General features: G+C 36.4%; 3 protein-coding genes across 4 annotated transcripts; 2 read left to right on the forward strand and 1 right to left on the reverse strand.

The window, feature by feature from the left end:
• Positions 1-2,650: 2,650 nt before the first annotated feature.
• On the forward strand, positions 2,651-12,840 carry LOC117339848 (beta-hexosaminidase subunit beta-like). The gene is made up of 13 exons (XM_033901554.1): positions 2,651-2,785; positions 3,730-3,994; positions 4,282-4,344; positions 5,162-5,208; positions 5,768-5,878; positions 6,141-6,242; positions 6,884-7,022; positions 7,138-7,330; positions 7,688-7,853; positions 8,850-9,027; positions 9,608-9,698; positions 10,134-10,238; positions 12,269-12,840. Exons 1-13 carry the CDS (start codon positions 2,666-2,668, stop codon positions 12,423-12,425), a joined length of 1,737 nt encoding a protein of 578 aa, XP_033757445.1. The 5' UTR covers positions 2,651-2,665; the 3' UTR covers positions 12,426-12,840.
• A 4,190-nt stretch (positions 12,841-17,030) lies between these two features.
• LOC117338834 (cytosol aminopeptidase-like) lies at positions 17,031-31,708 on the forward strand. The gene is made up of 14 exons (XM_033900191.1): positions 17,031-17,140; positions 18,299-18,420; positions 18,740-18,900; positions 19,966-20,034; positions 21,702-21,813; positions 22,025-22,189; positions 24,401-24,559; positions 24,805-24,929; positions 26,659-26,747; positions 27,123-27,225; positions 28,126-28,205; positions 29,102-29,251; positions 29,687-29,780; positions 30,377-31,708. The coding sequence occupies exons 1-14, from the start codon at positions 17,033-17,035 to the stop codon at positions 30,427-30,429; spliced, it is 1,590 nt and encodes a 529-aa protein (XP_033756082.1). The 5' UTR covers positions 17,031-17,032; the 3' UTR covers positions 30,430-31,708.
• Positions 31,709-32,048: 340 nt separating this feature from the next.
• Positions 32,049-58,141, reverse strand: LOC117338835 (BTB/POZ domain-containing protein KCTD9-like). Of its 2 annotated transcripts, none has more exons than XM_033900192.1 (12): positions 57,999-58,141; positions 48,025-48,152; positions 46,760-46,803; positions 46,190-46,346; positions 43,679-43,740; positions 42,799-42,930; positions 41,493-41,560; positions 40,623-40,718; positions 39,939-40,088; positions 37,012-37,117; positions 36,390-36,523; positions 32,049-35,676 (listed from the first exon to the last, which is right to left on the reverse strand). In XM_033900192.1, exons 1-12 carry the CDS (start codon positions 58,044-58,046, stop codon positions 35,560-35,562), a joined length of 1,242 nt encoding a protein of 413 aa, XP_033756083.1. In that variant the 5' UTR covers positions 58,047-58,141; the 3' UTR covers positions 32,049-35,559. The 2 variants fall into 2 exon arrangements, with proteins under 2 accessions (XP_033756083.1, XP_033756084.1); XM_033900193.1 differs by lacking the exon at positions 57,999-58,141 and adding an exon at positions 52,825-53,502.
• Positions 58,142-72,089: the final 13,948 nt, after the last annotated feature.

A 72,089-nucleotide genomic window follows, 5' to 3' on the forward strand; every position in this document is an offset into this window, starting at 1 on the left:
TATTAGTGACAAAGTCGTCATTTGTATATCGTTTTCTCCGACTTCATGGGTTATCCTGTAAGGGCCCTTATAACAAATGGTATGTTTTTTATAGACATAACGCAAATATATATAGTTAACATGTCTTTTTCTGTATATATTATATCATTATGTAAGAAAAAACTGAATAAATACTGGATGCACATTGTTTCTTGATGAAAATACAACACGATTGGAGGTGACCGAACGGTTGTACAGCCGGATTTGATTTGGCTACATATTGGCAGCAGTACAGTAACTGTTCTGTTTTAAATTTATAGTCTGATATTTGCAGCAGTACAGTAACTGTTCTGTTTTAATTTTATAGTCTGATATTTTCAGACGCTGACAAAATGGATTCATCCGATTGTAAGTAAGTGCCTGTTTCAAGTGTTAATCAAGTTTAAAATAAGTCTTGCGTTTTGTTCAAAGTTGTTCCTAATGTACACGGCCATTTTTATGACGGAACATTGCATTCCCTGTAAACATACTAAAATTATATTAAAATCAACTTATAAAATGACACAATAAGACAATAAGAAGTACGTTTTAGAGACTTTTTAAAGATATCTGATGATTTTTTTAGTTGACAGGTTCTCATCGGTATTTTCAGTGCTCATCGCCATCCTTAAACTTCGCTACTAACCTTTTCACATTGTCATAACAAGGTGCCCCTTCTCATCGTATATCCATAAGAAGCCACGCAATATCTTATACACATATTTGTAAACGATATCATTTTTATACTGTAACGTTTTTAAAAAGCTGAAAATAGTGTAGTTAATCCGTGTTAAGTCCCTCCTATATAAAAGAGAAAGGCAATTGCTCGTCGGTTCATAAGTCATTGCAAACAATCTTTGGTTTCAAAAGAAATAAATTTGAACGCTTTCGTTTATCACCCTTATATCTTAAGTCATCATTAATTTAATAAATGCTCAACACAATTTGTCACTTTTACCAAAATGTCTTTGTAGCCTAATATGGAAATTCATTTAGCGAATACCAACTCTACTATACCCGCCCTCTCTGTAGTATTATCCCGCGTTGTTCGGTCACCGAGCTACTGTGTTACATGTATGATTTATCAATTGCATGTATCAAATTCCTTAGTTACATTATCACGTAACCTCGACTATTACAAGTCCGCTAACATTCAGGCACTCATACGGAAGCCCCGAAGTAAAATTACCACTTATTTGTTAGCATTTATTTGTTTCTACTTAATTATTTGTTGTTACTTGATATTAACATTGCTATTGACATAAATGAATCAACGTATTATCGTAATCTATTGTATCATTATTGATATTTCATATCTCGGATTCTATTTATATTCAGCCTTTTGTGTTTATCTTCCGTTATGGAGCACTGTCTAGTATTCGATTGTCTTAAAATTTAACAATTAGTGATAGCAAAATTTAATTTAAAGTCTATTTTTGTTAAATTACTTATTGTTATTTCGTACTTGTTCCACTAATTTCATGTTGCGTTTTACCAGAAAACATATGTTCTCTTCAGAGATATGACTTTACAGTATCACTTGTACATAAAGATAAAAGCAAATACTCAAACAATTTCTCAAAACTGAAGCCAGACAACTACTATGATCGGGTTCTTCTAATGAACAATGATATTCCCGGAAATTAGTATCTTTTTTTCAAAAACGAAAACATATCTAGATGTTTAAAGTAACACTTTACATGCAGTAAAATGTTTACTTTTATCCGATGGAGTGTGTCAGTTTTTACTAGGTTCACATTAATAAATGTCCAATGCAAAATGCCAGCGGTATACAATTCAAATAAATAAGTTTGCATCTTAAATCAATAGAGCAGAAGCCGCCCATTTCGCCGGACAGTCTTATTTAAGAAATAATTAACGATGATTCGTGTATTGTTGCAGGATATACAACGAGGACGAGGGTATTTTTGCAATTAAATTGATAACGAAGGCCGAGTCAAAGTTGATTATTTCTATTCTACCATGTACTGTTTAGTTCTGAGATCTACCTCTTCCTAATAGAAAAAAGGCAAGGAAACCCCGGGAAATGTGTCGCTACATAGCTGTTACAATTCACAAGAAACGATAAGGCGCGCGTGCTAATGAATATTCAAAAGCTGACGTCAATCCCAAGCCAGTTGACGGCAACGTTACGAGAACTTTCGGGGATGTCGGCCAGCAATTCATGTAGAAATGCTCTCCAAAGGTTGCCTGTGGAAATTGACCTTACAAACATATTGTTTAGCAAAGTCTGCTCTGGTTTGATAGAAATTAACAATCTGGCAAATTTCCCCGTTGTAAAATACACGGTCTCCGACGTTCAAACGTTTTGGCGCCACCATGTTTGTTTACAAATGCACGATTTTGGAGGGGAAAGATTGTAACAGCCATGACTCACGAGCGTGTATTATTGACACGAGAGTGTATTACTGGCAAATAATACACGGTTTTAAACCAATCAAAACTGGCGTTGCATCGCAAACGTGGTAGAATTTGTCGTAATCATCTACTAACAAATTAGTTAAACAAATAATTATTAACGAAGAAGTAACTAAATATGTCCCTCCATGGCTTCCGTACATTCCTCAGTGCCAGATTCCTACATAACTACGGGAACACGTTTATGTAATACGGAATTACATAGCCTATGTTAGCTTGTATTCTGTCTGACATGGATACTAAACCGACATTCTGTATTGTGTTTATGTGCTGTGTATGCCTCGTCAAAGGTTACATTACCTATATAGCCATCAGGCTCCCTCTACAGGTAAGAAATGGCATAATGTTATGTACATTCTACCTTAAATTATTTGTTTGTTTTCTTTTAAGAAGTTTGTTTTGGTTTGGTTTGGTTTGGGTTTGTTTTGTTTAAGGTCCTATCGTCATTAAAGCACCGCCTCCCCTGTGTATGAGACGCATGCGTTGGGGAATATTTGTGTTTGTCTCCTTGTGACAGCGTGGGACTGATGCTGAATTCATAGTGCTACCTCACAGTCACGTATTGACGAGGACACCCAGAAGGACACCTCATCCGGTCACATTACGTTGCTTTAAATTGGCTAGAAAAGCCTAGCATTAAATTCTTAGAATTTGTTAAAGATAGGAAAAAAACGTCAAATCAAAGTACATTTTGTAGGTCAATATAAGGGAAATAAATTTGAAGCACTTTACGTTATAACATAAAACATCGCGGGGTGTTCAACATTCTGGATACATACACATCATCCATTCCATTTAATTATATATCTACACTGTTATTTAGTATCTTTGTTATTTGTACCTCCCACACCAGATTCTCACATCTCTTTCTATCTATTTGAGTTTTTATTTTTGGTCGCCTCCCGGCAATCCACACTCGATCTAGGTCCCTATCATCACTGACGAGTCCTAAAGGACGAACCAGTAGTATGGTGGAGTTTGATTAATTTTATCTCTACTGATTTTAACTCTCAATCTGTATGGAAAGGTTCTTACTTGTTATTAAGTTAAGATATTATAGCATGTTATAGCAACATATAGCCAGGTGGCGATTGGTAGTAGTCCACCATTGTTTCTTATATGATGCAAAACAAATGATACAGTCGTAATGGCCTCGCAAGACTTTTTGTAAAATAACAATTGATTTTTGGTTTTTAGTTCTCCCCATTGTTATTTGAAAAATTTAGATCCGCATTGCTGCCGTTTTTATTTTGTAACTATCTTTTTATCAAGGGTCAAAGGTCAGCACCAGGGTCACCATGGCCATACCCAAAGGAAATAAAATCAGAGACTGACGTTCTTTCCTTAGACATAGCTAACTTCGAAATACGATCCAAGATCACCGGATGTGACGTCATTGACAAAGGAATAGCGAGATACAAGGCAATGTTAGGCTTTGGGGCCAAGGACGAAACACTACTAACAGTGGATGATTTACAGATTCACGTGGAAAACACGTCGTGTCATACATACCCTTACCTGGGAATGGATGAATCCTGTGAGTATGATAGGAAACACAAAGAAAATCTGAAGAAAAACAATTTCTCCCTCATTAGCACTGAAAAGAATAAAACAAATCCTTGTATTTTGTAAATTATTGTTATTCATGCGTATACACCACGGTATTGTTATGCTGTGTACGTAATTTATGGTATCAATTTAAGGCTCGTATATTGTATATTTACTCGTTATTGCTGAAAAACCGATATTTTTCTGATTTTGATGTTCATTAACAAAAACGTTGAAGTAATGTGTAACACTTCTTGAAGATTAGTTTTATTTCAGACACGCTGATTGTTGACAGGCATGCGACCCTCCGGGCTAACAGTATATGGGGCGCTCTGAGGGGTAAGTCATCCATGGTTGTTTTTACTCAACAAGTAATACACGAGTGATGATCAAACAATCTTTGAGGTCATTATTGAAAGATTAATATATAAATATTCCATACTTGGAAAATATTAAGCTTAGCTAAAATGAATACCAGCTACAAATGGCTTAATTAACAGAAGAGCTCTGGTCCTTAGGTCTGTCAACTCCGTTTAGAACTCAGATTAACCATGAATGTCAAGTCTATTCAAATGTTTATATTTAAAATGGAAAAATGTTAAAGTCTTTGAAAACCAATTCATAAAATGACTGGATTTAGTTCAATTAAGTAGATACCCGTGTATCATGCCGTATCTAAGCGCGGGTTATAGTAATGATGACGTCAACAATTATGACTAAATAAGATATGAATGCCTTAGATCATTCGATAGTATTATAGATGTTAAATAATTTCCATTCATTGTGTTAACCTATTGTGTTTACCTGATGTGTTCACCTACTGTGTTTACATGTTTGTTTACCTTTTTGTGTTTACATGTTTTGTTTACCTATCGTGTTTACCTGTTTTGTTTACCTACTGTGTTTACCTGTTTTGTTTATCTGTTTTGTTTACCTGTTTTGCTTACCTTTTTGTGTTTACCTGTTTTGTTTACCTATTGTGTTTAACTGTTTTGGTTACCAGTTGTGTTTACATATTGTGTTTATCTATCTTGTTTACCTATTATGCTTATCTATTTTGTTTCCCGCATTTTTGGTCTGGGAAAAACTAAGCATGTTTAAAACGCCAAATTAAAAAAAAATACAAAAAACATAGGCAATACACGTTTGGTTGTAGGACTGGAGACATTTAGCCAGTTACTGTATACTTCTGCTACAGGAAAGGTATAGTACCAATCAGTGATTGATAAATTAATCAATTGGCTTTTGAATTACCAGCATATCTGGGATGCGTCACTTACTTGGACGAAGGAATAATAACCTTGTTCTTATGAATAATTTTGATTTAAATATTTAGGTCTATTCGTGATTTGTGTTAATTTTAAATAATATATAATATAGATGTATACGAAAGTTTTATAATTTATAAATGCCGAATTAACATGTATATTTATATATATAATCAATATTTGTTACTTTCCTTCCTCTATGTTTCCCCTTACAAATTCTTTTATGAACCTTTTAATCAACATTTCAATGTATTTGTATAATATTGAAATACATATCAGCATGTTGAAAATAATCACATATGCTCTGTAACCACATTTGCTATTGAATGCGACATAACACAATAAGGCATTTAGATAATTTATTTTTTAAACAGTTTTTTTGGTAAACTAAATAATTATCACTTGAGTAGCACGTGATTTTCTGATCGTATCATAACTGTTAAAAACAAAGCCAATACTAATATAATAACAATTTTTCGATGAATGTATTCAAGGTAATAATTAACAAGACGAGGATCGTAGACGAGCCCCGTTTTCCTCACCGTGGTATCATGCTGGACACTGCCCGTCATTTCATTCCACTACCCGTTCTGTTTAAGAATTTGGTTAGTTTCGAGTATATATTAAGAACATTTTAATGTTTATTATAAGGTATGCCTTATCAGGGTCTCACAGCCCGTGAATCCTCGACATCACTAATTACTTATTGAGTGCTAAAACCAAATCATGTTTGGATATATTTAATGGAAAACCATTTTCAAAGAGACGATATATACAATGCTTAAAATATACATGTTTATGAAAACATTGTACGCACGCAATAATTTTCTTCATGAAATTGTGTTTTTATATTTATATATATATTAGGATGCCATGTCGTACAATAAGTTCAATGTGTTCCATTGGCACATTGTCGACGACCAGTCCTTTCCCTACCAGAGTATCAGGTTCCCAGGTCTGTCACAGAAGGTATGTCATCGTCGGAGTAGTCCTAGCTAGATTCCGGCTTTTCCTGTGTGACTAACTAAATGTTCGAGTATCCGCTACACCACTTAGTATCAGGATTCATCAAAACTATAAAAATGGTGTCCTAGACTAAAACCTCTACAAAAAAAGATACTGACGCTGTAGGTTATTCTTTTATGGAGATGGATTTCAAGTAAATGGAAATAAGAGATATATGTATAATTATTACAAGACTTATCATTAAGTGTACAGATGTACGGAATCAAATGAAAACGCAAATTAAAAATAATTTATTTTACAAGTGTTTTATTCAGCAATGGTGAAAAACGTCCTCGTTTTATCTATTGTTATTAAGGCGTGCGAATATCTGGATGTCTGCTTCCTATTGACTAAAGAAATACTGAATTGATTTTTCTCCCAAAAAGACTTCTTAGTCCACATGTTTGTCTTATCGGGAAATATTTCAATTCTTCATGTGATAAGTAAATCATCTTTTTATTGTCACTAACCCGGTTCTCACTTTGGAAACCTGGAATTACCTGGATCAAAACACCTGGTGATTTTTGTTTTTTAGTAGTTTCTTTGTTAGTATATGCGTATTTTGCATTGTTTTATCTGGCATTAGAATGACATCTTTTTTGTAGGGAGCCTACAGCCCCGTCCACGTATACAGTCAGACAGACATACACACAGTGTTGGAGTATGCCAGGTTAAGGGGCATCAGAGTTATCATCGAGTTTGATACACCGGGGCACACCCAGTCATGGGGAAAATTTGACCGTAGTAGGTATTAACATGCATGGACTCAGCATTTTGAACCTTGTAATTTAGTCTCCCTCGAAAGAACTTTATCAATAAATAATTCAGTAATATCACAGGATATTTTCTACTTTGGCAGACCTACTTACCCCATGCTGGCATAATGGGAAAAAGGGAGAGGCAAAATATATGTATCATGGCGAGTACGAGATCATGAATCCAATGCTGAACTCGACCTTCACCTTCCTGGAGGAACTTTTCTCTGAGGTGACATCAGTATTTCCAGATGATTATATACACCTTGGAATGGATGAGTCATACCATCATTGTTGGTACGTCGAAAAACAACAACAACAACAACAACAACAACAACAACAACAAACACTTTCAAACTACCGATAAAAACAAAGTCATATTAGTTAACAACAAATGAATAGAAATATATCGTTAACATTTGACATATATCTTTATACTATGAATGAGTAAAGAAAGCATCATTACACATTATTGAACGCTGCAATATGTCTCTTGGATATGTCTGATTTTGATGTTAGATAAGTGTTATAAATAATCACAGAACTTAGAACAAATAAAAACATTTATATCTGTTTCAGTTTAATTTCTAAGATCAAAATTGAAAATGTATGACTGATAAAAACAAGACGAACTCTCCTTCGTACCTGTTGTAGGGCTTCAAATCCGAACGTCGGAGACTTCCTGACCAATTTTCTAGGATTAAATGCCTCCGACTTCTCCGGCTTAGAGCAGTACTATATCCGACGGGTACTTGATATCCTGTCCAACACAAAAAAGAAAGCCATCATATGGGAGGACCCCATAGAGAAGGGATTGAAGGTAAGGACTCCGGCGACATTTGCCGAATAATGTCGGATTACAAAAGTATATACAAAATGTGAATTACACTGTCGCTAATGTACACAACTTCTGTAAGGCTCTGTACATATTTGAAACTGCAGTTTTCTTTACAGTTTATAAAGTCCATAATTCATACATTAACTTTTATAGCTCATTTTGGATTAATAAACAACAAACGGATGAGAGTAAAAAGCATCTTTGATCCTTGTTACGGTTTCGGGGAGACTTGATTTGGGCCAAATTAAGAGCAACTTACTTCAGGTAGTGTCATATCTATGACAAATTGACACGGAATACATTATACAGACACTGCCATTGGCTTCAAACCAGATCTTGTGTATTCGTTTCAGTGCTTAACGTCAAGCATGTGGCATTTAAGTAGCATTTCATCCATACTTCATTATATTCAATTCAGTTAAAATGATAACCACACGATATCAGTATCCCAATGAAACAACATACATGTATATACAAAGTCAAGCTGTCTGCAGGCCCATCTTCATCAGTTATAATGTCTGTTCAATGAAGAAGCAGGCCTGACGTATCAATTTCGAATTATCACAAAAATATACTGGGGAAAATGATCACTCAATGCAGAATTAAACTTAATAGACTTCTTCAGAGTAAACATGGTTAACTTTGCTGACTTAACCTGCTTTAACATATATGTAGTTCATCCTCCAATGAATTGCTTTGTTTTGCAAAGTCCTTTTACTTTTGGATTACTCCTTAACCTGTGCTAATTTGTGGATTTCTATTCATTCGAACAGTATCGAAATAAGGTACATGTATCTAAATTCATTAATTATCTAAGCTAATACTTGCCCAATAAATTCCCAGTCTTAATTATTTTGGGAGTTCAGGGTGCCAGGCATTTGTTTAAAATACAAAACTAATGAAGGGACATTATTGTATGTAATGTGGGCCCGCACCAGTGCCAGTGCACTTACTTGACCCCATTGTTTCACATGGAAGGCAGACAAGGACGTTTTGGTGGAGGTTTGGAAGAACAGGCAGGACTGGGCATCCAACATGGAGAACGTGATCCAGAAAGGTTACTCAGCCATTCTCTCCTCCTGTTGGTATCTTAACTACATCAGCTACGGCCAGGACTGGCGTAAATACTACGAATGTGACCCACACCATTTCGAAGGTACTGTAACGACACAAACGACAGGACAGTCTCGTGGGTTGTCCGACGATGTAGATGAGTTTTATGATTGATTAGACATTCTTTGTCATTCCATTCCTCTTTTCATAGTTTTATACATATATGTTTATATTTCTCTTTTATGTTTTATTATACTCATACTATTTTCCACACGAGGGACAGACGACGTATCTTTATCAAGCTATTTCTATTGTGAATACATAAATCTTAAAGCGAACATATCACCAAGAAAAAAATAGTAAGCGTTAATGTATTGTGTGTTATTTAGCAATATGTCTAGCTTGAGGCCATTGGTATACATGCATATTAAAACGTGCAACTCTCCGACACCCTTTGGTGTGGCTAAGATTTTGGTGCAATGAAATAAATATGACTAAGTATAACATCTGACATCGTGTATTACATATATTGATAAATGAGAATGTTTTATTACCCCGAAACACTTCTTTAGACCCATATCGATGTTCTATTCTGTCCGTATAGACCCTCTCTTTACGCTGGTCAAATCTGTATGCTTGACTCGACCTGCAACCTTCACAAGTATATGCTGACGATGTTGTAGGAACGGCCCAGGAAAAGTCGCGTGTTGTAGGAGGAGAGGCGTGTGTCTGGTCCGAGTATGTAGACGCCACCAATCTCCTTCCCAGACTCTGGTAACGTATTACATATAGATACCGCTTTTCTTTTCTATCTAATCATAGCCACAACATGTATCGCTTCTGGGCTACAAAGTTCCATATGATGCCTTTGATTATGTTTGTTTTACTCCTCTATTCCTATCGATGTTATTCATTTTGCAATCTCTCAAGGTCAAAGTTCGATCAATAATCCTTAACTTAAAAATTTACATAGAAAAGAATTATGGAAAATAATTTTAAGTTGAAGAATTTCCTTGTGTTCAGAAATATTTATGGGACTATGACCAGTTCTGTTGAAGTTGATTTTTAAATTTCGCAATAGCTGTTAATCTATTTTCTTCTATGTCTCTCTTTTCTTATTGAACTGTCGTTCGATTTTGGCGTTGGTTTTTTTTCCTCACTCAAACGAATGTTAACTGCTAGTTTTTGTTGAATAAATTGCATATCTAGGCCTCGTGCATCCGCCGTAGCTGAGAGATTATGGAGTCCGGCGCACATGAACAATACGGATGATGCTTCCTTCCGACTTGACCAGCATAGGTGCAGGATGGTAAGGTAAGTCATATACTCCATATCACTCCAGGCTGACAGATTATGTTCACTGTCGCTTCATCCACCCCTGGGAAATATAGAGAAACAAAATAGGCACACGACTGGCTGTTTGATTGGTGTCGGGAAAAAACCTTGACAAATCGCTAATTAAAAAGCTGATTTATAATTTTGAAGCCTGCATAGGAGCGATTGTTTTAAATAAAAAGTTCAAAACCTGTCAAATAAACTGTATAGCGACCCCGAGATTAGTTTAATATACATCAAAATATCAAAAAGTGGCGTGTGACATATGATAGATATTCGCTGTAAGACTGAATTTGACATATAAATATCCATTGTGATAATAGGTTTATAATAAATATCCATTATTAGACATGGCGTATGACATATGATATTTATTCGTTGTAAGACTGGGTTTGACATATAAATATTCGTTGTAATAAACATTGGGCTTTTGACAATGATAGTATTGACGTATCATAAATACCTGCAAGACAATATTAATGACACTTATATTAGTAACAAACAAAACTCTCTGTAAAACCTGGTTCATAGATTTGTTTGAATCCTGTGTAAGTTAGAAATGAGATTTCGCCGGACTACTCAAGCTTCCATTTATTTTTCTTTCATCTTAGAAGTTTTTTTTTTTTTTTTTATATTTCTTTTATTTTCAAACATTTTACATGAATAGACATAAATAGACATCAACAAACAATCACTTGCACACTCGCACCCACAGCCTTCAAAAGATCATTGTGTATGCTATGATAGGTCATACATACATACATACATACATACATACATACATACATACATACATACATACATACAAGCATACATAGATACCTACATACCTACATACACACACACACCTACATACATACACACATACACACATATATACATACATAGCGAGGCATAACAAATATACTGTACTTGCATATGTAGCATCATGACATAACATAGTACAACATAGCGTAAATAAACATAACATAAACAGGATTTTCCCTCATATTTTGTTATAAAAGGTCATTTATAAATAAATCAAAAAAATCAAAAAAGTTTTCTGCATTCAAATGACAGATTTTAGAATTAACAGTACATCCTAAGGATGCAGAGTGCAGAGACGTTTAGTTTGGGAGGCCTTGATGGATTTTCTGCGTATAGCACGCATGAATCCAGTGTCAGGGAAGATCCTGCATGCATAACATACATGTACATACATACACATATATATACACACACACACCTATACACACACACCCATCCTCACACACACCCTCACAGACAGAAAGGCAGAAGACACACTAAGGAAGACAGATAGGAAGGGAGAGAAAGGAAGAGAGAGGAGGAGGTACCATTTCTTAATTACATACATGTAATTATTGCATACATGCATGTACAAGAATATTGTAATACAATATGTATTAAAAGATAAAATACTGATAAATCACTGGGCTAGTCAGCGATACAGACCACAACAGTCAGTGTTATGATATACAATAATAGAAGATAAGTAAAAGAAAAGTAAGTTACCTGTATTTATATAATAATACAGTGTATATAACAATAAGTTTAAGACCAGGGTAGGATGTGTAAAAGACTAATACAACTCATAGATCCAATAAAGGCTTCCACTTCCTCCAGCCTAAATCAAATTGTCTTTTACCATGGTCACTAAGACTGTTATACATATATTTTTGGACTACAAAATTATCCTTAATTACATTAATGAGAGCATTGATATTCAAAGAATTGCTAAGACATCTGGTTTTATATATGTAATGTTTCATAATGATTGAAATTTCATTGTCAACAGAACTACAATTTTGTAAAACTATTCCAAAAAGAAATGAGTCTTTATTATATGCAAAAGGTATAAACAACAAATCTAACAAAGTTTTCATCTTAGAAGTTGGGTTGATAGTAGAATTCCATTGTATATGCCCACTTGACAACCGGAGTCTCTTAGTTTACTCTGTCATGTTATCTTGGTATTTCGTTTCCTTTCTATTCGATATCATTCCTTGCAGGCGAGGCATCCCAGCTGAACCAATCCTTAATGGCTTCTGTGGTGATTATGAAGTAAAAAACAGTAGAAGTACAAACACAGGATCGACTGTTCTGGACGGCTCCTCAGTATTAATCTACCTAGGGATGTTCCTATTTCTAAAGTTCTATCTGCAGTGACTGACTCAGGAGTCCCGGTGTTCAAACAAAATTAGAAGGAAACTCAAAACACCATTTACAATTTCTCATCAAATAGGATACTGGTACATGTAGTTCTCATACAAAGCATACCGGAAAAAAAAATGCGCCAATTTATGTTTTGCGGTATACTCACACTATGAATAATGAAATGTGAGTGTGCTGTATAACATTCGCATTAGTATTCGGAATATCATCCATCAAATTCTATATTCTGCTACCTGTGGTTTGGAGAAAGGCTCGAACATTTCAATTGAATCATTGATATGACAATGCAACAGAATGTACAGGATTTTGCACAAAATGAAAAATAACATGTTTGTAACAATTGAAGAAAGGGTCCAGGTGTCAAAAACACTTCCAACAACTCTACACGTGTATACTGATTTTTCCAATAAATGCATTTTAGGTATATTAACAAATGTGAAATTGTTGTGTTTTATACTAGGTAACACGTTTGTTTGTTTGTTTGTTTGTTTGTGTTTCAGATGTATTGATACAACAAGTATAATACATGAAGTTGACTGGCTATATTTCTTTTAATATTCGACACAGGAGCCATCCTCGACACTTCATGCGTTACTCTCACTTTCGCTCTCTGCACCTCTGGGATACGTCATGTGAAAATCGTAGACTCGGTCACCACGCCAACATCTGTCGATAAATAAGAAAGACTAGTTTTATCCGTTGATGTGCATGGAACGACTCACGAGATCGCCATACCGTTATTTTGACTGGATTTGATCTTCGTTGTCGTTCCTCTGTTATCTTCGAATGAAACACTAACTTAAATAGTGTTCAGGTTGTTCCCATGTGCGAATCAGATAGCTACCTAGTGATGTAAAAATGAACCTAGCCACTGAAGTATCGAGGATGAAGTGAATGTATGTACATGAACCTAGCCCGTAATAGAAGATGTACATAAGCGTAACTTCTGGAGTATCGAAGATGTACATAAACGTAACTTCGTGGAGTATCGAGGATGTACATAAGCGTAACTTCTGGAGCATCGAGGATGTACATAAGCGAAACTTCGTGGAGTAGCGAGGATGTACATAAGCGTAATTTCTGAAGTATCGAGGAACTACATGAGCGTAATTTCTGGAGTATCGAGGATGTACATGAGCGTAATTTCTGGAGTATCGAGGATGTACATGTACATAAGCGTAACTTCTGGAGTATCGAGGATGTACATGAGCATAACTTCTGGAGTATCGAGGATGTACATGAGCGTAACTTCTGGAGTATCGAGGATGTACATAAGCGTAACTTCCGGAGTATCGAGGATGTATATAAGCGTAACTTCTGGAGTATCGAGGATGTACATAAGCGTAACTTCTGGAGTATCGAGGATGTACATGAGCGTAACCAAAATAAATAAAACTATTGCACATAACCTATCACGGAAACTCACTAAGCGCAAAAAATAATTCTACGTTGATAATACGAAAATAATCAAATACAAATCCAAGATAAAGGGCCAAGTCCCCATACTACAATACACAACATAAACAACACTGAAAAAACGCTACCGGACCGGATGGAATCCATGGTGAAATACTTAAAAAATCTTATATTACCCCTATTCTCACCTAATCTTTGATAAATCCCTACAAATTGGTACAGTACCCCATGTTGGAACCATGCTTATGTATGCCCCTTCTTCAAAAAGGGTGACAAGCATAATGCCATAGACTATACCTATATCATTGACTTTTATATGTTGTAAACTCCTAGAACATATCATATCCTCTAACATCATAAAACAACTTTAATCAAACAACATTCTATACAATCTTCAACATGGTTTTCGGTCAAAACACTTTCATCCAAGACCTATCCTCCCTTTTTAATGTAAACGAACACACAGACGTAATATTATGGGCATATTGATAAAGTCTCTCACCTTCACTTTCTCGATAAAGGAAACTGTTACATGGATCTCTTCATTTCTGAACAATAGAACACAATCATCTTCTTAAACGGTGATAAGTCCAGTACTGTTCCTTCAACCTCTGATGTCCCACACAGGAGACGGTGCTTGGACCTATATCCTATTTCTCATCTATATAAACGACCTCTCTGAATACTTCAAGTACATTATCCTATTCTCAGATGACGGTATTATCATCTATAAAATAAATATGTACCTAAACAGTCGGGGAATGTTGCGAATACATTGCCATAATCAGCAGGGTCGTTAGTCCCAAGACGTTTCAACCCTTGTCCCGGAACTTGCCCGTGATGATGGGTCGACAGTGGCGATCAAATCACTGCCCGTGAATGGATGGCTTCTAGTCTTTCTCGTCACGTCTTACGTATCTCTCCGACCTCACTCACATGTACCGTCTGTAATGTATTCCAGAGTGAGCGTGTTGGAAACCCTCTGCATCCGACCTCTACAGGAAGCAGACAAGTTCACCAACCTCGCTACCTTCAATGTTCTATGAGCTCTGTATCGCATCTATACTTCCTGGGTTCGGCAGCGTTGTTTGTACGACGCCCAGAAACACAAATTTCTCCGCAAGGTATACTCTCATCTCTCTGCCCCTTCCAGAATGCTGCTTTTGTCTCAATCTTCCCTGCCTTTACAAACCGGCTAAAGGATGAATTGTGTTTACGAGGTAGTCTCTTCCTCTTTTCCACCCCGAGGACATCTGCTAGGACCTGGTCACGCCTCCACTGGTATTGCCCCTGTTTCAGCGTTGCCTTACATGCTGGAACGATATGACCCGTGATCCCATGTTCTTGACATAGCTGGTCAGATATTCCCCACAGATGAAGGTTCCCTGGCGACAGTAAAATGTTGTATACCGACCACAACAAGAACTGGGTCATCATTGGTTCATAGAGTCAAAAGTCTGTCCATGAGGGTTTCCGCTCTGGCAGCTTCCATTTTGTCTATGCTCCTTGAAGATATTTTCTCTAACTTCTCGCGTCTTGGAATGGATTGTCCCCAAACCTTGACGTCCTGAACACGTTACTCCGGAGATGCCCCGGTGCTTGAGAGCTCCCTCGGCCTGCTCCACAGACGGATTTCCTTCCTGTCCTAGTCTGGATTCCTGTGTGTCTCATCTTGTCGGTTAATGAATCTGACAGCATCATCACTAGCCTGGTCATTGTTACAGTGTACATACAACTCCTCCACCAACGGTGACACTGGGAGTTGCAGTGATCGATGAGTCTCGGGAGCAGCCCATGTTGGAAGATCCATGCTTTGAGCTTTCTTGACAGGCCTTACATGTCAATCTTCATCATCCATTCAATAAACTTTCTAGAAGACTAACAGGCACTACGATCAGACATAAATTCAACAGCAAAACAGCTGGCAAATAAGATGTCATCCAGACTAAAGAACAGTTTTAATTTCTGAGAAACGCTCAAAAATCAAATCAAATTACCACCTTTACGCATCATCACACACTTAAAATCACAGACTCGTCAAAGTATTTAAGCGGAACTGCCACGTACATAGTTTTACAAAAATAATAATTGATTTTATAAAAAATAAATAAATAGATAAATAAATAAAATGCATTACATTTTAACCCTTTCTGCCTGCCGTGATAAGGTATTAGGGATTATTAAACGGTGTTTTATTGCGTTTACGGTGGTATGAACGCAATGGGATACGGACATATTCTATAAAGCGCTTACGCGCTATATATTGCAGGCGCGGATCCAGGATTTTCGAAAGGGGGAGGGGGTCCAGTAATTTAGTGATAATGCCAGCGCCGTAGGCGCGAGCCGAAGTTTTTTGGCGAGGGGTCTGGGGGCCGCTTGCGGGTCCAGAGCAGCGCCCTGGTAGGGGCTCTAGGGGGGCGAAGCCCCCCGGCGGAAAATGAATATAGCAAATTTGAAATCATTCGGGATCAGGTGCGGATCCAGGATTTTCGAAAGGGGGGATCTAGTAATTTAGTGATAATGCGAAAGCCGTAGGCGCGGGCCGATTTTTTATTTTATTTTTAAGGCTATTAAAAAAATCACTCCTCCGAAAAAGGGGGGGGGGGGGGGGGGGGGGGGACACCAAGGACCCCCTCCCCCTTGATCCGCTAGTGAATTGAATATGTAACGTGCTGTATATTTCATATGTCTGTATCCCATTGCGTTCATACCACCCTCAGGCGCGGATCCAGGAATTTGAAAAGGGGAGGGGGAGGGGGAGGGGCGGGGGGAGGGGCGTTGTCCAGAAATTAATTGGTAATGCGAGCGCCGTAGGCGAGGGATCTGGGGGCCAAAATTTCGGAAAATGAAATGATAATAGCACATTTTGCATATAATCAGAGACATATATCTGTATATATGTCTCTGATATAATATATTATTTGACACTTCCGCGTGTCATATCGTGAAGCATATATATATTCTGACGCCTCCATGAATATCTGGCGACATGCGAGTGTACACAGAGAGATTTTTTTGGTAAAGATGGTTATTTTGGGGCCAAATGGTTGCCAGTTTTAGGTGAAATAGTTTTAAAAACCGGGCGCTGTGAAATAAATCCGGGCGAATTGGCTTTGGGCGAAACGGTTTTGCGTTTTAACGTCTGTAATTTCTGAAGGATCAAGGATCCTTAACTTTAATCCAACATGGCTGCGTCCTTGCGACACACGCGTGGGAGTAAGCATGTACTATTACGGCTTTTGAGAGGACTAAAAGACTGTAATGCTGCATGCTTCGGTACCAGTGCCACAAGGGTAATATTTCCTTAACGTTATCGACTCCATGGTTGTTCTTATTACTCATTTCAATATGCTGGAATTTGAAGGACACGAATGTCGAGACCCATTTTCCTGTTTACTAGGCCTATTTATTTATCTACAGATCAGTATTTGTAATGTCTAACTTGACAATCAGAACTCAATCGTCCTGTTAACGGAATTCTGAAAATGCAACTGGCAAAAATATTAAGCAAAAACTATTTTAGGAGACTTTTAATTCAGGTGTTTGATTAGGCTACTCAAACGTACTGTTTATTACAAGGGAGGTAACTTTTGGAAAATTAAAGATGCATGCTTCCAGATTTAACCGAATTTGGATCACAGGCGCTAGCCTCCGAACATTTTGTTGTTTTGACCAATATGGTGTTAGATTATTGATTCCGCATTATAATCATAATAGTTATAATAATTTAATTTAATTAAAATAATAATCTCTCATGACTGATCCTTCACACACGTTTTGACCAGTCATTTGAAAAAACCCTGAACAGTTGATACCTACAAAACATGCAATCAGGACCATTTTGAAAGAAGAAGATTAATGAGATTTTTTTTTTTTATTTATTAGTATTATTATTTTGTTGGGTAGTGAACATAATGTACATGTATTATTATATAGACATACTACAGGTACAATGTATATATGAAGTGGAAAATCAAAGCTTACTCTGAGATCTCTAAATAACCAATTAATATCGCGAATCATCCTGTTTTTAATACAAGAATAGGTATAATTTTATATTTGAATTTAGCTCACTGCATCCTAAGGACCAGTGGCCTTATGCTACCCTGCAGTGTCGGTCAGTCCTCTATCAACTTTTTCTTAAAATTGCTACAGTACAAAAATGTACTTCAGTCATGAACAACTGAATGGATTTCGACCATATTTGATCTGAAGCATCGTTGGAGTAAGTGGAACTAATTTTATGCAAGTAGTGGGTTTGGGCCCCCAAGGGTCTGAGGGGCAGGCCCAATAGGTGAAATTAATGTAGCAAATTCTTTAAAATCCTTCTGTAGAAATGTAGAATGTTTTGCCATTATCTCTGCAAAGTATCCAGGTGAGTGATACAGGCCCTCTAGCTTTATATATTTAAATAAATCAATAAAGAGATAATTATATATTTCCCTTTGCAGAATAAAGGCCTTGTTTTAGGCCTGTTTGAACCTGAGGAAGAAAATGCACCTCCATCCTTCACAAAGGCAACACAGAGCTTTGATGACAAAACCAAACAAAAAGTCACTCATCACCTACAGCTGTATGTACTCAGTAAACATGACAATGATATAGTCCAGATACCTTAACATCCCAGCTACCTGATTGAATAAATGGTTATAATTACAATGCATTTTTAGTTGTAAATAACTTTTGTTTGAACTGCTTTCCTCCTGGATTGATTAGATCTTCTCAGAAAATTCAGTTGACTGGTGTGTATCTTGTTTATTACTATACCTGTACAATTGTAGGAAGACTTGATTGAAAAACAGATGTTGCTTGTGATGGACTGACGTGGATCTACCAATTTGGATTTCCTGATACAGTTTTTTTTGCAGTTAATATCACATTTTGTATTATAGCTTGAAGAAAAATCTGAAGAAGGGCCAGACTAGAATATTCTATGACCTTGACCCTGAATACTCGAGTGTGGCTGTGACTTGTGTAGGGAAGAAAGGAGTGACTTATGATGAAGTGGAGGGGATGGATATGGGACGAGATCAAATCAGAGGAGCAGTGGCAAGTAAGTGAGAGTTATTATATTGTATATTCTAATCTGGGCTAGCTATGTTACTCAAATACCTGGTCGTCTTAGATTTGAGGAACAGCAATGAAATTATATAGCAAAACTAGACTGGACTGAGCACTATATTGGTGCCAATGTATTTAAAATAGCTACAGTCCATCTAGTGGTTGGACTTCCTGGGTTTGAGTCCTGGCCTGGTCATTACATTTACAATACATATAGCACCAAACTAAAATACCCAAAGAATATCGAAGGTGGTATAGGGTTTTGTGTGAGTCTTTGGGTCAAAGACTTTATTAAAGGAGGGAGAAATGTAGCTGATTTGACTCTGGACTGAATGTGGCTTGCCAGGTAGCTGAAATGGTTATGGCATTTGTCCAGAGTTCCGAGTTCTTTGAGTACTGATTTGGTCATGGCCTTTCCCTCTCCTGTTAGTGTTATATGACATGTCTATAGATAAGATGATCTTATTGAGGGAGAAAGTTTTGTTTTTCATTTACCATGAAATAAAGGACCCTGTCAGGGTTAGACTGGGTAAAAAGTTATTATTAAAAATGGTGTGTTTTTTTGTTTAGTTAATTTGTTTTCTGTTTGTTTTTTGTTTTTGTTTTTTCTTTCAAAAATTGTAGTTTCATATTCTGCAAACAGTTAGGGCTTTAAATTTTGTTTTTTGTTTTTGTTTTTTCTTTCAAAAATTGTAGTTTCATATTCTGCAAACAGTTAGGGCTTTAAATTTTCACGCATCTGAGATGTTGCCTCATTTTGGGAAGAAAAGGAGACGGGGCTTTTTCCATAGGTTTGAGATGGTGCCTTTTTGCTTCATTTTGAGAAAAAATCTCTAATTAATTGTGAAGGAAATTTTCAGGTGTATAAACTGCAAATTTGAGAAATTTGGCTTTATTATGAAATAATTTCAATTAGGAATTTGGCCCGTTATCAGCCCCAAAAAGCCCCAAGCCCTAAACGAGAAATTCTTACTTAAAATTTATTTCCTTCTGAGTATAATGTCTGTTTAAGAGATGTATATATAAATCAATCATGAACTGACTTGTGTATTTACAGAGGGTGTTCAACAGCTACAGGACATCGGTGAGACTGAGGTGGCGGTGGACCCTTGTGGGGATGCCGAAGGTTGGTTACTCTGAGCTGTTATCATGTACTGTATGGTTCCTGTTAAGTGAGTCTAATAAAAGAATCATGTTCTAAAATCATCAAAAGAATCATCATGTTCTAAATTTATTGTGTTATTGGTTAATTACCCAACATTTATTCTTTGTTAGATTCATGTTAGCAAATCAAGAAGCTGTATGGTTGTGCAATAATAGTACATTGTATTTACACTGTATACAATGGTGGACATTTTTAGCCCACTCACTATGTAGAGGTGCCTGTTGGTAGATTCTGGCTGTACACCGACAAATTTTTCCCACTGTCATTAGAGATGCCTTGTCTGAAGGGCAGGTGAACTTATGCCATGGCACATTCTTCAAAATGAATGGATTTTATCTAGATAGTTATTTGGCAGGGAGTATCCTTGGGTGAAGAGGAACCAATTTTGTATGACTAGTGGGTCTGGTATGCCAGGGGCCTGAGAGGCGAGCCCAATAGCGGAAATATTCTTTTGTAGATATGTATATAGTGTTTTGTCCCTAATCACTGCAGTGTCAAACTGACCGATACAAGTCCTCCGGGCTTCTTGTTTTCTGTACACTGTAAAATTGAGATTCACAGTCACTGTCATTATAGTAGATGGCTCATAATATTGCTAGATATTTTGTATGTACATTGTGTGATTTTTAGTTCACTGTCATTTGAGATGTTTATTATGGCAAGCCAAAGTGGAAAAAAGTCACTATTTATGGATATCCATGAGTGAATTATGGATATCCATAAAAAATTCTTAATATCCATAATTAATTCTAATATCCGTAATTCGATTTATGGATATCCATAAATACTTAATTATGGATATCCATAAATCAACTTTAATTATGGATATCCATAATTCATTTATGGGTATCCATAATTCATTTATGGATATTAAGATACAAATTATGGATATTTAAAGGCGATTTATGAATATCCATAATTCATCGCATTTTTTAAATATCCGTAAATCATTTTTAAATATCCATAAATCAGCGACCCCTATGTCTGGTTGCACTATTAGAGGAGTTCCGAAAAAAAAAGACATGCGCATATTAAATATCCATAAATCATTTGTTAATAAATCATTTAGTACATCTACTGCAATGCAAGATGTAAACAAAGTTTGTTTATAATTTATGTTGTAGATCTACGTATGTACACCAACGACAGGTACATTCTACACTCTACGAACACTATGATCCATACGCTGTCAAATAGAGAGGACATGAATGATTTTTCTTCAATTTAATACTCATTTCTATGTGCGTTTAAAGTACCTCTCATACAATGTGCATATTACCGATTTCAAATCTAGATTAAAATTACCAAAACAAAAACACAAATAACTTCTAAAAAGTCAGAGGAGTTCCGATATTGACAATCAAGAGTTGTCTACCCTGCTGGCCGGGGTTCCATTTATGGATATCCATAATTCATTTTTAAATATCCATAAATAAGTCGAATTATGGATATCCATAAATGAATTATGGATATTGAAAAATGATTTATGGATATTCAAAATGATTTTTGGATATCCATAAATAGTGACTTTTTTCCACTTTGGCTTGCCATAGTTTATCGCTAGATTTTAACTCATGACTTGTCAGTTTTCTGTTCTATATTAATTCTTATTTCTTGATTTTATACAGCTGCTGCCGAGGGTGGACATCTTGGTCTGTTTGTTTATCAAGAGCTGAAAGCTGAGAAGTCACGCAATGCACAAGTCAATCTAAACTGTTTCACTGACTACAGCTCAGATAAGTATGTTGTGTAACTGTTGGAATGTAAGCAGATGTATGTATTCTGCTGTTGATGGATATTACATGCATCTGATTTCCATTTGTGTATCGGACATAAATCAGCTTTGGCTGAAACACTCTAAGAAAATCTAAAATTCATGATTCAATCAAATATACGATTGGTAAAACATTCTGAATGGCAGGTGACTTGCATTTGTTGTACCTGCTTATAGAGACAAAGTCCTGATGCAGTGGTCGAGAGGTAAGGTGCTTGCTGACAGTCAGAACTTTGCTCGCCATCTGATGGAAATGCCTGCAAATAAACTCACACCAAGTCACTTTGTAGATCTTGTCACATCCAGACTGACCAACACGAAGAGATGCTCAGTGACCGTCAGGTGAGTACATGTATATTACAGCCAAATAAGGGTCCTGTTTTACTCGTAGGACCTATAGGGTCACTGTGTAACTCGTAGGACCTAGGGTCACTATGTTACTCGTAGGACCTAGGGTCACTATGTTACTCGTAGGACCTAGGGTCACTATGTTACTCGTAGGACCTAGGGTCACTATGTTACTCGTAGGACCTATGGTCACTATGTTACTCGTAGGACCTAGGGTCACTATGTTACTCGTAGGACCTAGAGTCTCTATGTTACTCGTAGGACCTAGGGTCACTATGTTACTCGTAGGACCTAGGGTCACTATGTTACTTGTAGGACCTAGAGTCTCTATGTTACTCGTAGGACCTAGGGTCACTATGTTACTCGTAGGACCTTGGGTCTCTATGTTACACGTATGACCTAGGGTCACTATGTTACTCGTAGGACCTAGGGTCACTGTGTTACTCGTAGTACCTAGGGTCACTATGTTACTCGTAGGACCTAGAGTCACTATGTTACTCGTAGGACCTAGGGTCACTATGTTACTCGTAGGACCTAGGGTCACTATGTTACTCGTAGGACCTAGGGTCACTATGTTACTCGTAGGACCTAGGGTCACTATGTTACTCATAGAACCTATGGTCACTATGTTACTCGTAGGACCTAGGGTCACTATGTTACTCGTAGGACCTAGAGTCTCTATGTTACTCGTAGGACCTAGGGTCACTATGTTACTCGTAGGACCTAGGGTCACTATGTTACTCGTAGGACCTAGGGTCACTATGTTACTTGTAGGACCTAGAGTCTCTATGTTACTTGTAGGACCTAGAGTCTCTATGTTACTCGTAGGACCTAGGGTCACTATGTTACTCGTAGGACCTAGGGTCACTATGTTACTTGTAGGACCTAGAGTCTCTATGTTACTTGTAGGACCTAGAGTCTCTATGTTACTCGTAGGACCTGGGGTCACTATGTTACTCGTAGGACCTGGGGTCACTATGTTACTCGTAGGACCTGGGGTCACTATGTTACTCGTAGGACCTAGAGTCTCTATGTTACTTGTAGGACCTAGAGTCACTATGTTACTCGTAGGACCTGGGGTCACTATGTTACTTGTAGGACCTTGGGTCTCTATGTTACATGTATGACCTAGGGTCACTATGTTACTCGTATGACTTAGTGTCACTGTGTTACTCGTAGTACCTAGGGTCACTATGTTACTCGTAGGACCTAGAGTCACTATGTTACTCGTATGACCTAGGGTCACTATGTTACTCGTAGGACCTTGGGTCACTATGTTACTCGTAGGACCTAGGGTCACTATGCTACTCGTAGGACCTAGGGTCACTATGTTACTCGTAGGACCTAGGGTCACTATGTTACTCGTAGGACCTAGGGTCTCTAGGTTACTCGTAGGACCTAGAGTCACTATGTTACTCGTAGGACCTAGGGTCACTATGTTACTCGTAGGACCTAGGGTATCTATGTTACTCGTAGGACCTAGGGTCACTATGTTACTCGTAGGACCTAGGGTCACTATATTACTCGTAGGACCTAGAGTCTCTATATTACTCTTAGGACCTAGGGTCTCTATGTTACTCATAGGACCTAGGGTCACTATGTTACTCGTATGACCTAGGGTCACTATATTACTCTTAGGACCTAGGGTCTCTATGTTACTCATAGGACCTAGGGTCACTATGTTACTCGTAGGACCTAGGGTCTCTATGTTACTCGTAGGACCTAGGGTCACTATGTTACTCTTAGGACCTAGCTATAGGGTCACTATGTTACTCTTAGGACCTAGGGTCACTATGCTACTTGTAGGACCTATAGGGTCTCTATGTTACTTGTAGGACCTATAGGGTCTCTATGTTACTCGTAGGACCTAGGGTCACTATGTTACTCGTAGGACCTAGAGTCTCTATGTTACTAGTAAGACCTAGGGCCCCTATGTTACTCGTAGGACTTTGGGTCCCTAAGTTACTGATTGGACCTCTAATGTCCCCATGTTACTAGTAAGACCTTACGTATAAAGGTAGGGAGTACCTGTCTCCCATACATATACAGTGTTATAACTCTTCAGATTTGACATGGAGGCTTTTCTGTAGGAACATAATTATGTACCTGGTGTCTGGAGGTACATACATATAATTGTTTTCCTGGTGGGGAAGGTGAACTATCCTCGTTACTTTCCAAGATAGATCATTGTTTATTTCTTTACAGAGACAGAAAGTGGATTGAATCACAAAAAATGGGATCATTTCTCTCTGTGGCTAAAGGATCAGTAGAAGAACCATTTCTACTCGAAGTGGATTACAAGGGAGACAATCCATCCAACGAGAATCCCCTAGCCCTGGTTGGGAAAGGAATAACATTTGATACGTGTGTATTGAATTAGATTACCAATAAAAAATCTGTTTAAAAAAATATTGATTACATGTATATTATCAGACTAGTTTTTTGATAATGTCAAATCTATAGCATCAATCTTCTTTTTTGTGATATTGTACCGTAAAAAATATAATCAATATAGAATTTTTATCAGCCTATGCAGAAATAAAATTCCTTTGAGAGTTCACATGGAAAGTTTAAAATAAATAAGATAATTTAATTATAATCTTATCTAGTGGTGGAATATCTCTAAAGCCGCCGTCTGATATGGACAAGATGCGAGCAGACATGGGTGGGGCAGCGTGCGTGGCTGGGACACTGCTAGCTCTTGGTAACCTCAATATACCTCTTCATGTCAAAGGTCAGTATAACCACAGACATCAATTACCATAGCCCATAGAACAAAACTTCCAAACATCATCTATCAATAGCCCATAGAACAAAACTTCCAAACATCATCAACCCATATCCCATAGAGCAAAACTTTCAAACATCATCAACCCATATCCCATAGAGCAAAACTTTCAAACATCATCAACCCATATCCCATAGAGCAAAACTTTCAAACATCATCAACCCATATCCCATAGAGCAAAACTTTCAAACATCATCAACCCATATCCCATAGAGCAAAACTTTCAAACATCATCAACCCATATCCCATAGAGCAAAACTTTCAAACATCATCAACCCATATCCCATAGAGCAAAACATTCAAATATCATCTACCCATAGTCCATAGAGCAAAACTTTCAAACATCATCAACCCATATCCCATAGAGCAAAACTTTCAAACATCATCAACCCATATCCCATAGAGCAAAACTTTCAAACATCATCAACCCATATCCCATAGAGCAAAACTTTCAAACATCATCAACCCATATCCCATAGAGCAAAACATTCAAATATCATCTACCCATAGTCCATAGAGCAAAACTTTCAAACATCATCAACCCATATCCCATAGAGCAAAACTTTCAAACATCATCAACCCATATCCCATAGAGCAAAACTTTCAAACATCATCAACCCATATCCCATAGAGCAAAACTTTCAAACATCATCAACCCATATCCCATAGAGCAAAACTTTCAAACATCATCAACCCATATCCCATAGAGCAAAACATTCAAATATCATCTACCCATAGTCCATAGAGCAAAACTTTCAAACATCATCAACCCATATCCCATAGAGCAAAACTTTCAAACATCATCAACCCATATCCCATAGAGCAAAACATTCAAACATCATCAACCCATATCCCATAGAGCAAAACTTTCAAACATCATCAACCCATATCCCATAGAGCAAAACTTTCAAACATCATCAACCCATATCCCATAGAGCAAAACTTTCAAACATCATCAACCCATATCCCATAGAGCAAAACTTTCAAACATCATCAACCCATATCCCATAGAGCAAAACATTCAAATATCATCTACCCATAGTCCATAGAACAAAACTTTCAAACATCATCTACCCATATCCCATAGAGCAAAACATTCAGATATCATTTCCCATAGCCCATAGAGCAAAACTTTGACCATATTTTTATGAGCATGTGTATTTTTATTTTAAATGTTGATCAATCTGGTGTTTTGTAGCTGCTGACAAAACAATTGATAATTTTTTCATAAAAGCTAGCTGTTTAAATTAATCCATGCTTGCTGCTTGTACAACAATTAATATCAATTTATTCATATATCTGGTGGCTATTTAATGATATCCCATTCCATGGGAGTGGGTGGTGGGATTGACCTTTTTAGTATCAGTCCTCAGAAGTGTACTTTTGTAGAAATCTTCTGGACAAACTAAGGCCAAGGTAGTTGGATGGCATAATGGTAACACACTTACCTTTCACCTAAGCGGTTGACATTCGATTCCCTGATCGGACGTGAAAAGGTATGGTCACTAGCTGTCCAAGTGGTTTTCTCCGGTTTCCTCCAAAGTATGACCCCTCATTACGCTTCTGTCCTGGCCAATAAGAGTGATTATTATAAGTTGATATAACGTGTTTCTGAACTGTTGTAAAATAGATAAAGTTTACTTTTAACTCAAATGTCTTGTTTCTCTGGTTACAGCATTTATCCCGCTTTGTGAGAATATGGTAGATGGTCGCTCAACAAAACCTGGGGATGTCGTCACGGCCATGAATGGAAAAACAATACAAGTATGTACCATTGTACTGAGCCTATATCATGTAAACATGTATATAAATTTGTATTGTCATGTTAAGTTGCATTAGAAAAGCTGAAACTGGAGGCAATTAAACATTTTGGAAGATTTTAGTTCAAAGTGAAGGAGTTTAGAGTAAGTAAATAATACATTGTATGTCTAGTTTATCTCAAGTTTTAAAAGCTGTAGATACAGTAGGTTGAGATGAGCAACAGCAAGGATATTTGCAAAGTTGTTACAGATATTGATGGCACTTTGATAAGATATAATCAATTAACATCAACTAAACTGATAACCAATACCAGGTACTTGTAATTTGTCCTAATTGATCACAGAATACAATCACTGGGCCTGATGTGTATCTCCACAGGTAGATAATACGGATGCGGAAGGAAGGCTGATTCTGGCTGACGCTCTGTGTTATGCCCAAACCTTTAACCCAGAACTGATACTGGACATGGCTACACTCACAGGTAAAACTGCTACAGTCTACACAGCTGTGTAAATGGGAAGCAACATCTAGCTGCAGAGTACTGTGAAGTAATCCTGTGATAGACCGGTATTCTCACTAAGGGCATGTCAGTCATACTCTCAGTTCAGTTACTTATTGATACTTTTAATATAGGATCTAGATGCATACAACTTGAAAATATTAAAATGTTTCTAATCCTCAGATGAGGTAAAATAGAAAACTTCTGACAAGTTCCCTTTAATCTCTGCTAAATAGATGTAAGATTCTTGTCATAATATAGTCAAAATAATTTTGCAAGTACCAGGGTATTCATGAGACCACTTTTTAACAGACATGTATGAATTACCAGTAGATGTATCATAACTTATGCTAATTTGGATTATTTGACCTCAATTGAAAGATGTGGCACCTTTATTTGTCAGAGTGTACAGCACATTTATATTATAAAGAGATTAACTGCTGTGCTCTGTTGTTTTATATTCGTGTTATACATTTACATTATACGATCAATGAAGTAGTGATAGTACCGGGAAGGAAATTGTCAAATTTACGAGGCAATCTGGAGCTTTGTAAAGACACAAACAAACTATTATGAAAGATCGCATCACTGATTATATATATGTCAGGGAATTTGTAAGATAACATTCAAATTAATATTGATGGAAGTGAAATGTTAAATGACACCTTCAATAAATGTATACTCATTTTCCTGAATCAAATGTTCTAAGTAATCACTACAGATTTTCACACCAGATGGATTTTCTCTTTCCACAGTATATTCTCTTGAGGTGTATGTTATATAGAGATTGACTACTGAGCTGTGTAGTTTTGTGATTATGTTTGATATGATCAATGAAGTATTAGCGACAGTACAGACAAGGAATTTACCTACATTTTCCAGGTGCAATAGACGTGGCATTGGGTGCTGGAGCTACGGGAGTGTACACAAACTCTCTGAGTATGTGGGAATGTCTATACAAAGTAAGACGGCCTACCAAAACAGTGCAATCTAACTTCAAATTAAATTTATTTATTTCTCACATCAAATCAAATTTATTTCTTAATCTCAAATCAAATTAAATTCATTTGTTTCTCAACCTCACATCAAATTAAATTAATTTCTTTCTCAATCTTATATCAAAGTAAATAAATTTCTTTTTCAATCTCACATCAATTTCATCAATACATTTCTTTCTTTTCTCTGGTTTATAAAGTTATTTCAATCATTCTTAATTTATTGACTTGGATGGAAGTACTGACAGTCTAAGAGAATAAGGACAATGTAATTTTCTCAGGAAATTGAACCCACACTACTAGGCATGTGGTGTAATCTCTACACCTACCAGCTGGCCTCGGATCAGATACAGCGATATTTCTGTGTGCTGGCCTCAGATCAGATACAGTGATATTTCTGTGTGCTAGCCTGACATTAGATACAGTGATATTTCTGTGTGCTAGCTAGCCTCAGATCAGATACAGTGATATTTCTGTGTGCTAGCCTGACATTAGATACAGTGATATTTCTGTGTGCTGGCCTGACATCAGATACAGTGATATTTCTGTGTGCTGGCCTCAGATCAGATACAGTGATATTTCTGTGTGCTGTCCTCATATCAGATACAGGATATTTCTGTGTGCTAGCCTCAGATCAGATACAGCGATATTTCTGTGTGCTTAGCTCAGATCAGATACAGCGATATTTCTGGTGTTTAATTGTTAAATATATTGAGTTGTAATAAAAATTTAACAAATTGGATATTCTTTTAATGCTTTTAATTTTTTTTTTTAAATAATTGTAATGGTCTCTTCACAAAAGTTCCTGTGTTTGTGGATTATCTCATTGACAGACTGGTATCCTACATATATTTGGTTTTCAGGCTGGAAGTTTGACTGGAGACAGGATGTGGAGAATGCCATTATTTAACCACTACACCAAACAAGTGACCAAATCCGATCTTGCTGACGTCAACAACATCGGTTCTGGCGGCCGATCTGGCGGTTCCTGTACAGCAGCTGCGTTTCTCCGGGTAAATTCACTCACCTTTTACTACATTCTTTAACGCCTAGTGGGAATTCATATATGCCTCTCATTGGTTTGAAACATTCCAAGCCTCATTTTTGTTATTCTAAGATCATAAACTTAATAGATAATAACAAATATAAGCTTATTAAGTCAAATATCTGTAGTCACACGATTACAACAATGTTACGACATTGTCCGGTTTACGACATCAGCTGTCGTAAACCGGATATAGTGTTTAATAAGCTTATTAAGTCAAATATCACATTCTTAAAATGAGAACTTGCACATGGGTATTGATGTCAAAAGAAGAGAGGTTAATATGTTGATTGCTGTTCATTTTTTTTAATGTCAAGAATTTTGGTATTATAAATTGTTTTTGCAATTTTAAATCAAAGTACCAACAAGATCATATAATGGCAGAGAATGAATTTGATTACAGGAATTTGTCACCAACAAACAGTGGATGCATTTAGATATCGCCGGTGTAATGATGAACAAGTCTGAAATACCATACCTCACCAAGGGAATGGCAGGTGGGTAAAAAATAATAATAATAAAAAAATATTAATCAACTTTTAAATAACTAAGACCTTAAAAAACAAATAATTACTCGATTTTCAGGCCCTTCTTCATCTGCTTTGAAGTGAAAAAAGCCCCTCATCACAGATCACATATGCCCTTATATGATTTTTCACCAATAAAAAGATACAAAAGTTAATTACCTCCCTTATCTCTATGTAGAAACTTTGGCTCTAGAATTATGTACCGTAATTAATTTCATTTAGCCTAACATATTTTCAATCCCTGCCATTTTATGGGTGATAGCATATATGTAGTTCCAAACTTCTCTTTGTTACCAACAGGGGCATTCAATTGTGTCGCTCTGATAATTTTTGTCGCTCTGACGAGTCTTCTTTCTATGCTAAGACCTTTTCAAGGCCATCAGCATTATTACTTAACACAGCTTATACCTTCATCCATCGTTGTTGATTTGAAAATAGTGATGAAGGAGAATGGTTTACTCTATATTCCCCTGCAACTCTTTGTTTTTATGCCCTTAAACTTCTTCTTGTTGTTGCTATTGATTCCTAGTTTTGTATAAAAATTGTTATGTGTTTCTTGGTTGTAGGTCGTCCAACAAGGACCGTCGTTGAATTTCTACAGTTGCAGAGTCAGAAATAAGAAGTACATGGCTATTAGTTATGTAGATCTTATATTGAGTTTATACACCGACTGGTGTATGTTCCAAGCGTGATAGCTTTTTCATGAATGATGGATTACAATTCAAGTGCAATCCTCCTGTCAAATTCCATTTTTTGCTGGAGTTATACCACTCTCCACATGTCTCATGCACTCGGGGAGAATCCACATATGACCTCGAATGTTAAGCTGGATTAACCAACCAACAGGCTTCAATTTGGAAATGTCCAAAACATCACCTTTTCAATTAAGTGGGTGCAGGTGACACATGGACATCTGTAGAATTCTCGTTTGATATTACCATTATTTTTCCTATTTTGATCAAGGTAATTTTAATATCACAGATTAATACAGACATGGACATAGTTACATTTAATGTATGTACACAATCAGAAGTCCAGCTATAATTTTGCCTTCAGTAAAATGACTGTTCCTTCTATGGTGCCATATTGCCGACATAAAGCAATCAATCTCAACTGCACTTCAATTTGATCTAGATTTCAATAATTAATGTTGTTTAGGTAATCAAATCTAAAAATGTGATGTGTTTTGTGTTTTGACACGGAAGTCTGATTTTTATATATTTTTTTTTTTGCCCGCTTTTATTTGCTTAACATTGCCCAAAGCTTAATTGGAACATTGATATTTGCCTTTTTAAGTTGGAAACTAAATATTTTTTATTGATTAAACTTATGTAAAGCCACTTCCACTTTCCCCTGTACTCACCAGTACATGTTGTTTGTACATGTCTTCAACCTTGAGTCATGGTATGGTTAGCTCTCGTGGTGATGATATGTTCAGTTTTATTGCTCTGACCACGTGATTCGGTCAGATCTAGGTTAGCTAAAGATTCAACAAAACTGATTCACTAAAAGGCTTTGTTTCGTGGCTCTCTCCAGGGATACGTCTGGGTCATGGTAATGAAAGATTTTCAGTGTTTTTGAGAAACTGGATGGGATTTTCCCATATAAGAGTATAAGAGCACTTTCAGTTTCGAGAATTTCATGGAGAAACAATAGGTGAATGCTATTCATGATTAACTTCACTTCATGCAAATAGCCATCTAATACAAAGGGACTATGGACATCAGCAGTGGATGTGTTGTCTCCTACTAATAAACAGGGCAGGGAAATCATTGTATTCTCCAATTATAACATCTGTTAATTTATTGCTTGTAACATGTTACACTAATGACTAATGTCATAGAATGTACATGTATGTAGATAATGTGAAATAAAGCAAAATAAAAATCAGAGATGTCGGTGAGAGACTTCCTTTGTTCTTTAAAAACCAGAATCTCTATTAAACTAATTTCCTGTTGATTTTAAGTGACATTGACATTTGAACTTCAAACCTGAAAAAGCTTGTCCAAGATTATCACCCTTTGAACAGACAAGGTCATCTTGAAGTGAGGCTCCTTAAATTGTAGTAGCTGTTGGCTTCCTCAGATAATCATACAGGTAGCCAGCCACATGCTATGCAAAGCAAATGTGGTGCAGTGTCTTGCCCATGGTCATAATCACAAAAGCCGAGGACAAAGTATAAATTTCATCAAAACATTGTTGTTAGGTTATCAAAAGACTTTTGAAAAGACTTGTGTATTTTTGAAAATTTTATTGTTCTCCCAATGGTTAATTCATAGAGACTTAAAATTTGATAAAGTAATAACGCTGTGTAAATACCCCTTGTTTAGACAAGAAAAAGGAATAAAAACACAACTGTTATATATCCCTTGATTAAACATATGTCGCAATAAATAATCGTGAACAATTTCTAAATGCAACATCTGACGGTTACCACAACAATAGTCAAAAAAAGTTAAATGCAAGTGATACACGTTGCTTTATATAACACAAAAGGTTGAGCATGGTAAAAAAATGTGTCTTCAAATAAATATCATTTGGTAAAAAGGATATATATATAGACTAGAAGATGAAGGAGTCAATCAGTGCTAGAGCTACTAGTCAAATATATAAGGTTTATTTTTTTGCCTCTCGATAACAAAAAGTTTGCACAATTCTTTTCATATTTCACAAAAAACTTGCATACTGTACACTGCATACTTAAAGTTAGAGAAATACAAATACTGTATCTATATCCTGTAATAATCAGCCCAAGGTCCAAACACATTAAATTTGACTAAAAGTCAGGGATTGGTTGATTTCAGGCGATGAAATAAAGATATGTTATCCAAAAAGGAATGAAGCTGCCAAAGTGCTTACAAACATTGACATTTTTTATACATCTGTTGAAGACGGATGGAGAGGAAACCTATAATGCCTGGTTTCATAGGTAGGGGACTTGTAAGATCTTAAGAGGGGCCGATTCAATTGTACCTTACAGGGTTAAAGCCCTTAGATTTTATTTTTTTTTGCCATTGGAACTTGTGAACTTGATACCTCGAGTAAATATAAACAAGTTTTCATGAAACTTGGCATGCAGCCTTATATCAATAAGATCTCGACTAGTTTGACATGAAGGCCGATTCAACTGTAACATACAGAGTTATGGCCCTTTGTACTTTTATTACATCTGGACTGTGATAACTTGAATATTGATAAATACAATAAGAGGCAAATCTAGATAGAGAAAATAGAATTATATATTTCTAATAGATCAAATGGTATACATTAATAATTACCTAGACAAGTATAAATGGATTGATTTGATAATGAGGAAATGACAAACTATGAAACTGTTGGCTGAAACAAATCTGGCCAAAGAGAGGGCTGGTCCTCAACCACATCTATAAAAACACATTGACTCCAGCTGTATACTGTAATTTCCTGCATACACCTTAAAGGCTATACGATCATTTTACATCTGAGATGCCTTTTGCTGGCTATCTATCTACATTTTCTATCAAAGTGCATGTTAATTGTTTCTTCAGATTTTTAATCTCTTCAATTCATATTCAGATGACGGACATACCATAATCTGTGTAAAATGTTCATGTTAACCATCAAATTAATGTAAATAACAATGGACATCATGAATGTCTACCAAAATATATGAATTGCTGGTTTTATAGGAGTTGATTCAGCGTACTAACCACAAGCAATCTACTGTGTGGGCTAATTTTCAAAATATTCATACTAAATCCTGAAAAATGCTACATTTTGCTTTCCACAGACTTATATAGTCCCTTGGAGTGGGTAGTACACAGAAAATTTCGGTAACATGTTGTAGATTGTAACACGCTGTAGAACAACAAGGTATTATATGTTCAGTAGCTGTCTTGTTTACAGGTTTAGGAGGTGCATTCCTTCTTCAACCAAAATGTTATTATTATTTAATTTCGATTCCAATAATGTCACATTACAAAATCTTCCAAGAAAATAATTTGATAAGTATACATTGTATACATCAATGATCACATACTTCACTAAAAATATTCAGTAAAATAGATCATAATAATTAATCTAATTACTGAAATCAGAACAGAAGCACTTTTTTCTTGAAAATGAGTTTTGAGAGCTTGCATTTCTTCATTGAGTGTTCAATGAGGTAATTTACAGGTATGTAGATAAAAAAGAACAAAATTAGAATTCATACACAAATAAATAAATAATCCATAAATGATTACAATCATACAGGCCTCGGAACTTGAGCCTACAGTACATGTACATGCATGCTTGGATGCTTGGAGAGTTTGAAGAATGATCCACACATTTATACTTCATGTTAAAAAGCACTGCATCATGAATTTAAATGTCTTTGACAAACACACATACATATTTTCTTGACTAGCACAGTTTGTATATATAGACACATTTTTTTTCTTTCACACATTACCAGTGAACAGTCGTCAACAAGACAACTAATTATCAAACCTCTTTAATATACATTGATTGTACATCCAGCTTAAAGTACCGAAAACTATTATCTTGATAGGCAAAAAGTTTTTATTACAAAGATTAAAATATTTAATATGTAATTATGAAGGATGAATTTAACTTGGAGTTATACTGTTATTTCAAGAATTGAACGGAATGTTCACAAATTCACATACAACATATGTATATTTTTGCTAAAGTGGACTTACTAATTTTTTTAAGTTGCATTATGGTATATCTGAATACTACAAAAACACTTATTTTGGAAAACTCAAATTTGAGAACATAACCAAATATAAATGAAAAAGTGCAATTTTTTATTATAATAAATTAGTGTAACTAGAATACTTGACTTAAAAACCAATATATATACTGTGTATATATAAGCAGGATATAATTAGCACAATCATAATTAAGCACAATGCTTTCTGTATAAAAAGCTCTAAAGTAAAATTTCCGGTAAAGTAGGTTTGTTTTATAAGAGTATTTGATTCCCAGTACAGATGTATGAAACATAAGGTTGTAAAACATATTTGAGATTTTCTGTTGAATCGAAATACAAGGTCAAAATTTATCTGATGAGCCATGCAACATTTCAATCGAGCCAGTATTCATATGCTACATTTAACACCCAGTGACAGAAGTCATTACTAATCTGAGAGCTGCAGACAGAATTCATACATATCTGTACTTAATGTATCGGCTGTATCACAGAATCTGTTGATATCTGATATCAGGAGACAGAATCTGTAGATATCTGATATCTTCAGGAGACCGAATATGTATAGATATCTGATATCAGGAGACATAATCCATGGATATATCTATCAGCCCCTTACAGAATCTGTAGATATCTGATATCTTCAGGAGACGGAATATGTATAGATATCTGATATCAGATTACAGAATCCAGGGATATCTATCAGCCCATTACATAATCTGTAGATATCTGATATCTTCAGGAGTCATAATCTGTAAAGATATCAGATATTAGGAGACAAAATCCAAGGATATCTCTAATCAGCCCATGACGATGTATGTAGATATCTAATATAATCAGGAGACCGAATCAGTATTGATATCTGAAATCGGTAGACAGAATTTACACATATCTCGATCAGCCCATGACAGAATCCATGGGTATCTCTTTCAGCCCATGCCAGCAACAGCAAATCAAACATATCTAATATTAGTCTGATGAAACAGAATCTATGGATTCTTACAGCTAGAGACAGATTTCGTTTTGACAGCTATAGACAGAATCTGTGAAGAACTTCTATCTAACTGCTTGTGCCATGTGGAGAGGATTTAACATCAGTTCAAAGGCAGCTCCCTTCAGGTTAGCTCCTCGTAGATTAGCTTCCTGTAAGTCACAGCCAGACAGATCACAGTTCTGCAAAGTAAACCAGAATTTAAATAACAGCATCTCATGATTTTTGTCTGTGGTTTAAGGGAAGGAAAAGGTGAGTAAATGACTGAAATAAATAATCTGTGAACAATAACAAGTATTGTTTTGGTAGTGTACAGTACAAGATTATCCTCATTGCAGTATAGGTACTCTTAAAACAAATGGAAACTGTTTAAAAATCTAGTCATATCTAAGTCTGTTTAACAGATATTTCTCATAACTGGTCATTTTTATAATGTATTGTCAGCAAACAAATGGAAACTGTTTAAAAATCTAGTCATATCTAAGTCTGTTATACAGATATTTCTCATAATTGGTCATTTTTATAATGTATTGTCAGCGATTTTACACTTTAGAGGTAGACAGTGTTAATGGTATGGCAAACCTAGCTGTTATTGGCAAAGGCCAGATTTGTTTACTATCACTGAAATGGTTGGAAAAGAGATGTTTGTTTGTTAATGAAATAAGGACAGATGTGATGATTTAGTTTGACTTTCTGGTTGGCCCTTACAAAGATGTTCAAGGCCTATATCAATATCTCCAGAGAGTTAAGACATATGCCTTAGTTGGTTTGTGTCAACAAAATGGGCCCCAAGGGAATTTGGTAAGGGCCATAACTCTCCAGTCTCCCCTTACTTTATTATAGACCACATTGTACTGGTTATAATCATTGGCCATTATATGGAAAAGATTCTTACTTCGAGATCGGCTCCTGCGAGCACAGCTCCACGCAGATCACAGTTCTGAAGGTTAGCATTCTTTAGAGTCGCCACTCTTAAGTTCACTCCTGCCAGCTGACTGCCTTCCAAATTCACATTCTTCATTAATGCCCCTAGAAAAAAAACAGGATGTATGTATCAACAATCTCTATATTACTGGTTATACTTACACTAATGTCCTAATTAATGAATACTGTCCAAGAGAAAACTCACCAATTTAAAGATGAAGTACTGTCCTTATGATAATAAGGACATAATTCAGACCTAATAAACATATTTGGACCAATTCTTGACAAACAGCAGCTTCTGCCCTACCATAAATATTTCTGATTTAACTCTTTAATAATAAAATAATACAAATATCTTCATACTTGCAGTTCACAGCTCATCATTCTCAATGTAGTTCCAAACTTTACATCAAGTTTGGGAACGTTTTTTAACTTGTATAACTCAAAATTGTTCACCATCCCGTTGACAGAGATGACAAAGTTTGACATTCATGAATCCTAGAATTCCAATCTTCCATTACTTGAATGAATTGGGCATTGTAGTAAGCCATGGTGTTATCCTCCTAAGAAGTCAATAGTTCTACAACACCTACCTTCCAAATTGGCTCGACTGCCAGCAGGATCCTCAAAGTTACATCCTCGGAGGGAAGCTCCTTCAAGGTTGGCACATAACATCTTAACACCCAACAGATTAGCGGACTGTAAGAAAAATTAGATACAAACAAGGAGCCGCAAAGCCTGGCATTATCCCCCGCGCCCCGCAGTTGGTATGAAAACCCAAATACATGTATAAATTAAGCTCAAAGTAAGAGTTATTAAGGAAACAGTAATTTGGTATTTTTGATTAAGTCTCCATGGTGACAGAAAAAATACCGAAAATGGAAGGTCCGCAATAGCAAAAGGCACAACTAGTCTGATATATTCAGAAAGTTTCAAGGAGCTGCGTTGAACAGTTTTGGAGTTATAGCCAAGAAACAAAAGGAAACAGTAATTTGGTATTTTTAATTCAGTTTCCATGGTGACAGAAAAAATACCGAAAATGGAAGGTACCCAATAGCAAAATGCACAACTAGGGCACTAGTCTGATATATACAGAAAGTTTCAAGGAGCTGCATTGAACGGTTATGGAGTTATAGCACGGGGGGGAAAAGGAAACAGTAATTTGGTATTTTTGATTAAGTTTCCATGGTGACAGAAAAAATAACGAAAATGGAAGGTCCGCAATAGCAAAAGGCACAACTAGGGCACTAGCCTGATATATACAGAAAGTTTCAAGGAGCTACGTTGAACGGTTATGGAGTTATAGCCCGGAAACAGTAATTTGGTATTTTTTATTAAGTTTCCATGGTGACAGAAAAAATACCGAAAATGGAAGGTCCCCAATAGCAAAAGGCACAACTAGGGCACTAGTCTGATATATACAGAATGCTTCAAGGAGCTGTGTTGAACAGTTATGGAGTTATAGCCCGGAAACAGTAATTTGTTATTTTTGATTAAGTTTCCATAGTGACAGAAAAAATACCAAAAATGGAAGGTCCCCAATAGCAAAAGGCACAACTAGGGCACTAGTCTGATATATACAGAAAGTTTTATGGAGCTGCTTCGAACGGTTTTTGAGTTATAGCCCGGAAACAAAAGGAAACACTAATTTGGTATTTTTGACTAAGTTTCCATGGTGACAGAAAAAATACCAAAAATGTAAGGTCCCCAATAGCATAAGGCACAACTAGGGCACTAGTCTGATATATACAGAAAGTTTTATGGAGCTGCTTCGAACGGTTTTTGAGTTATAGCCCGGAAACAAAAGGAAACACTAATTTGGTATTTTTGACTAAGTTTCCATGGTGACAGAAAAAATACCGAAAATGGAAGGTCCGCAATAGCAAAAGGCACAACTAGGGCACTAGTCTGATATATACAGAAAGTTTCAAGGAGCTGCGTTGAACGGTTATGGAGTTATAGCCCGGAAAAGAATCTCGGACGGACACACGGACGGACGGAGCCCAATTTAATATCCCCGCAAACACGTTTCGCGGGGGATAATAAGTAACAACAGTAGGATAAACAGCGATGAGTCAAATCCTGTTTAAACTGAATTAAAACAAGCATGCTGGGTATATTGTTTTACTGGGTACTGCTAAAGTAAAACATGTCCCCTACCTGCCCCTGCTAAAAATAGTAACAGTGACCTTGACCCAAAACCAAGAAGCTCTAACTTGAGATGAGCTGTTGTAGCTACTCATACTGAAGTTCCTTACCAACTTTCATCAACACACATTGAAGCAAGGCTGAGAAAATGCAGAAAACTGAGTTGACAGTCTGACAGACGGGACTAGACCCAGCACTCTGACCTTGACCCAAAAATCCTGAAACTCTAACTTGATATATTGCTGTACTCATACTGAAGTTACAATCCAACTTTCACCAACAGATCTTGACACATAGCTGAAGAAAGTGCGGAAAGCTGAGTGAATGGACTGACAGACAGGAGGGGAGGAAACCTTTGTTTATTTTACAAAAAATATTTTTAAACATTATATTAAAGTATATTCTTGTTGGCCTAAATTGATGCATGAAAAGGTACCTAGAGGAAGCCCACATATAGTCAGGCAAGGTGACATCGACCCATGCCAGTACACATCTTATTGAACCTTGGGTATCTTTATAGTGAAAGGCATATATACTGGATCTAGAAATATCAACAAAACCACCTCACATGTATATAAACCCAGGCCAGACCTAGGCTAGAACTATTAAACCCAGGCCAGACCAAGGCCAGATCTATAAACCCAGGCCAGGCCTTCAAATCCAGGCCAGACCAAGGCCAGATCTATAAACCCAGGCCAGACCATGGCCAGACCTATAAACCCAGGCCAGACCAAGGCCAGATCTATAAACCCAGGCCAGACCAAGGCCAGATCTATAAACCCAGGCCAGACCTATAAACCCAGGCCAGACCTATAAACCCAGGCTAGATATATAACCCCAGGTCAGAGCAAGGACAGACCTATAAAACTAGGCCAGACCTTCAAACCCAGACCAGGCCTTCAAATCCAGGAGAGACCTATAAACTAGACCAGATCTATAAACCCAGGCCAGACCTTTAAACTAAGGTCAGACCTTTAAACTAAGGTCAGACCTATCAACTCAGGTCAGACCTGAACCCAGGCCAGATGTAAAAACCGAAGTCAGACCTAACCACACAGGTCAAGGTCAGGCTCATCAATTATAATATTCCTTAACTTAATTTTTCTACAGGAAAGCATTACTGAATTTAAGGAAGGTTCCTTATCTAAAACTTTTCAGTTAAAAGTGCTTTCCTAAAAGGCAGTTCATTAAGTTTAAGCAATATTGATGAAACTAGGCCAGATATCACAGGTCACACCAGATATCACAGGTCGCACCTGACATCACAGGTCACACCTGACATCACAGGTCACACCTGACATCACAGGTCACACCTGACATCACAAGTCACACCTGACCATTTACAGATTCTGATCATTGACAGAATACTCACATCCAGTATTGTCTTGTTCAGGTCAGCTCTCTCAAAGTTACAATAGGATAGGTTGGCACCAGCAAGATTTGCATTCTTTAGGATAGCATATTTAAAATTAATGTATCGCAGATCAAGCTTTGAGAGATTGGCACCAGTAAAGTTCATCCCCTAAAGTAAACAGAGAAACAGGTATTAAGGTATAATGATAAGAAAAGTTTCATACAAAATCATTTTTATTTAATGTACCATTATAATGGCTTTCATTTGGCATTCAAGGGCAATATGAATGCATGTTAAGTTAGCAATTGCAAACTAACTGAAAAAACTTGTTGGCAAAAACCACATTGAGTTTATCGCTTGATATAGAATTTTTATCCTTGGAATAGAATTTTTTGTTTGAGGGTCTTCAAATTATCAGAGTTTAAGAAAACAAGTTTGATTGTATTTTGATTAAATTTTGAATATAGGCACTGCAAAATACTGATCTCTTTAATAAGCAATTGAAGTGAAATACGACATCTAATTATTTGATATTATATACTGAGGTCTAGTGGATCCGTACTCCTATACGTATATGAGGTCTTATTCCACCTGATTACATTGGTGGATATTGCGACATGACAGCCTGTCAAAAGTTTCCTGTCATGTAAACCTCTAATATTATTGGAGTAGTGGATCCGGAGCTTTTGACATCTGTTGTACCTGACATCGGAGCTCTTTGTTGGTGGGTGTTGATAGCAGGCGAAGCACCAGTTCTCTCCGGGTGATGGGAGTACGGTCATCAGGCACCTGATTTTTCTGAAGATAAATTGAGACATTTTTCTGATGTTGAAAATATATCAATAACAGTAGAATTGTTGAGTCTGAAATAAAATGTTCTTATACATGTACAAGTTTTTCTGTACATTACAACTCCTGCCACGATGATAATCTGCTTTTTAAGTAAATACATACTTTTACTCTGGAGAAAAATATTCTGGTATCTTAGCTATCTATATTCCATTTGTATGAATAGAACATATACCGGGTAGGCTCAAGATTATATAATCATGTATTACACCAATACTACACAGCATGCATGATTTTGTACATTTAAAGTTACTCCCATGAACTTCATTTAAAATCATTAAACTGTAACTACAATGTATAAAGGGTCTCACATGAGTGGCTATGTCATGTGGAATTTATTCATTCTGGTTAGTTATGCCACGAACATGTAGGCGAGTCTATATCCCATTGTTGAACAAGCTTAACAAATTACATATACAATTTGACACTGACAAGAGTGTAAGTTTCCATGATTAACACATAACTCGTATTTATGGAATGAAAAGTGAAATCTATGTTTTTCACTACACAGACAACATTAACTGTGGAATTACGTCATACAGCAGTTGTGACATCATAAATTATTCATGATGCACATCACAATAGTGTTACAGAAAACATGTGTCTTAAAAAAAGTATTATGAATGTATCATATGGTAGAATGGAATTGTTAGGTCAAAATCAAAACCTAACATTACAAAATTCTGGATGACAGACACACCTCACATTAATGGTTAACCTTACCTCTATAATTTCTTCTAGAGAGTCCATCAGGGAGGTCAAACCAAAGAACCGCGCCTCCTCTAAGACTCCTGTGACAAATATATGTGATAGCTCTACATGTTCATGTAAACAATGGCTGGCGACAGTGATACTTATACCGTAAACTAAACTCCGCAACATCAGATGCAGACAAAGCTTGATGAAGCTATTGTAGTTTACGAAACGAGAGTGAAGATCAAGTTTGACGAAGTTGAGTGTATATAATTCTATTCATTGGACGGGAGAGCAGATCAAGTTTCATGTAGCATAGTGCAGTTTACAGAATTGGAGCGCTTGGTTTGGTTTATTTTGTTTAGTGTCCTATTTACAGCTAAGGTCATTTAAGGACGGCCTCCCGTGCGTGCGGCATGCATGCGTGTGGCGAGTGCGTATGTGTGTTTTGGGAGGCTGCGGTATGTTCGGGTTAAGTCTCCTTGTGATAGGCCGGAACTTTTGCCGATTTAAAGTGCTACCTCACTGAAGCATACTGCCGAAGACACCCAGCAGCACACCCCACCCGGTCACATTATACTGACAATGGGCAAACCAGTCGTCCCATTCCTAATATGCTGAGCGCTAAGCAGGAGCAGCAACTACCATTTTTAAAGACTCTGGTATGTCTCGGCTAGGGGACAGGACCCAAAGCCTTCCTCACAGCGGCGCAGATCAATTGCTTTGCAAAGCAGAGTGTAGCTTACAGAATGGGAGCACAGATCAACCTTCTCGTAGCAGAGTATACTTTACGGAATGGGAGGCTGGGAATTAACGCATATCAATTACAGAACAGGAGCACAATTAAAAATAAGTCAAGATATGATTTTAGTCAGATTGCAGTAATACAAGAGATATATATACAATTTAGTACAACTAGACATTCTGTAGCTGTATGATAAGTTACCAACAGTAATCTGTCTCATTACCAGTAGACACTGCTGTACATGACCTATAGTGGATGTCACATTACATTGTAAACATTTGTCATATGACATTAAGATTTGTTGTCATATGATCCTAGCCATTGTCTCATGGCTATACTGTCATTATAGTCACATGATCTTCGCTTTTGTCTGACTTAACCTGTTTTAAATTAAAGATGTAAAAAAAATTCTGCTCATCGACACTAATTAATATGACATTAGGGCCAATATATGGTGAGCAAAACAGCTATGAAATGAAACAACATATCAGCAAACGAAATATGTAAACATGTATTGGTACATACATACGTAAAAGAAAAATCAAATGCCAGTTCAATAAAGGACACAAAAGGTAACATGCCAATATTTACCTTGTGGGTTGATATCTTTGTCGAGGACTAATTGTCCATGACGGAGGTAGTTAAGTATGGGTTCAAAGTAGCGAGGACTTCGGTCTATCAGGTAGGCCCCACTTTCATCTACACTGCTATGCCACGTCACAGCTGTAAATATATGTTACGGTGTGTCACATAAAAACATTCCAGGAAACAGAGTGCATGACCAACAACCGGATTCATATTACTTTTCCTCCAAATTATATTAATTACCTTATGTCCATATAGAACCAGAAAATATATGTGAAACCTACATATAGCCCTACTGCTGCTTTGAGGAAAATGGAGCTAATCAAAAATCTATAATCAAAAGTTAGCCAGCAGATTTTTGCTGCCAAAAAATTTAATTGACTTGAGTTAACACTTTAAATAAACTGTAACATTAATCTGCATGTAATCGTTAGTCTTCTTTCAGCAGTTTCTGAATCAAAAGATAATTATGCCAGTATACAGTAATTCTACAGGTATGTGCACAAATTCATTCCAAATATAATCTTTTAGAAAATTCATGGAAATTTGAGCACGGAAGATGTACCTCACCCTGATAATTAAATAACCCAGTATTGTTTTCTTTCTTCCCTTTACCTTAATATCATCAACTTAGACAGCAATTATCTACATGTGAACAGCATCCTAAAATAATTACTGACAGAGAACCTAAACATAAAGTCTAACTAAGGTGTGTTGCTGACAGACAGCTGGACAAGACAATTACCAGGTAACTTAAAGTAGATTTTGGGTGGAACTTTGAGCGGAATATTCTACTGGCATCAACAAATCTTATTAAAACTTACAACCTGATATGCAAACATGTTAATTTTTTGGGACAACAACATGGCAAATTTTCATGACCTACTTTTTTCATCTCCAAACATCCGTGCTAACATACTTGTAGAGTCTTGCTGTGTCAAGGTGCTTCTACAATGAAAACAGTTTTTGTTACTGTAAAATAACCAAAAGAAAACAGGTAAATCTGACAGACTTTGCTCTTGAAAGGTCATTGCAAATGGAATATGTAGGCATGTGTATTGAAAAATGGACATATGATGCTTAAATGACTGTTCAAAGAATCCCATCAATTGGGGTCTCAAAATACTTATGTCCCAGAGAATAAATTTGACCTTTTACCTCATTGTGACCTTCACCTACAATAAATGTAAGAATACAACCAGATATAGGTATATGACATGACACACTGCTTCATCATCCTACATACACTGTAATTAGTACATTATATTATATGGTATGTAACACTATCACTCATTGGTCCTAAGTAGATCAAATGACATCAATTATTTCCTTGGGAAACACCTAATGACATCACTGAGGAGTCAATATAATGTTTTGGATATGGCTGGAATGTTTCCTTAATTTTCATTGGCCAATTTCCTGTTTTCCTCAAAAGGACCTGTTATTGCGTAGACCTGTTCGTGCTAAAAATAGCTCAGCCTGGAAATTCCGCCGGCATTGCAGACCTGTTCATGCTATTTATAGCACAAACAGGTCGGCAAACTTTGCCTCCAATCACGCAACTTATTACTTTGAACAACAGCCAATCACAATGCTGGAAACAAACGATTGTTTGACATCACTTTGTTTACAATATGGCAGACGAGTTACCCCAACAATGTTTCGCTACAATAAATGAAGAGGATTTACAAGATATTTTGAAGAAAAAAGACTTGTTGAGCACCTGAAAAAATACGCCAGGTGCAACAAAACTATTCCGGCCATATATAAGTACCAAAGGTCAGTCTCCATGCCGACTTTGAAAACTTAAGTCAACATGATTTGGACAGGCACCTTGGGATTTTTTTTTCATTCATTTGTTTTAGTTGGCCATATTACAAAACAGTTATTGCCTTTTGTTTTTGGAGTACACGAGACTATACGGACCTGGTCAAGAGTTTGTTCCATAAAAGGCAATAATTGTATATTGTCAGGTCAGTTGAATCTTATATTGACTCCTGTTAAAAATAGAAATTATGTCACCTGTGCTGAGATGTATTTTTAGCAGAGGTTAATATAACATTCCACGAACCTGGCGAAACGTTATATTGACCTCCCGGTGATGTGATGAGATATATTAAAGGAATTTTCTTAGTTTTTAGATTACCAAGATAATATAAATCATATAATAAATAAATGCAGACTTTAGTTTCGGGCAATCCATGGTTTTTACTAACCTGCCCTAAACTATATCCCCCTCAGCCTTCGGCCTCAGGGAATATTGTTCGGGGCAGGTCAGTAAAACCATGGATTGCCCTCAACTTAAGTCTGTACATGTATTAATATTTGAAAAAAATAGTGACTATAGTAATATACCCTAAAACATGCAATCAACCAATCAGGAAGCATTAAGGGAAACTTCTACATATATACAATGTATGTAACCAATATTTAGAAAGTATAATTCTGTATGGGGCATTAATGAGTCCATTCACTGGGTAGGGAAAATTAGGGAAAAAAAAAGAAGATAAATTCTTATCTTTCTGCTAACAACTCGGATGTAATATTGCCTACTTTCTAAATAGTTGATGTCGTCAAATTAATGTAAACGGTATGTAGTGAGGTCAGCTTTACTTTAAGTTGAAGGCATATCAATAATATGCAAAATAAGATAATATAATGATTACTTAATATATCTCATACACACTGAATCCAAAAACTGGATTTTTTCTTGTTGAATTACACATAATTTTAAATTGTGATATCACAGTGATGAATTTAGGGAGATTTATCTCCCTTGGACTTTAGTGTGTGGATAGATGATGTTGAAACGTGTGCCTGCATGGTCAGATGTTCCCCGATCATTATACATTTATATAATATCACAACACAAACAGAAGACTCATATACTGATCTCTTGAGGTGTTCTCTGACTTTCTGATGGTATGTACATGATTCATTAACTTATTTACAGTCATCAGTTTGTATATTAATCAGAAATATAGGGAAGATATAATGGCATACATTTTCCTTTAGTTTGTAATACATTGTATATGTATATAATACTCATTCAACTATCAGGCTGTATGATACAGTCACATGTACATTGGAACTGCTGACATATTTAAATGTTAAACAACAAGTGCATGGCATATTTTAAAGGTATAAAAGAATACAAATTATGCTTTGTACAATGTAATTCTATAGTTCTAATTGAAAGGTTTTACATGTCTATATGTTTGAGAGATGTTTTTTTTTTTCTATCTGACTCTAGTTTGTGTTACCCAAGGTATATATCTTTCGGCAGTACAAGATTATATGGTCATGAGTTACCAATAGGATATTCACATGTGTAAGAAGTTTACTACATTATAGTCCAACACATTCAGCCCAAATACATTAAATACCATAGCCTTACCGAGTAGTGGTGAATATCTTTCCACCCACATTGAGTGTCACCCATTCCGACGAATGACAAGCAGAGGTAGTACCAGAAGACATTTTCCTTTCATGGCCTTTGATAAACTTTTTGGTGATATCTGTGGCAGGCTCAGAGGCTGTTGTTGAACTTGGTTCTAAAAATAAACAGAGAAATCTTAATTTGAGTCTGGCTATACATGTTTACCTATTAAGTAAATTTTTAAAAGATGATAATAATTATTAAATTTTTTTAGGATTACATTACATTAAATGCTATTAATAACAACCTCCAAAGGAGAGCATGCAATTTAATTACTCAAATGAATGTTACAAAAAGTCATTGCTATTGGACATATACCAGGTAATTCACAGAAATACTTTCAATGAAATTATACAAACAGTAAAAAGGTAAATTCTCTGACAGTGTACCCGATATAAATGTACACATTAAGTAATATTTCAACATGACTGTAAAAGTCTTATTAAACCGCATGTTTTGATTTTTACAACTATACTAAAAACAACTTCTCATGATTAGTCGGGTCAAAGGTCAAAGACAGGTACTTACTCCTGAAAGGTTCTCCAGCAGATATATAAAACACATCCTCATCTCTGAAACACAAGTCAAATAGAATGTTAATAATGTAACATAAATTAACAATAGTATCCATACATATAAAAATATTGTAAGTTACTTGTAATGCCATTTCATGATAAACAAAATGCAGCAAAGAATAGTATGACTGAGGACTGCAAGAATTACCCTTGGACATTGGAGGTTATCCACTCTCAGTGGAGTCATACAATATACAACCTAGAGAAACATTGTCCCACCCTATATGTCTCCTACCTTCCACCACATTGCGCCACCCTGCGCAATATGGCGCCACACTGCACAATCCTCTGCCACCCTGCGCCACCCTCTGCCACCTATGCACCTTAATATATAAAGGGCTGCAGACTCTGCTAACTTTACCTCTGATGAGTTACGACTTCGTAACGTAACTGGTCAAGTATTATACTAAGTGGACGACATGGTTCCCTCCACAATATGGACAGCATGTTAGTGTCTTTTTGCCACTCAGTTTGAAAATGTAGCAAAGATTTTATCTTTGTTTAACCTATCAGTAGCAAGGCTGCAGTTCAACGTATAGTCTTAAAATCAACAAATGAATGAATTATAAAGATTTTTGGACCTCAGAAGACATGAAAGTCCCACATATGCTAATATTAGTATACAATGGTACCATCTGTGTTAATTCAAGTCTTTAGATCTATAATTCAAAATTTTCGGCTACTAAGCATTTGACAAGGAAACAGACACTTTCCACTTTTTTGCCATCATCATGGCTCTTCCAATGTCCACTTCAAAATGTAAAATACAATTTGTGGTGATCTGTATATGTATCATATATGAAGTTTTGAAGCAGACATTGGAAGAATCAAGATAATGACCTGAAAAAAGGAATGAATCTGTATCGATCCCTACAAAAGTGGCCATCAAACTTTGTGGAGTCCTTAAGGCATTTAATCTTGTTACCAAGTTTGAAGAAAATTTGTCAACATTTTTTGCTGTTATTGCATGGAAATGAATTGTGACAGATGAATAGACAGACAGAGGGACAGATTGACAGAGAGAGGGACGAACCCAAATTAATATTCCTCACGGGGATAAAAATGTGATAAGACAACATAACTCACTGTGTGTTGGGTTGAAATTCAGAATTAAATTTTCATGCTGACATGGTCAATGCCGACACCAGGGATATAGCAATAGCTCCCTGGACTTCCTGCAGGCGAGATAATAAAATAATACTAGGAGTTAGACCTTACCTAATCAGAAGGACATCATCTAAGATTGCTCCTTGTGGTGTGTAAATAACCTGGGCATCAATTCCAAGTTTGTTTCTGGCATCAAGTAGAACGTCCTGCAATGTTGTACTATGGGTAACAGCAACAAGCTGAAAATGCAAATTCAAGGTCAGTCATATATAAGGTCAGTAGTAGAATTACAAGATCAATGACTAGTATTGCCTACAAGGTCAGTCCATACAAGATAGATGACTATACAAGGTCATTACACACAAGATTGATTTCTATACAAGGTCAGTCATACAAGATTGATGACTATACAAGGTCAGTCCATACAAGATCAATGACATTACAAGGTCAGTCCATACAAGATTGATGACATTACAAGGTCAGTCCATACAAGATTGATGACATTACAAGGTCAGTCCATACGAGATTGATGACTATACAAGGTCAGTCATACAAGGTCAGTCCATACAAGATTGATGACATTACAAGGTCAGTCCATACAAGATTGATGACATTACAAGGTCAGTCCATACAAGATCGATGACATTACAAGGTCAGTCCATACACGATTGATGACATTACAAGGTCAGTCCATACGAGATTGATGACTATACAAGGTCAGTCATACAAGGTCAGTCATACAAGGTCAGTCCATACAAGATTGATGACTCTACAAGGTCAGTCATACAAGCTAAATCAGTCCATACAAGATTGATGACTATACAATGTCAGTCCTTACGAGATTGATGACTATACAAGGTCAGTCATACAAGGTCAGTCATACAAGGTCAATCCATACAAGATTGATGACTATACAAGGTCGGTCATACAAGGTCAGTCCATACAAGATTGATGACTATACAAGGTCAGTCATACAAGGTCAATCCACACAAGATTGATATACAAGGTCGGTCATACAAGGTCAGTCCATACGAGATTGATGACATTACAAGGTCAGTTAATACAAGATTGATGACATTACAAGGTCAGTCCATACGAGATTGATGACTATACAAGGTCAGTCATACAAGATTGATGACATTACAAGGTCAGTCATACAAGGTCGGTCATACAAGGTCAGTCCATACAAGATTGATATACAAGGTCAGTCATACAAGGTCAGTCCTTACGAGATTGATGACTATACAAGGCCAGTTAATACAAGATTGATGACTATACAAGGTCAGTCCATACGAGATTGATGACTATACAAGGTCGGTCATACAAGGTCAGTCCATACAAGATTGATGACTATACAAGGTCAGTCATACAAGGTCAGTCCTCTCGAGATTGATGACTATACAAGGTCAGTTAATACAAGATTGATGACATTACAAGGTCAGTCCATACGAGACTGATGACTATACAAGGTCTGTCATACAAGGTCAATCCATACAAGAATGATGACTCTACAAGGTCAGTTAATACAAGATTGATGACTATACAAGGTCAGTCCATACGAGATTGATGACTATACAAGGTCAGTCATACAAGGTCAGTTAATACAAGATTGATGACAATACAAGGTCAGTCCATACAAGATGGATGACTATACAAGGTCAGTCCATGAGATTGATGACTATACAAGGTCAGTCCATACAAGGTCAGTCCATACAAGATTTATGACTATACAAGGTCAGTCATACAAGGTCAGTCCATACAAGATTGATGACTATACAAGGTCAGTCATACAAGGTCAGTCCATACAAGATTGATGACTATACAAGGTCAGTCCATACAAGATTTATGACTATACAAGGTCAGTCATACAAGGTCAGTCATACAAGGTCAGTCCATACAAGATTGATGACTATACAAGGTCAGTCATACAAGGTCAGTCCATACAAGATTGATGACTATACAAAGTCAGTCATACAAGGTCAATCCATACAAGATTGATGACTATACAAGGTCAGTCATACCAGATTGGTGACTTTACAAGGTCAGTCCATACAAGATTGATGACATTACAAGGTCAGTCATACAAGATTGATGACTATGCAAGGTCAGTCCATACAAGATTGATGACTATACAAGGTCAGTCCATACAAGATTGATGACATTACAAGGTCATGCAGTCATACAAGATTGATGACTATACAAGGTCAGTCATACAAAATCAGTACCTATGTTATCAATGACAAAGTCCCAATATATGAAAAAATTCAACAATGAAAAATCTGGTTGACTTGGAGAAAATCCCATTGAAGTATTAATGTGGAGGCGATACAACTCTACTAAGATTAAATTAACTATTTAAGTCATAAGAAAGATTGGACTTAATAAGGATGTTGCACTACCAAAATATTAAAATCAAAGATTTCAGACTATCAATATTGGTAAGGTTTTAATGTTAAAAACCAACTGTAGCAAAGAACCTACTGCAGCCTTACACTTTGGGTAATAAGGATGTCTTTTTTCTATGGGGTTTTTAATCTTCTAGATACTCCAGGGGTTACATTACAGTCTGCACCACTGGAATATGTCATGACAAAATTGAAGGCTGCCTTGTGGGTAAAACAAAACAAATTTGATTGTTTAATCTACTTTCAATTCTGTTGCTGCTCCTCTCCAATCTTCAAATAAATGCATGAGCTTAGTGATTGGTCTTATGGTTTGTTTTTTTACTGCCACCAGTAAAATTGCTACTAAATTGTACATTTGTGTCTTCAATCTTGCCATGACATCTTCCAAGTTGCAGAAAGCAAATTATTGATTAGCAGAAAAGGTAGAACATCCTTGATTTAGTATTTTGATTTAAGATCCTGTTATGTCACTAATAGACAGCTTGGTTCAATTAACTGATGATATCGAACAATGTGGAACAATAAAGATAAAATTATATCAGTGATGAAATGTGGACTGATGCAGTTTACCACCTGAGCTCACATACAATACAGTTATTTCTGTAGATAATACAAGACACAAGATCTGTAGTAATAGCAGCTATAGACCTAAATGACTACCTAATCTTTCTAACCTACATAAACTGTATCATAATTACACAGAATCATACAGAACGAGCAGCAGTCATTGAAATCTTGAATAGAAAATGAACTTAACATGTCCATTGCACCTGTGGATATCAAACTACAAATGTACTTCACAAGCATTATATGCATTGTTCATACAAATGTAACTATAGGCAGTCTAAGATGGATATGCTCCCGACCAATCCCTAACCAGAAAACAAGCTTCTTCATGGTAAAAAGTAAATATTACGATCATAAATCTAATATATCGTATAATACTGTTTCTTCATAAATTGGCATGTTGTTCTATTCTATGAACTAATATATAAAACACAGTTGCATTTAATTATTATAAGCATCAGATTTCTTGGTTCCAAAGACTGATTAATTGTTTAGTTGAAATTTACATTCAAATTTGAAAAAAAAAATAAAAAATAAATAAATAATAAAACAAGAGGCCCATGGGCCTTATGGTCACCTGAATCTCAAACACATAATTTATATAACTATCATCTATGTATTTATGATGCATTTCTATACAGTTCCTATGGAAAAAGTAGAATAGTTTTGCCCCTTTGCATAATTCTAACCAATTATGAATAATTTCCATTAAAATGAGATTTTCCTACATACCTGGTAAACTATATTAAATTTTAGTACCTCTCCAGGGAAAAACATGAAACCTATGGGCTATGAAATTTACAATTTTGAAAAACCACTTTCCATCCATGAAAAGAATTTGATTCTACCAAATCTGGGTCTTGAGGAAACTTTTGAAATTTAACCAGGCATTTGACCTAAAACATGTGATTAAAATCCATGAAATGATCTCATATATGTTATTGATCTGACGGTCACTGTCATATGCTTATACCTTTGTTTTCTCCTCGTTTTCTTTTCCCTTCTGTTCTTTGACAGGTCATTTGATTACTGTGACCTAGGGTAAACTATTTGCATAACTATTGCAGCCAGCAACTCATGCTGTAGATTTTCTTATCATGAAGTGTATATGTATCACAGTAATGAAAGAAAAACTTGCAATTTTTGGATAATTTTGAATTTTGGCAGGAAAACATTCTTCAAAGTGTCATATCTGCATTATTTTGATTATGTGACCTTGAAATGTTGCACACACCTTCATAGGAGTTTTTGAGAAGGAGTCAAAAATATATAAATGTTTAACAATGGACGATGTACGACGACAGATGAAGCTGGATTGGAAAAGCTAGGTCACTTAAAAAGAGAGCTTCGCTTAGATGACCTAAAAGTTTACCCAGGGATGCTCCAGACCATTTAATCTTGTTTCAATTATTATTATACATGTATATTTTGTAATACAACATTAAGTTACCTTCATCCAATAATGCTCAAGATTGAATCTAACAAAATTTCTTTATATGTCTACATCTATAATTCCTTTATTGGACCCAGCCCCTGTAATTGTCCCAGAGAAGTCATACAGACGTTCCATCTTTAAAACATTGATTTAAGACATAACCCCTTTGCCTTGGTGTAAGAATTACAATATCCCTATTAACGTATAGAAGGAGTGACCCCAACACGGACTTTCGTCCAGAAATTTATACACGGGCTTTCGTCCAGAAATTTATACACGGGCTTTCGTCCAGAAATTTATACACGGGCTTTCGTCCAGAAATTTATACACGGGCTTTCGTCCAGAAATTTATACACGGGCTTTCGTCCAGAAATTTATACACGGGCTTTCATCCAGAAATTTATACATGGGCTTTCGTCCAGAAATTTATACACGGGCTTTCATCCAGAAATAAGTTTCTGAATGAACGTCCGTGTTGGGATCACTCCTTCTATACGTTATTACCTGGATTTTTGAGCGAGACCTCCAGTATCTTTCAGGATACATGGCAGTTTCATCAGGATCGGCACCTTGAGCTACACTTATAGGGAAGTTGTGTCTCCAACCCCCGTAGTGATTAATATCCCTATTAGTAAATATTCATAATACTCTGTACTAGCAGAAAAAAGAAATGCAATTTCGGTTTTTCTATTAATTATTATACCTCATGTTTATAAAAGTGCCTGTGATTAGCTGAAATGCATCACATGGCCTGGAAGTAAAACATCATATTTCCCTGAGCCGCGTGAGCAAGGGAAATAAAACATCATATCTTCCTGGAGCAAGTGTCCCAATGTCAACCCTCCTATTCTGTTGCGCAAAGTTGTCTCCTTTCCAGTTGTTTGCAAATTGCAGATAAATAGAAACCCAAACATTTTTGGGCAGTAGAAGAAGCAGAAATAGATAAAATTCTGCAAAAAAAAGAATACTCAGAACACAAAAATATCAACAAATGTTCATGCCAACTGTTTCAACGAGTTTCTATAAGATGTTGACAATAACACCTGGCCTTGGAACCGTATAAATTGAGCGACTAGGATCACAGGGGTTTGTAATAAAGATCAACATTGTATATCTTCAGTTTATTTTTGAGTATCATCAATACCGATTATTTTCATTATAATGAACAATATATGGCACTGGATGCAGGGTAATAAATTAAAGTTTATTTCCCCGAAATATGTTGTCTTTGGGTAAACAAACCTTCATATTTCCTATAGCATCCAGGGCCAAAAAGGCATAATAAAACTTTTAGACACATGGTCTAAATTCAATCAAATTTTACACTGAGCTTCCTCTGTGTCCTATGAAAATGTTCTTCAGTTAAAATTCAACCATGACCCTAGTCGACACTGCATGCTTTCAGCGGTTGCCTGCGCATTACATCGCACCATCAAGATAGAGGCGTACGTCTCTCGCACCTCCGTAACCCATTTCTGACGGCGATGGAGACGGCACGTCAAGTTGTCAGCACTTATTGTGTCCAAAATTAGTTAGGAATTAAATCGGTTGCAGGAGTTTCATTTAAGGCCATGACATCTGATGCTAGTCTGCCACTAATGCAGAGGTGATGCCAACGTGGAATGCAGTCGCTGCCTGCACACGCACCTGATTGATTTTGTTTTGCCTTTGGAGACCCGTTTTGTTCACTGACGAGTCTTGCTTTAAGTTTTACAGGTCAGATGGTTGTTAATTGTGGTTAGCGATATTCTGATGTTTGCGTAACGGAAAGTGACAGAGAGTGTCCATTATAGTATGGGCAGGGATATCTCAAGGCGTGTAAACGCCTCTCGTTGCAGCAGATCAATGCGAGGCACTATGATGCTAGGGTTTGTTGTGACTGGCTCAAAACAATGTTCCAGTTCTTGCATGATTGGCCACGATACAGTCCAGATATGTCTCCGATAGAGCATTTGTGGATGTCAGCTATACAGGAGGGTTAGAACACGTGTCAACATTCCATGTTACATTGCTCAACTCATGCAGGCCCTTATTGAGGAGTGGAATAATATCCCCAATAAACACCTTGATGGGGTCAATATTAAAGAGAATATAAGAGCAGCAACTGATGCCAGGGGTGGGCACACATGCTACTGATTTGGATTAGGAAACAGCGTAGGGTACCCTTGTTTGAACAGTATACACCGTCTGTGATAGGACAACAAAAGTCATCAAAATGTAATCAGTAATAATGATAAAATAATCGAGAAACCCACACCATGTACATATCATGAAAGTATGTATCATGTAAAATAATAATTATCGAAAAATAAACTTGCATTTCTTTTTTTCTGTAAGTATATATTCTTTCAATAAATTTTATGAAAAACAAAATGAAACCCCCTACAAAATGGATAAAAGGATTTTTATGTTGAGCAGTTGAATAAATTCATGTTCACTTCCCTTAATGAGCTCCGACTGTCTCTCCATCTCTACTGTCATATGCTGGGCAAGAAGAATGTATCCCTATTTTAACTATTGGGCCCTTAACAGTTTGCAGCCATGAACAAGGACTTTTCACCATTTTTTCTTCAAACAGTCTCCAAATTGACCATGCACATCACATACCTAGGAATCAAAGGGAATCAACCAATGATATTTTTTTTTTTTTTTGAAAAAAAGTCTACTTTATTCAGTTGATAGGCTAGATAATAGCAGCAAACTTTAACTGTCAACCTGATTCACATGCTGGTATCATGTTTTGCTGAAAATCACATTATTTTTTCCCCGGATTATGCTGTAGTTCTTACACACTAATTGCACCACAGATCAACAAAATATCAAGAAATACCTTTTTAACTTTATAAATAGGTAGTTCATGCTATTTTTTAATATAAGACTAGACATGCCCCTACATACACATACACAATACAATATGGGCACATTTAAACAGACATCTAAACACAAATATCACATTTAATATATAAAATGATAAAAACTAATAAAATTAGACCCTGTTACATTTGCACCGTGTACAGAGCAGTGTACTCTGTATTTCGTGTGCCTTGATCATGACCCAATAAATGGACAATGGCATAGATCAAAACTTCAAAATCCCCAACTCTACCCTAAACCACAGGTGCCTGACTCGTTTTATAAAATAATAACATATAGAGTACATATAAATGAGAAAGGTTCTGAACTCCCCCAGGCTTGAAATCTGATGTATTTATTTCTAAGTACCGTAGCTTCGGTTGTATTGGGTGGATCTTTTCGAAGTAGGACATAAATTGAAGAGAAATGGTCAATCTTTACAATAAGCCATAACATGTTGTCGATTTCTCGATATTAACAAGTTGACGTATCGGGGTCACCACACTTTGACTCTATTGGACATAGCTTTAAATACGAAGTCCACGGGTTATTCAAGAGGTACGCTTCATCAGATCACCGAATACAACTATTACATACACTTACTTTATGTATACGAGCACCCTATCGATGGCCCCGGGACTTTTTATGCATACTGATAGCAGATTTTCCCCTTGAGTAGCCATGTTGTGTCAGCCGCGGTAAATTTGAACAAGCATTCTGATTGGTTATAGAAATGTGTTTAACCACTCAGAATGCTTGTTCAAATTTACCGCGGCTGACACAACATGGCTACTCAAGGGGAAAATCTGCTATCAGTATGCATAAAAAGTCCCGGGCCGTCGATAGGGTGCTCGTATACATAAAGTACCAGTAAGTGTATGTAATAGTTGTATTCGGTGATCTGATGAAGCGTACCTCTTGATTAACCCGTGGACTTCGTATTTAAAGCTATGTCCAATAGAGTCAAAGTGTGGTGACCCCGATACGTCAACTTGTCCGACTAAACAAAATCGAGGGGATTTTGAAGTTTCACGCCCGATTTCGTAAATTAATATCGAGAAATCGACAACATGTTATGGCTTATTGTAAAGATTGACCATTTCTCTTCAATTTAAGTCCTACTTCGAAAAGATCCACCCAATACAACCGAAGCTACGGTACTTAGAAATAAATACATCAGATTTCAAGCCTGGGGGAGTTCAGAACCTTTCTAATTTATATGTACTCTATATGTTATTATTTTATAAAACGAGCCAGGCACCTGTGCCTAAACATTGCATAAGTAATAAAAGTCCATGATAAAAATTTACCCGTATCAGTATTTTTCAGTAACCTACTTGGCTAATCTAACACTTAATTACTAAAATGTATAAATCTGTTGTACAATGTAGCTACATGTAGCATGCAGATTATGACGAAAGTATGGTAGAATCTAGTACCGTTTGTGGTAAGTAATACCCCCATCACACTAGGTCACGTTCCCACTACGTCCAACCACGTCCTGGAAAAAATTGAAGAACGCAATGCGAACGCAGAAAGAACTTGTACAACGTAGTAAAGACTCAATAGAGACCGATAAGGACGTGTTATGGTCTTCATGGACCTGGAGGACGTGAACAAACTTTGAGCATGTTAAAAAAAAGCGTAGCGAGGACGTGGTCCAATCGGGACGTAGTAAGAACGTAACAGGGACGCAGTACCAGCGGTATTGACGTGGTAATGACGTAACCAAAACCCAATGAGAACTTCATTGACGCAGTGGAAGCGTAGCGCTGATGGAAAGGATTGTATTACGTTCTCATTGCGTTGTCAGTGCGTTCTTGCTACGTCAATGTAGTTCTTATTGCGACCTCTCTACGCTTGTACAATGACCAAGGTACGCCAATACCACGTTGTTGATGACCACGTTAGGTTTCCAGTACGTTCTTACGGTGCTCATTAAGTTTACGACACGTCTGTCACAGGTTACCACCACGTCAAAACCACGTCCAGAGGATCGGCTGTATAAATACTCATTTCAAGTTTAATTCATTATCACTTTCGTTCAAACTACAAAAGAAGATGGTTACAAGTTATCAAGAACTTCTTATGCATCTTGCTCTGATTCAAGGACAACAGGTTTTTATTGATGCACAGGCCGCACTTTTGATGCTGCGAAGAAGGCGAAGAAGGAATAAAAGACAACCTAGGCTTTTTTGGGTTCGTCCTTGGCTTTCTGTTGAAAGAAGACTACAATTTGGCCATTATGATCGACTAATGACGGAGTTAAGAGTAGAAGACCATCATTCGTTCTTGAACTTCATGAGGATGCCTCCTGAAATGTTTGATGAACTGCTGAATAGAGTTGGCCCTAGATGTCATAAAATGGATACCGGCTTCAGAAAGGCGCTTGAACCAGGTCTGAAACTTGCCATTACTTTACGCCACTTAGCATCTGGTGACAAGTACCCGACCCTACAGTACAGTAAAAAGAAACAAGTCAAGTTGTATTTATAGGGAACGGGCAAACGCAGAGAGAACGTAGTAATTACGTAATGCACGCGTAGAAAGATCTTTTTGGACGTAGTAAGAGCGTATTAAGAACACACAGAGCGTGGTGCACGCGCGAACATGCGCGAGATAAGGTCTTAGTGGAAACGTGTAGGACGTAGTAAGAACCCAGCAAGGACGTAATGAGGGCGTAATATGAACGTGACAACTGCAAAATTCTCCATTTTTGCCACGACCCCGCTGCGTTTCTCGAAATTTTAAGGACGCAGTGCGGTCTTCGTGGTCTTTGTCTTAGTGTGATGGGGGCATAAGGCACTTATCTAATATAAACAAACCTTTCCATCAACATCTGATCCATTACGAAAAAATGTTATTCTCTTCATAGTTGATTCAAATCATTTTGACAATAAACCCTGGACTGCTTGCTGCATCAGGCCTATACGTTCATTACGGTGTTTGTTCACAAATATAATGAGAGGTTAAGCGGATGTGTAATATACGCATGCGCAAGATCTAAAAATGAAAGTAGCTCACGTTTATTTATAGAACTATATATTAAGACATCTAAAAATAGATTGCATTATATCTAGGACGACCCTTGATTAGATCAACCACATCCTGTATAGATCATTCCAACTGTTGGTCAGAGATGTGGATTAGAGCAAGGGCTACGTAATTTCGCACAGTATGGCTACGTACATTTTTCCTCCAAGCGGTCGGACTGTGCTTTTTTGTTTATATATGTTGACTAATGCCAAACTTTAGTGGAACATTTTGAAAACACATTTTAACTGATACGACTCTCTTCCGACAAAATTGATACCGGATGATTAAATATTTTATTTAAAATAATCCAAGTTGTTGATTGGCATGTGCATTTGCAAATATTTAGGGAAAATATCATTTGATCAGATTATAAACAAAAATGAATACAAATCAACTAAATTAAATATGTATAACTAATAACAGCGCTGACCTGCAGACACCCCGTCATCATTTTCACCGCCTTGAATTGTTTACATTTGCTTCCGTAGGGAGCGGTCATTATTTGGTGACCGTCATCTATTTAAAGCTAAAATGGCGGTATTTTTTTTTTATTTTAAAGATTTTTTTCAAAGTTATTTTTTTTCGCAATAGTATACCTAGCTTTTTTCCTTGAGTCACAGTGACATGTCAGTCCTCTGTTAATCCATTATCATGCACATATCACTCAATCGCATATATACATGTACGATGTCTATATAGTCCAACGCAACATTTAAGTTCTAAATTACCGCCACTTACTAACTTGTGACAGCGAAAGCAACTTTACTACCTGAATACATGTACACCTCCCACTGTGACTCAAGGAAAAAGGTATACTATTGCGAAAACAATAACTTTATTCGAGGCGGGGGTAAAAACTTCAAAAGGACGACTGTCGTCCCTTTCTCTGTTTTATTAGTAATTACCTCGATTTTTTAATAATTTTTTAAATCTCGATTTTTCTGAAAAAAAAAATCATATGGTCGTTAAGTATATTGACCAGTCCATCCAGTAAATACGAAATATGTATGGTAAATTCCATTTTCATTGAGTTAGCCCCCTGCGAGTTTAGGATGTTGTATGTCTACAAAATGGCGGAAAACTATTTTTACCAACAACATTAAAGAAGTTAGATGAGTGTGCGAAATTACGTTCCCGATCATCTTCAAACCCAGCAATAAACACAAGTTAACAACAGCTCCAATGCGCAGTGATACGTGTGCGCATATCAGGTTGCACACTTGTATGTTACGAAGCATTTGTACATGATTACAAATTGATTTCATGGAAATGTATTTAAATACACACCGATATCCGCGAAAGTGTGCGAAATTACGTACCCCCACTCTATTATTAGTTTTTTTTCTGTATCGATTCATGTACAGTAAGCATATTTATATATAGCCTACATGCATAAATATAACACGATTTTAATCAGAGACTTGTATACCGTCTCTGATTTTAATCTAATTAATTAGGCCCAAACTTGATTACTGTTTTAAGCAAATTGAATTGAATAAGTAAGATCAAAGAGTTGTTTTGGTGATTTAATTCTCAACATGATTTAATGTTTGTATATATTTATATAGTGATAGTGTATAGAAAACTGGTATGGTTTATCACCAGCCTTTTCTAAAAGACTAATGAATGTTCCCGTATCCCAAAACCCGACATTGTGGTGACAAGTACTCACGTTTAGTGGCTGCACGTTTACATTGCGGGGGTTCAGGATCAAAGAGACCGCTCTCTGGCTCCCCGCGGGATTATATACCACCTCACGTGCGGAATGAGTTCCAACCAAGGAAGATATCTCCCCGATTTTCACTACAATAGCAATACTAGAGACATACATGTATATGTCTCTGGCAATACATTTGAATTGAACCAGAGACCTATATATACTATAGTATATAGGTCTCTGATTGAACCTATCTTTAATTAAAGTGTACCCGGAACGAAAAACGATATTCAAATATGTTATTCCCACCAAAGAAGAATGTCGCAAACCGCATCAAAATCGGTTGGGCGAGTGCCGAGATATCGTAAATCGAAGTACGCGATTAACGTATCGGTCAGTCAGGCTGATTTGGAACTCTTCAGTCTATGACGTCACAGGTTTAACGGCGTAACTGAAATGGTGGTCAGCAGTGTAGACGACAGCATGAATAGTAGCAACACAGACATGTCTGAATATCTAAGTACAATACACATGGTGATATTGTTGTAACGGGTGATTTTCATAGTAGAACTGGGGAGGCTGATGATTTTATTAGATGTGATCGAATAGGGGAATTTGCTGCGGAGATGTTATCAAATATTTTTAATTATATACCAGATGTGAATATGCCCAAGCGTTTGAGTGTAGACAAACAGGTAAATCAGTTTGGTAGAAAGTTATTGGAAGTTTGTAAATCAACCGGTCTTAGAATTGTTAACGGCAGACATCCTGGGGATCCCAAGGGAGACATTACATTCTATAACAGAAACGGAACTAGCCTCATTGATTATGTTTTAGTTCTAGACAATAAGGTAGATATCATTAAAACATTGAAGACAGGTGAGTTTAATACCTATTCTGATCATGCACCGGTTAGTTTTTCTTTGTGTAATAATTTTAAATTAGTTAAACACGAAAAACAAAGTAATAATTTAAATGACAAGAGAGAAACAAGTGTAAAATGGAATGAAGAAAATAATAGTAGAATTTGTGAGGTATTACAAGAAAACATTGACAGACTGATACAGTCATGTAATACTACTAAATGTGACCAAGAAGGAATTGATACATGTGTAACAAATTTTACAAGTATTCTAAATGAGTTAATTGTTCCTCACTGTACCCATACAAGTAGCAAAAAAGGCACAGGTAAGCAGGAAAATGTTGTCAAGGGAGATAAGCCATGGTTTACAGATCCCTGTAAACAAAGATATAGAGATTATAAATATGCACTGTATACTTTTAATGTTTGTAAATCGACTGTGAACAGGGAAGCACTAGTAAATAAAAAGACGCTGTATAAGAAACTCGAATATAAGTTAAAAAGGGAGTATAAATGTCACCAAGGTGACATGATGAATTATTTAAGAAAGTACAACCCGCGAACATTTTACAAAACGTTTAGGAAACGTAAACATAGTAAGATAAACGATTTAAGTGTTGAGGACTTTTACAATCACTTTTGTTCATTAGGATCGAGTGAGCCCACAATAGACAGGGATGTATCAAACTTTCATAATGAGTATGGTGTGAATTCAGCTGATCTTCTCCCTCATGAACTAGATGTAGATATAACAGAGACTGAGATTCTGACTGCAATTAAAAAACTAAATACTAACAAAGCGTGTGGACAAGATGGTATTTTTAATGAATATTTTATTAATTGTAAAGATATTTTAATGCCATGTTTATTGCTATTATTCAATAATATATTCAAGTCTGGTTATTTCCCGTCATCGTGGTCACTTGGTAATATAGTTCCCGTTTTTAAAAAAAGGTGACGTTAATAACACAGATAACTATAGGGGTATTACCTTATTAAGTTGTGCGGGTAAACTTTTTACTGCTATTATAAATGAAAGACTTGTATCGTTCGAAATGAAATATAATAAAGTAACAGACGTCCAGTTTGGATTTAGGAAAAACTCTTCTACTGTAGACGCCATTTTTGCTTTACAGTCTTTAGTTAATCGTACGTTAAAAAAGAAAAAACGTCTCTATTGTTGTTTTATAGATTATACAAAAGCATTTGATTTTATCAACAGACAGAATCTATGGTATAAAATGATAAAGGAAGGTGTAGAAGGAAAACTTCTTAAAGTTATAAGATCATTATATAAAAATGTGAAATGTTGTGTTAAATATAATGGTATTCTATCAGATTTTTTTGAGATAGATAACGGATTATTTCAGGGGGAAATATTATCACCCCTTTTGTTTGCTATGTATGTTAATGATTGTGAAATGCAATTTATAGTAGATAATTGCCCATCTATTGAAATACAAGATATAAACATGTTTTTACTTATGTATGCTGACGATATGGTGATTATATCTGAAACACCAGAGGGTTTGCAAACAATGTTAAACTCTCTTGCCAAGTACACAAAAAAATGGGATTTGACGGTAAATACTGGGAAAACTAAAATTGTTGTGTTTAGAAATGGAGGGATACTAAGAGGGAATGAAATATGGACATACGAAGGAAATAGATTGGATGTTGTCGACCAATTTAATTACCTGGGTGTGCTATTAAATTTTAACGGGAAATTCAAACAAACTCAGAAGCAAGTTGCTGACCAGGGGAGAAAAGCATTGTTTGCACTTTTAAATGTTTGTAGGAAAAATTATTTTAATATTGAAACAAAATTAGCAGTATTTGATACTTATGTAAATAGTGTTGTAAATTATGGAGCAGAAGTTTGGGGCTTCCATACCGTTCCGGATATTGAAAAACTGCATGTGAGATTCTGCAAGCAAATACTAGGATTGCATAATAAAACTAGTAATGTTTTGGTGTATTATGAACTGGGAAGATATCCCTTACAAATTATTAGAAAATTTCGAATATTCAAATATTGGATAAAACTGAGAAATGTAGAAAATTGTATACTTAGGTCATGCTATGACGATATGCTTTGTAATAATGACATATGATTAATGAGTGTAAAACAAGAATTATACAGAATTGGTCTTGGAAATGTGTGGGAATCTTCCAGTGTAAGTAATAACACTTTTTATATTATAAAAGAACGTCTTTGTGACATATTTAGACAAGAATGTTTTGAAAAAATTAAATCTTCTCCGAAAGGAGCATTGTACCAATATGTGTGTAACTTTGGTCTCCAGTATTACTTATCAAAATCTGTAAATATAATTTATTTAAAGCAAATATGTAAAATTCGATTGTCTGCACATAAGCTAAATATCGAGTGTGGCAGATATAACAGAATCATGAAGGACACTTAATTCAGAAAGTAGTGTATTATATAGATTCATCATGATCTACAATAGACCAGAGATCTGATATACAAGTCTCTGAATAGACTAAATCTCTCCCGTATGAAAACCAGTGTTGGAGCCTTCAACGTACATTTGAGTGTAGACTAAAGGTTACACCCAAGTGCACTCCGAGTGCACTCCATTTGGACTTGGAGTGCACTCCGTTTGGACTCCAGGTAAACTTGGAGTGCACTCCAAGTGGACTCCGAGTCTACCTGGAGTCCTATAAGACACCATGCCTATACCCCAGTTCTATAATCAGACTACATCATATATATACTAATACTTTGATGCTTTTAATATAATTTACATATAAATAAATAGATTTTTACAAATTACTTTTGTTCTGTTAATATTACTATTTACATTTGCTTAGTCTACTAGGGATATTTCTTTTATTGTTAATACATGGTAATATGCCTACATATGAAATTTATATTTATTAAGATCCATAAAAGACAGTATACAATTTATGCTATAATCAGGTTTCTATGAAAGTTAATTGCTTATTATTTCATATTTTATTAAGATGTAAGTAAATTGTATTTCATTGTATTAAGGAATTGAAAATTATTTTAATTAGAATATTTATTACTGTACATATATCATGACTGTAAAGGAAGTTTAGATAATATATATATTATGTTATTGATTATTCAAAATATTGAATGTTAACTGTATTTAATGAATTATGTGTTTTTTTTAATAAGACATTCTCTACATATATGTACTCAGTTCAGGCAAGTAATTATGAAATAAACAATCATTTTAGTTTATATAGGTTATATATCTAAAGGTATCATTAGAAAAATATACATTTACAACTGTACATATTTATGAACATTACCCATGTGGACCTAGGTAGGATTGGAGCCTGATAGGACTCCAGGTAAACTTGGAGTGCACTCGGAGTGCACTCCAAGTTTACCTGGAGTCCAAACGGAATGCACTCCGAGTCCAAACGGAGTGCACTCGGAGTGCACTTTGTGTAACCTTTAGTCTACACTCAACTGTACTTCTACTTACACATATTTTATCCCGTATTTTACATGCCATGGTCTCAGGGATTACCGACGATTAAATGCTTGAGAAAGATATAATTTATATACGATCGTTGTCAGTGAAATCATATAAAAGTGCTTCACAACAATTATAATACTATTATTGATAGTTTACGTACAGGTACATATCATAGGTACTTATCAAGACCATAACTTTAGCACCGTTTTATTATGATGAAATATATACAATTTAGTTCGTCGTGACTTATCATAATTAATACTAAAACTTATTAAACTCGCAATGATTTTTTTTATTGCTTTTTTAATTATCATTATCGTGAAGTGATTGAGATCCTTTTGATTTTACTTTCCATTCTTGTGTCGCAAGTCCTGTCTTCTCTTAAAACAGGACTTGAAAAATATACAAGCATGTTCGGAGAATTACGAATTCTCAAGTTTGAGTGGGTAAGTATACCACTAAACACGATACACCAGTATATGATGTAGATTTTGAAATTTCTATAGAAGAAATATCACGAGCAATTCTGACACTGAAACGTGGAAAAGCACATGGGTTGGATGGTATTTTAAATGAATGTTTATTATCGGGGAAAACTCTCCTTTTACCCGCATCGTGTACTTTGTTTAATGAAATTTTAAATTCGGGATATTTTCCGACTGAATGGTCTAGAGCCGTGATTACTCCGGTGCATAAAAAGGGAGATAAATCGAATCCTAACAATTTCAGGCATTGAAACTGGTCGATATCAAAATACTGCAAGACATGAGCGTCTGTGTAAAGTTTGCCACTTTGGTGACATAGCAGTCTTAAGATCAAGATGCGAGAAGATTTATTACTGAAAAAACATCAGTATTTAAGATGATCCAATTAATTAGTACAACAAACTTTAAAGATTTAACAATGTTATGTAAGTATGTATATGATGCCACACAATTAAGGAAAAACTTGATATAAAGTTTAATTTTTTCACAGATTTGTCCATTCTCTCTAGATATTGTTACTTCACTGCTATAGTGCTGTGACCGCCAATTTGTTGTATTGTATATATGTTATATGTACTGATGAGCTGTAAAGCTTAAAGTCAATAAATTGAATTGAATTGTATATTTGATTTGGGTGGCACAGATTATATTCTTATCGGTACCGTATATCTATATATAGTCTAAACAGAAGCAAAGTCTTCACCCCAGCCGCGACGTAGGTGGGGTCAATTAGATGATTATATCTTAATTATCATTTGTTATACATTGTATATGTTTCGATTTTCATGATACCCTAAACATATTAGTACACATATGTGCATTGGGAAAATAAGAGTACAAATAATGAAAATGTTGTATAGAGCATTTTATTGACAAAGTCATATCACGATAAGGAAGGTATATTTAAAGCAGGGTAGTATGAAAGGACAGAAAGAAGCTCTATCAAAATTGTTATCACTTGGAAGATCTCCTGTATATATACATCTATATTTACCATTGTATGGCACTGCCACTATATAACCCTACCAATTCAGTTGCGAGTTCACCAGCTTATGAACTGCCAACTGAAATTTGAATTTGAAAATTTCAAAAAAAAAAAAAAACAAAAAATCGCACGACAAATAAATAATCGCAGATGGTAAATATAAGCATTAAACGGCTTTCAGTTGGCATTCATAGTCAATATGAATGCCAACTGGACCGAGGCAAATTCAACATGAAGCACTAGCATTCATATTGACTATGAATGCCAACTGAAAGCCGTTCAATGCTTAAATATATATCATTATTAAAAGGTGTTGTGGTAGTACTCATTACATTTTTGTTAGTCCTACTTGGTTTTCCCTGTCAAAATGACCACAATCGTGAACAAAAAACAAAGCTAGATTTTCCCCCTTCATTTCCCGTTTTCATTTTGAATAAAATCTGCAATAAAGGTGATTGTGTATAGTAACTGTGATATTAACATTTGCCATTTTCCCACGTGAGGTGATTTTGATGTTTAAGGTATATATACGTATGAACTTGAACTTTCGTTGTGATTGAGCCCAACGGAAATACAAATCTGGAGAGACGAGCGAACGTCATTATCTTCCACTTTTTCGAGATGAAGGATCAAAATAATGGCATCATATGTATCTTAATTTATGTGATCACGTGACATGTCTAGAATCGCGTCACGTGGGTGAAAGCGTTAAAAATCGAAACTAAGTGCCAAAAGGATAAATGTCATGTAATAGATCGATTTGAAATGCGGGGGAGCTATAAATTTTGGATCACTTTCAATGCATGTGATGATTTATCAGTTATGGACCTCTGATGATGTCAATATAGTGTTATATTAATATGGAAGAAAAAATAGTAACCGAAGGCGAAGTCGGTCAACCTTATTCTACCAAATCGATATAATACAATATTGGCCAAAATCAAACGTTCTTGATTTTTATGACATTTGTACATATTTACTAGTAATTTGATAATTTCTATATATGAACAAACTATTCTACATTTGAATGACCAAATAAAATACCTTATTATCAACAAAAAGTTCATTAAAATAATACAGTAACTAAGCCGTAATTGGAAAATCACAAAGTATCTAAGACAAACATATCATCATATTCCGCCATTCTAAGATTATCAGTAATTATAGTGTGTTATACTCTGGGGTTCATATGGTTTACATTAATCTAAATTTAGAAACCTAGAGTCCATATGGTCAGGTTATTCTTAATTTGGAAACACGGGGTTCATAGCTCTGGTCGTTCTAGATTTGGAAACATCGGGACCATACATGGTATAAATCCAACCAGAACCGCAAATCTTGACACATGTACGTGTAACATATTCTATAGCATCAAAACGGTTCTCCTGCGATTAAATTGATCGTGTCTTTGTAATATGACAATTTGTAATGATGAAGCTGACCCCAAATTGCGCCCATTACAAAGATACACTGACAGTGTCGAGACATTTTAACAGCGAGTTGACTCAAAAAGCGTCTCGTGCAGTAATATGGATTTTAAGTGGTGATATTTCGAACATCTGACCCCAAATTCAAGGGCACAATTGTCCGAAATTGACCTTGACTTTTCATTTCCTAACGACATTTTAATTATTAGTAAAAAGACACTGTATGGTCTGAGTGAAGCAAGAGAGAGTGTGATAAAAAGTCAAATCACTGGGTCAAGGTCACAGAGGTCAAATTTTTGTGTCTATCTTTGTATGTAGATACAATTTTGTCCGGATCAGTACAAAATATAGAGTAGATTTTGATGTCATATTTCCAAATTTCGATTTCATATTTTCCCATTTTCGTAGTTGGCGGTTGCTTCTCCCTGAGTAATTACAGAGAGTGAGCAATTCTCAATAAAGTGACTAGTGACCAACAAAGGCACGTGCACGTGTATGTCTTTCGGGGCGATAAAGCACGACCTTAAGAAACTAACACGACACTTCCGCTCTGTCGTGGCTAAAAAAGGCGAAAATAACATATATGGCTCAAATCAGCCCCCGTACTTCGGTTTTAATAATTGCTGTAGTCGATGTTAAGGCGAGGTGTGGGTGGACACACGCCTTCCCCGTTTACAGACTGATCTTGAACTTGAGAATGGAAGTAATAAACAGGGAACACCCACATGGAGTCTGTTATGTGCTGGGAATATGTCGGCGTTTATGACATAGAGGTGGGTTGATCATGAACTTGAAAATTCTCTCCACAAACAGACTGCAAGGAATAGCTTCTAAATACAATTAAACCATCTGTGTAGGCAGTATAGTGTCTTCACGTATTGTGATTCCCTGGCTTACGCAAGGAACCACGGGGGACATTGTTCGCTGTTGGTGGAATTCAGTGATGAAAATTAGTATTAAATCTGCACTGAAGGAAATTTTATGACCATTGATAGGTTCAGTACACGCGCACTGATTAGATATGAGAAACTTCGTTAAGCAAAAGGAGAAATTGCCGTGGACGCTGTGGTGTGAACAACATTGCCAAAATCACTTAAATGGCGTTTAATCAATTTAGAAGATTGATTTTTTGATATATGTACATATCTAATACAATCTAAAGAACCACACTCTTGTCAGCAGCAGTCAATAGCAGTAGGACTGGTCTTATTTCACATTATTTGGCACCCAGTGAAAAAAGAAGAAAAAACACAAACCGTTTCTAGGTTTTGGAATGTGTATGTATGTAAATGACTATTTCTACATGTTCTGTGAGGCCTGCTGTATCCTACTACATGATTGTATTATGTGAGTTAATGTGAGGCCTGATGTAACCCACTACATGATTGTATTATGTGAGTAATGTGAGGCCTGCTGTAACCCACTACATGATTGTGTTATGTGAGTAATGTGAGGGGTGCTGTAACCCACTACATGATTGTATTGTGTGAGTAATGTGAGGCGTGCTGTATCCCACTACATGATTGTATTATGTGAGTAATGTGAGGGGTGCTGTAACCCACTACATGATTGTATTATGTGAGTAATGTGAGGCCTACTGTAACCCACTACATGGTTGTATTATGTGAGTAATGTGAGGGGTGCTGTAACCCACTACATGATTGTGTTATGTGAGTAATGTGAGGCGTGCTGTAACCCACTACATGGTTGTGTTATGTGAGTTATGTGAGGCCTACTGTAACCCTCTACATGATTGTATTATGTGAGTAATGTGAGGGGTGCTGTAACCCACTACATGGTTGTGTTATGTGAGTTATGTGAGAGGTGCTGTAACCCACTACATGGTTGTGTTATGTGAGTTATGTGAGAGGTGCTGTAACCCACTACATGGTTGTGTTATGTGAGTTATGTGAGGCCTACTGTAACCCTCTACATGGTTGTGTTATGTGAGTAATGTGAGAGGTGCTGTAACCCACTACATGGTTGTGTTATGTGAGTTATGTGAGGCCTACTGTATCCCACTACATGATTGTGTTATGTGAGTAATGTGAGGCCTGCTGTAACCCACTACATGATTGTATTATGTGAGTAATGTGAGGGGTGCTGTATCCCACTACATGATTGTGTTATGTGAGTAATGTGAGGCCTGATGTAACCCACTACATGATTGTATTATGTGAGTAATGTGAGGGGTGCTGTAACCTACTACATGATTGTATTATGTGAGTAATGTGAGGCCTACTGTAACCCACTACATGATTGTATAATGTGAGTAATGTCAGGCCTACTGTAACCCACTACATGATTGTATTATGTGAGTAATGTGAGGCCTACTGTAACCCACTACATGATTGTGTTATGTGAGTAATGTGAGGGGTGCTGTAACCCACTACATGATTGTGTTATGTGAGTAATGTGAGGCCTGCTGTGACCCACTACATGATTGTATTATGTGAGTAATGTGAGAGGTGCTGTATCCTACTACATGATTGTATTATGTGAGTAATGTGAGGCGTGCTGTAACCCAATACATGATTGTATTATGTGAGTAATGTGAGGCCTACTGTTACCCACTACATGATTGTATTATGTGAGTAACGTGAGGACTGCTGTATCCCGGCCACTACATGGTTGTGTTATGTGAGTAATGTGAGGCCTGCTGTAACCCACTACATGATTGTATTATGTGAGTAATGTGAGGCCTACTGTAACCCACTACATGATTGTATTATGTGAGTAATGTGAGGCCTACTGTAACCCACTACATGATTGTATTATGTGAGTAATGTGAGGCCTGATGTAACCCACTACATGATTGTATTATGTGAGTAATGTGAGGCGTGCTGTAACCCACTACATGATTGTGTTATGTGAGTAATGTGAGGCCTGATGTAACCCACTACATGATTGTGTTATGTGAGTAATGTGAGGGGTGCTGTAACCCACTACATGATTGTATTATGTGAGTAATGTGAGGCCTACTGTAACCCACTACATGATGGTATTATGTGAGTAACGTGAGGCGTGCTGTAACCCACTACATGATTGTGTTATGTGAGTAATGTGAGGCCTACTGTATCCTACTACATGATTGTATTATGTGAGTAATGTGAGGCCTACTGTAACCCACTACATGATTGTATTATGTGAGTAATGTGAGGCCTACTGTAACCCACTACATGGTTGTATTATGTGAGTAATGTGAGGCGTGCTGTAACCCACTACATGGTTGTATTATGTGAGTAATGTGAGGCCTACTGTATCCCACTACATGATTGTGTTATGTGAGTAATGTGAGGCGTGCTGTAACCCACTACATGATTGTGTTATGTGAGTAATGTGAGGCCTACTGTATCCCACTACATGATTGTATTATGTGAGTAATGTGAGGGGTGCTGTAACCCACTACATGATTGTATTATGTGAGTAACGTGAGGGGTGCTGTAACCCACTACATGATTGTATTATGTGAGTAATGTGAGGCGTGCTGTAACCCACTACATGATTGTATTATGTGAGTAATGTGAGGCGTGCTGTAACCCACTACATGATTGTATTATGTGAGTAATGTGAGGCCTACTGTAACCCACTACATGATTGTATTATGTGAGTAATGTGAGGCCTGCTGTATCCCACTACATGATTGTATTATGTGAGTAATGTGAGGGGTGCTGTAACCCACTACATGACTGTATTATGTGAGTAATGTGAGGCCTACTGTAACCCACTACATGATTGTATTATGTGAGTAATGTGAGGCCTGCTGTATCCCACTACAATGTACATGATTGTGTTATGTGAGTAATGTGAGGCCTACTGTAACCCACTACATGATTGTGTTATGTGAGTAATGTGAGGCGTGCTGTAACCCACTACATGATTGTATTATGTGAGTAATATGAGGGGTGCTGTAACCCACTACATGGTTGTGTTATTCGAGTAATGTGAGGCCTACTGTATCCCACTACATGATTGTATTATGTGAGTAATGTGAGGCCTACTGTAACCCACTACATGATTGTGTTATGTGAGTAATGTGAGGCCTACTGTAACCCACTACATGATTGTATTATGTGAGTAATATGAGGGGTGCTGTAACCCACTACATGGTTGTGTTATGTGAGTAATGTGAGGCCTGCTGTATCCCACTACATGATTGTGTTATATGAGTAACGTGAGGCCTGCTGTAACCCACTACATGATTGTTTTATGTGAGTAATGTGAGGCCTACTGTAACCCACTACATGATTGTATTATGTGAGTAATGTGAGGGGTGCTGTAACCCACTACATGATTGTATTATGTGAGTAATGTGAGGCCTGCTGTAACACACTACATGATTGTGTTATGTGAGTAATGTGAGGCCTGCTGTATCCCACTACATGATTGTGTTATGTGAGTAATGTGAGCGGTGCTGTATCCCACTACATGATTGTATTATGTGAGTAATGTGAGGCCTGCTGTAACCCACTACATGATTGTGTTATGTGAGTAATGTGAGGCCTACTGTAACCCACTACATGATTGTGTTATGTGAGTAATGTGAGGCCTACTGTAACCCACTACATGATTGTGTTATGTGAGTAATGTGAGGGGTGCTGTATCCCACTACATGATTGTGTTATGTGAGTAATGTGAGGCCTACTGTAACCCACTACATGATTGTGTTATGTGAGTAATGTGAGGCGTGCTGTAACCCACTACATGATTGTATTATGTGAGTAACGTGAGGCCTGCTGTAACCCACTACATGATTGTATTATGTGAGTAATGTGAGGCCTACTGTAACCCACTACATGATTGTATTATGTGAGTAACGTGAGGCCTGCTGTAACCCACTACATGATTGTGTTATGTGAGTAATGTGAGGCCTACTGTAACCCACTACATGATTGTATTATGTGAGTAATGTGAGGGGTGCTGTAACCCACTACATGATTGTATTATGTGAGTAATGTGAGGCGCGCTGTAACCCACTACATGAT

The sequence above is a fragment of the Pecten maximus genome, chromosome 12 (genome assembly GCF_902652985.1).
Source record: "Pecten maximus chromosome 12, xPecMax1.1, whole genome shotgun sequence".
Lineage (NCBI taxonomy): Eukaryota > Metazoa > Mollusca > Bivalvia > Pectinida > Pectinidae > Pecten > Pecten maximus.

What these genes read in the sequence shown, in the direction of transcription:
- LOC117339848 (XM_033901554.1), top strand. Translation starts at nt 2,666, where the DNA reads ATGTTAGCTTGTATTCTGTCTGACATGGATACTAAACCGACATTCTGT. An exon ending in ATACTTCTGCTACAGGAAAG is followed by an intron (nt 5,209 to 5,767) that starts GTATAGTACCAA and finishes AATGTATTCAAG; the next exon opens with GTAATAATTAACAAGACGAG. An exon ending in CCATAGAGAAGGGATTGAAG is followed by an intron (nt 7,854 to 8,849) that starts GTAAGGACTCCG and finishes TTCACATGGAAG; the next exon opens with GCAGACAAGGACGTTTTGGT.
- LOC117338834 (XM_033900191.1), top strand. Translation starts at nt 17,033, where the DNA reads ATGGCTGCGTCCTTGCGACACACGCGTGGGAGTAAGCATGTACTATTA. An exon ending in GGACATGGCTACACTCACAG is followed by an intron (nt 27,226 to 28,125) that starts GTAAAACTGCTA and finishes TACATTTTCCAG; the next exon opens with GTGCAATAGACGTGGCATTG. An exon ending in CAGCAGCTGCGTTTCTCCGG is followed by an intron (nt 29,252 to 29,686) that starts GTAAATTCACTC and finishes ATTTGATTACAG; the next exon opens with GAATTTGTCACCAACAAACA.
- LOC117338835 (XM_033900192.1), bottom strand. Translation starts at nt 58,046, where the DNA reads ATGAAGAGAATAACATTTTTTCGTAATGGATCAGATGTTGATGGAAAG. An exon ending in CAAAGATATCAACCCACAAG is followed by an intron (nt 41,561 to 42,798) that starts GTAAATATTGGC and finishes TATTTGTCACAG; the next exon opens with GAGTCTTAGAGGAGGCGCGG. An exon ending in CTCTAGAAGAAATTATAGAG is followed by an intron (nt 40,719 to 41,492) that starts GTAAGGTTAACC and finishes ATTTATCTTCAG; the next exon opens with AAAAATCAGGTGCCTGATGA.